The 72,089-nt window shown below is 38.8% G+C and overlaps 4 protein-coding genes and 1 non-coding gene across 5 annotated transcripts in view; 3 read left to right on the top strand and 2 right to left on the bottom strand.

The window, feature by feature from the left end:
- The first annotated feature begins 25,606 nt into the window (after positions 1-25,606).
- LOC145624089 (universal stress protein PHOS34-like) lies at positions 25,607-29,724 on the top strand. Its single transcript, XM_081677048.1, has 4 exons — positions 25,607-26,041; positions 28,170-28,264; positions 29,031-29,152; positions 29,397-29,724. The coding sequence occupies exons 1-4, from the start codon at positions 25,858-25,860 to the stop codon at positions 29,482-29,484; spliced, it is 489 nt and encodes a 162-aa protein (XP_081533174.1). The 5' UTR covers positions 25,607-25,857; the 3' UTR covers positions 29,485-29,724.
- Positions 29,725-30,725: 1,001 nt separating this feature from the next.
- LOC145625272 (uncharacterized) lies at positions 30,726-31,664 on the bottom strand. The gene is made up of 2 exons (XM_081678333.1): positions 31,497-31,664; positions 30,726-31,376 (listed from the first exon to the last, which is right to left on the bottom strand). The coding sequence occupies exons 1-2, from the start codon at positions 31,662-31,664 to the stop codon at positions 30,726-30,728; spliced, it is 819 nt and encodes a 272-aa protein (XP_081534459.1).
- Positions 31,665-36,768: 5,104 nt separating this feature from the next.
- On the bottom strand, positions 36,769-36,875 carry LOC145625900 (small nucleolar RNA R71). Its single transcript, XR_014110795.1, has one exon. It is a non-coding gene; the product is annotated as a small nucleolar RNA R71 (small nucleolar RNA).
- A 25,637-nt stretch (positions 36,876-62,512) lies between these two features.
- LOC145624088 (universal stress protein PHOS34-like) lies at positions 62,513-66,914 on the top strand. The gene is made up of 4 exons (XM_081677047.1): positions 62,513-62,699; positions 62,886-62,980; positions 64,851-64,972; positions 66,516-66,914. Exons 1-4 carry the CDS (start codon positions 62,513-62,515, stop codon positions 66,616-66,618), a joined length of 507 nt encoding a protein of 168 aa, XP_081533173.1. The 3' UTR covers positions 66,619-66,914.
- Positions 66,915-68,286: 1,372 nt separating this feature from the next.
- Positions 68,287-72,089, top strand: part of LOC145615280 (uncharacterized) — a 9,735-nt gene continuing 5,932 nt past the window's right edge. The window contains exon 1 of the mRNA XM_081670347.1: positions 68,287-68,804. Coding sequence (XP_081526473.1) covers positions 68,651-68,804 — 154 coding nt within the window. The 5' untranslated portion in view covers positions 68,287-68,650. The remainder of the gene's footprint in view (positions 68,805-72,089) is intronic.

Raw genomic sequence — 72,089 nt, 5'->3', positions numbered from 1 at the left:
ATGGGTCAAATAGTAGTGTAGTTGGATGGAGCTTGACAAGAGATTTCCAACGATATATTATAAGCCCAATTCCGATGAATATTGAGGAAGTTATGGCCAATTTACTGAACTGGGCCCGGTTTGAGCCTCATATGCGGCCCAATGATCTAAAGGAGGGCCTAGTATAGATTTATCATTCCTAATGCAATTAGGAATGGTTTTAGTCTTCTAGATTCTTCTAGAAGATTCTTTTCATTCCTAATTCAATTAGCATTGATAAATTGACTTTTGTTGACTTTTCAGAGTTTTAATTAAAATCAAAGAGCATTTTTGAGGAAAAATACGATTTTATCCTCCTGTACGACAATTTCTACCTGATTTAAGAAAACGCGTAATTTTCTGAATCAACGCCAAACGCCAGCTGTAGCGCCTGGCGCTACGCTTGGCTCCTTGCGCCAATAGCCAGCGTTGGCGCTGGTTCAGTTTTACATGCGCCAAAACTCTGCTTTGATATTTTATCTTTTTGGCTGATTTTCTCTATAAATAACGTATTAAAAACTCCGTTTTCGAGAACTAGTTTTCATCAACAATCATCTACCAATTTTCTCTCTCTCTCTTTTTCTAAACTAGCTTTTCTCAAATACATAAAACTTCCGCATTCATTAGATCTAGATATACCTAGCCATATTCGAAGTTGCCTTCGCCCTAGACGTGAAAGGTTTTAATTTCTGAGGGTTTGGTCCCAAATCTCTCTTTCAATTATTTAATTTAATTGTTTGATTTATTATTTTCCTTGAAGTTACTAACGTGTGTATTTTGTTATTAGAAAGAGGCATGAGGCATCCAAGTAAGTACTTTAATGGTTTTAATTGATATTATGATGTAGAGATCATGCTTAGATTGTTATTTTGATTCCTAGTATCATGTCTAGGGTAACTTTAATATTAAGTATGATTGAAAATATGATGTCTTTTATGTTCTTCCTAATATTTATGATTGTTAGTATCATGTTAGGGCTAAATATTTGATCTTTAATGTTTAGTGACATGCTAGGGTTTGTTATTAATCTTGTTAGTATCATGCCTAGGATCTTGCTATTATTATGCTTCAATATGATTCATGATTATTTTTATAATTATTATGATTATGATTATAGTTATTATTTTTATTATTATTATGATTATGTTGCTTGATTCTATATTTATTGTTATTGCTTGATCACCTTTTTATGCATGTTTAAAGGGAATTTGTACTTGTAATCACGCTTAATAAGATAATTAATAATCTTGTTTAAGGTTAATTTGATTATAATTCAAGTGTTCGCCAATAATAGATTTATTTGTGCATTAATATTCAACCAACATAGATAAACAGGTTTAGGGTTAATCATATTGATTGCATGTTAGTCAGAAAGCGCACATGAATACGATCAGAATAAAGTAGAGGCCTATTATTAGGGCAGGTTCAATCTCTTTTAGGTTGGATTTGTACCTTCATCCCCAAACCCTTATTTGGTTCAAGGCCTTATGGAGTTGCCTTTCCAGCATTGGCGCCAGGCGCTACCGCTAAAACTTGGCGCCAAATTCTTCCAATACCGAGCCAGAAATATGTGTTCTAATTTCGACTAGTTTTTTTTATTGTTTGCTCGATCCTACTTCCTGATTGAGTTTTTCTCACTTTTCTGAAACCTATATGTGTTCTACATATGGACATAACCCTCTGGGAATTCATGCTCCATCTACCCGATTGAACGCTCTGAGCAACAAAGGGTACATCCGAGAATGTTGAATTCACCAAACCATGGAAGCGAGTTTTTTTTAACTCGCGGTGTCCCATACACTCGCGCCAATCCTTCACGTTTAGGCTTCCGCGCGGTGCATCCGGACAATTAACCATGGACCCTCCATTGACTAAACCATATCCTGAACTTTAGAGAACTAGAGCTATGGTTAGGTTGCAAACTCATTGCATCATATTGTGCCTACTTGACTAATTGTGCATTATTTGTTGTGCATATGATCTATGTTTTTCTTAACCGTTTGTTTGACTTGTGTTGAGATTTAATAAATTAATGACTTAAAGAACTTTGCCTAATTAATTAATTTATTAATTTGAGTAAATAAAGTCTAATATTTTAATCAGAGTTGACCTAGTACGACTTTAGGCATACCCCTGTTGATTAATAACACCGAAAACAGTCTCAGATTAAGGTCCCAGCATTGGCGCCAAAATCTGAACTGTAGCGCCACTCTGTGGAGTGTGGTGCCAGGCGACAACTCTGTCGTCTGGCGCTACACTACACAGTGCGACGTCAGTTCTGTCGTTTTGACGACAATTCGGATTATTGATCAAGTCATCACAGTGTGTCTAATTAACCAGTTTGCTAATTAATTCGGTTAAATTTCGCTGTCAATAACACTTTGTTAAGTCATTAAGTGAGTCTAGTAACATAGTCTAGCCACATGGTCATGACACGAGTCTTAACATGTCACCTACACTCACTAGTCTTAGCACACACTTCGAGTATATGTCACCATGACCATGTCTTAGGTTCATGGATGAGTCGGTCTTTTTTCGTCATTTGAGTTGGGGGTACATTCTATTCCTAATTTTCCATACCCCTCCATCTACATCATTTTCCTTCACATTCTATTCCAATCTTTCTTCACTTCCTCCATCCATTGCATGTTGAATAAAGTTTGAGTCAAATAATTAACAATGAATATCCCCAAATTCCTTTTCCACAGTACTTGGTCGAGGAGAGAAGGGCGATTAATCAAGGACAACACCTTTATTCAGGTCTCGCTTTTTGATAAACCGATTTGTCAAAAGAGGAAGGCTAAAAAGATAATGGCAAGTCAAGAAGAGGTCAATGAACTTAGGAATCAATTGAATGACGTGACTGAGGTGTTAAGGGCTTTAACTCTCAAAATTGATGACCCTTTGAAGCAACAACAAATGAACCTCATGCAAGAAAGCTTGAGCAAGCTATCTAGTGACTATAAATTTCAGGGCATGAGTTCACAAGGGGTCTCGCTGGACAAGGAACTTCTTCCACATAAGTTCAACGCCACTGACATCCCTAAATTCAAGGCAACAGATAACCCTTACTTTCATCTAAGTGCTTTTGAAACTATAACGAGCATTAAGGGTATCGATAAGAAGGTTTTCCCCTCTCTGTTCCCACTATCTCTCGAAACCGTTTGTCAACAATGGTTCTTTTCTCTCGAGAAAGAAAAAACCTCTTCTTAGGAGTCGATAACAAACGCTTTCATAGATAGATATAAGTGCAACATCCAAGACGAAACAAACCACAGACAACTTGAGATGTTAAACAAAAAGAAAACGAAGGGTTCACTTCTTTCTTCAACAAATGGAGGGAAACTTCTGCTAATATGGTCAAGACTCCCACTAAAAAGGAGTATGTGAGGATGTTTATCAAGAATCTCCAAGGGAAGTATTCAAAGCACTTAAAGTACCAACACAACTTGAATACTTTCAAGGCTGTGTATAATATAGGCATTGACATTGAAGATGACCTTCTGAAAGATAATAGTGCGAGAGGAAAGAAGAACGACCATCCTTCTTTTTCCTCTCCCATTAATGAGGTGCATGCTACGAACACCTCTAAATCGCGAATCCAAAGGTTAAAAGAGTGTTCACTCCACTTGGTATGAGTTATGAAACGACTTTCGAGAAGCTACATCACAAAGGACTAGTCATGCCCATAGGGCCTATCAAAGATCCGGTTCCAGAAGCCAGGCCACCCAAGTGGGATCCTAATAAGCACTGCAAATATCATCAAGGAAAGGGTCACGACACCGAGGAGTGTTGGAAACTCAAAGAAGCTATTCAAGATCTGATCGATAACAATGAAACTTCTGAGATTCTAGCCATCGAAGAAATTCAAACATCCTTCGATCCATCACTTCTTATCACACCTGTAGGAGAACTCATGATCGAGACAACTTATATAACCTCTCTCGATGAAGTGGCCATAATTGAGGAGGATGAAAGTCTTTTCTTAGATAATACCAAGGAAGACTCGTCAAGTCTAAAAGAGGACGTTCGAAAACTGCAAGATGTCATTGCCATGCTCTTGAATGTGGTAGAAGGATTAGCAAATCGGGTAATGGCCATCGAACAAAATTCTCGCCAAGGGTCTAATGAAGAACTCGATGCTCCTAAGCCACGGGCAAAACGGACCATTGAAGAATACACACCAATAAGAATGACTTACAATGAAGCTTTTGACTGTCTTCACGATCAAGGTCAAGACCCTTTACCTGAAAAACGTTTTCCCAATTGGGATCCAAATTCCTATTGTCGATACCATAGAGGTCGCGGTCACACTATCGAAAAGTGTCTCGCCCTCAAGGATCGTGTTCAAGACTTCATTGATTCAAATCTCCTTCATGTTCATCCGCGCTACAAGAAGGCCAAGATTAGTAACAATAGTAGCAGTGGCTGTAAAGGGAAAAAGAACGACTATCCTTCTTCTTCCGAAAACACCTACTCTAGCAACAGTGTTGGTACTTTCGACCTTAATGAGATCTTAGGATTTAGAAAGCAACTGAGAAAGGATTTCACCCCTATTGGAATTAGCTACGATAATGCTTTCGATCGACTCCATGCCAAAGGGCTCATTACTCCCATTGGACCTAATCAAGATCCCCCACTTGAGAAGAGATTGCCTAGTTGGAACCCAAATGAACACTGCAAGTACCATCAAGGTAGGGGTCATGCTACTGAGAGCTGTTGGAAGCTAAAGGAGACTATCCAACATTTGATTGATAATAACAAGCTTCCCATGCCTCCAGTTAACAAGAAGAGCGAGTGATGATAAAGGAAACAACACAAGACAAGAGGCGAGCTTCAACGACAAGATTTCGTGACCTCTTTTTTCTATTTCTTTTTTATTTACCCTTTCCCCAATAAGTCTAGCATAAGCACCTTTTTATTCTCCTTAGATTTATTTTTTAGGATCATTATATATTTTCTTTTAATAAAAATGAGCATTTATTTCCTTATATATGATCATTTCATTATATCGCAAAAAAAAAAAAAAAAAAAAAAAAATGTCGAACTAAATACAAGATATACCAATGATTTGAGGCACCCCTTGTAGCCACATCATATCTCCTTTCATCTTTCAAATTTACAATCCTTTCTTCATAAACTACTTTGAGCCTCGTCTAACGATAGACCTTTCTTTTTTCAACCTACATCTACCTAACCTTGGGATGGGATGGTGTGTAACTTATGCAATTCTAAAAAAAGCTTGAGTGATTTCAAAAGATTAAAATAGAAAAAATAAGCAAAAATAAATAATAAAAGTGTACAAAAGGGCAAGTGTTCCAATGTATTTGATATGAAAATGTCTTTGATAAGAACACGTCTCAGATTGCGTCTCTTATCGAGTGCTCGGTACCGTGCCTGAGAAACATGAATGCCAAGTGAGTGATAGACCGCATGATCGGGATTGCCCACACTTGCAAAAATAAAATAGATGCTAAAGCAAAAGATAAAAGTGAGCTAAAAAAGAGTAGAAACTCAAGCATAAAAATATAAAGATTCAAAAGCGAGGTTGCACACCTTGGGGGCTTATCTAGGGTCTTGAGCCTTTATCCCCTTCTTCTTCAAACCTTTATCATAACCACGTTACAACCCTTAAAAAGACCTTTTGAGGTATACATACACTTGAGCGAGGTTCGGCTAGAGCTACGTTCGGCCTGATTCCTAACGGATACGTAGGCAACCTCACATCGAGGTGCGGCCGTAATAAAAATGCATTCTTATTCACATTCACACGCTTACACCATGATCATATCAAGGGATCTCCTATGCTCATCCCTATTCATGTAAAGCTAGACTTGGGGGCTTGATCCCTATATCATTAGCTTACCTAGCCTAAGAGTCACCACCATTTGACTCTTTCAATAGATTTTCCCACACACTTAGCCCTTGCGGCCTAACTTTAGTGTCACTTTCACACACTGCACAGATACATGACCAAATATATACTTTCCCTTAGGAACCCTTTGTCATGAAATCTTAACGCTGAAGCATGCTTCGTCAAAATCACTCATAATTGTCATTGCATGACGAAGTATGAAGTGCTTAGCCTCCGTGCCTAAGTTACCCAACTACTTTCATCATTGAGTCAACCATTGAGATAGTCTAGGATGGATTAATCCTTGCACCTTAAGAGATAGTATCAAACAACATTTGACTAAGCTCATTCAACATGCACCTTCAAAACTTTCGATTCTTTTTTTTGCGTCTTTCTTTTTCGGGAGAAAGTCGGTACCCTCCACAAAAATGACGGAATTTTTTTGCTTTTTTGCATTTTCGAGTCGCACAATCACAATACAATGCACATGCACACGAGTCATGAGTCACACGTGTCCTTTCACACGAGTCGAGTCAACCTCGAGTCAATCACAGCGAGTCAAGTTTATACCTTGAGTCGTGTCAAGTCAATGAGTCAAGCGACATTAAACCTTAGGTCAACCCTAAGATAATTTAAAATCTTAGGTCAACCCTAAGATGATTAAAAAGATTAGAAAAGTTCTATAGTAAAAAATAAATACAGGTGCAGCAGAACAGGGAAGACCCTACTCCAGCACCGGACGAAAACGTCTAGCGTCTGGAAATAGATTTCAGCGCTTGGCGCTAGATCACAGCGTCTGGCGACAGAGTCAATTCTTGGCGCCAGAGATATTTCAGCAGCGACAGAGCTCGAAGCCTCTCAGAACAACAATTTTGGGTTCCTTGGTACGCCAGTTAGCCCCTATAAGCAAATTGACATGATTAGCAGTCGGCTCGATTACAATCGTAGTAAGTGATTGACCTGACAAAAAATTGTCTCACTTAGCTTAAGCGCCTAAGCATTGGCTCATTACAAGCGCCAACGTATCCGTTTAAAAGCAACGATAATATTTCCAAATATAGATTGTCGCGTATTCTTTTTAAACGACAACATTTCCAAAATTGGATTGTCATCCCCAACTGACAATATTTCCAAAAATGGATTGTCGTGCATCTTCTTCAACGAAAATTTTTCCAAGATCGGATTGTCATCTCTGGCAAAGTTTCCAAACGTGGATTGTTGTGCTCCTTCTGTGTTTGGCAATTTTTCCAAGTTCGGGTTGTCATCGCTGACAAGTTTTCCGAGATTGGATTGTCATACACCCAATTCCCTATGGCAAAATTTCCCAAAGGATTGTTGTAGGTTTCTATTCATCATAAATTTCGGCAAAGGTTCCTCAACGTGGATTGTCATTCATTTCATCAAGTGGCAAATTTTCCTGAAGTGGATTGTCGGTCAACTCTTTTTCGCAAATGTTCTAAGACGCGGATTGTCAATTGTGGCAATATTTTCCTAAAAGGATTATCGCATAGCGTTGGCAAATTTCCAAGGTGGATTGCTTTCAAGAGTTATATTCCAAGATGTGGATTGTCGATCGTAGCAAAATTCTTATGACAGATTGTTACGAAGCATTGGCAACTTTTCCCAAAAATTGGACTTTGGCAAATTTTCCGAGATACAGATTGTCGCTTCATCGTAGCAACATTTCCAAGGATGGATTGTTACGAAGCATTGACAACTTTCCCTAAATCGGATTGTCATACATCATACAAGAGAGTTGTGTTGGCAACTATTCCCAAAGAAAAGAGGATTGTCATCACAGCAAAAGCACTGACATACACAAACAGCAAAGCGCCGACGTACAGGCATAGCGGAAGCAAAGTTCAAGCGAGCTTTTAAAGATCGACAAGCGGAGATCTTCGGTAATTTCCTTTGGAGAATTATCGCAACAAATGAGGATAGCTTCAAGCGAGGATATCTTCGACGACATTCCCTAGATTGTGGAGAGTTGTCACAAACAACTGAAGGTGATTTCAAGCGAAGTTGTCTTCGATCGTGTTCCCTTAGACGTGGAAGATGGTCATAAAGCGGAAGAAGATTGTTTCAAGCAAAGCAATCTTCGATAGTATTCCCTTGGACGTGGAATATTATCAATGCGGATAAGGATTGTTTCAAGCGAAGCAATCTTCGATAGTATTCCCTTGGACGTGGGATATTATCAATGCGAATGAGGATTGTTTCACGCGAAGCAATCTTCGATAGTATTCCCTTGGACGTGGAATATTATCATAGCGGAAGAGGATCGTTTCAAGCGGAGCAATCTTCTAAATTGGAAGCAATTACAAGCGTAGCGGTTTTCAAGCGGGATGGCATTCTCTTGGCAGGAGGTCATCAAAACAACAAGGATGCGGCAGCAAATCGGTTACTTTCAGAGACGTGTGCTCAACGGTGCAATATACGCGTTTCTTAACTCTTTTATCTGTTTAACTAACGCTAGTTTGCAGGTATCGGCGTTACAAGAGTGCTTTAGGATCGCAGAACGTTCTGAATCATTCTCTGTCCCTATCAATACTTTGACTTTTGTTTTTGAAACTCGCGTTTCTCCAAACTCAGTCAAAGTGGGGGCTTTTGTAGACACCCATTTGTGTCTCCCCAAAACCAAACCCGGTGATGAGTACCTTTCACGTCGAGTCATAATCGAATGAAGTGAAAGTGTGGAAAGTTTAGTGTTGCGGATAGTTTTAATTTCTTTTCTCTTCTCTCTGTTTTTGAAAACCTATTTTAAGAAAACAGCCAATAAAGTTTGGTTGGTCCATGATATGGGTCAAATAGTAGTGTAGTTGGATGGATCTTGACAAGAGCTTTCCAACGATATATTATAAGCCCAATTCCGATGAATATTGAGGAAGTTATGACCAATTTACTGAACTGGGCCCGGTTTGAGCCTCATATGCGGCCCAATGATCTAAAGGAGGGCCTAATATAGATTTATCATTCCTAATGCAATTAGGAATGGTTTTAGTCTTCTAGATTCTTCTAGAAGATTCTTTTCATTCCTAATTCAATTAGCATTGATAAATTGACTTTTGTTGACTTTTCAGAGTTTTAATTAAAATCAAAGAGCATTTTTGAGGAAAAATACGATTTTATCCTCCTGTACGGCAATTTCTATCTGATTTAAGAAAACGCGTGATTTTCTGAATCAACGCCAAACGCCAGCTGTAGCGCCTGGCACTACGCTTGGCTCCTTGCGCCAATAGCCAGCGTTGGCGCTGGTTCAGTTTTACGTGCGCCAAAACTCTGCTTTGATATTTTATCTTTTTGGCTGATTTTCACTATAAATAACATATTAAAAACTCCGTTTTCGAGAACTAGTTTTCATCAACAATCATCTACCAATTTTTTCTCTCTCACTCTCTTTTTCTAAACTAGCTTTTCTCAAATACATAAAAATTCCGCATTCATTAGATCTAGATACACCTAGCCATATTCGAAGTTGCATTCGCCCTAAACATGAAAGGTTTTAATTTCTGAGGGTTTGGTCCCAAATCTCTCTTTCAATTATTTAATTTAATTGTTTGACTTATTATTTTTCTTGAAGTTACTAACGTGTGTATTTTGTTATTAGAAAGAGGCACGAGGCATCCAAGTAAGTACTTTAATGGTTTTAATTGATATTATGATGTAGAGATCATGCTTAGATTGTTATTTTGATTCCTAGTATCATGTCTAGGGTAACTTTAATATTAAGTATGATTGAAAATATGATGTCTTTTATGTTCTTCCTAATATTTATGATTGTTAGTATCATGTTAGGGCTAAATATTTGATCTTTAATGTTTAGTGACATGCTAGGGTTTGTTATTAATCTTGTTAGTATCATGCCTAGGATCTTGCTATTATTATGCTTTAATATGATTCATGATTATTTTTATAATTATTATGATTATGATTATAGTTATTATTATTATGATTATGTTGCTTGATGCTATATTTATTGTTATTGCTTGATTACCTTTTTATGCATGTTTAAAGGGAATTTGTACTTGTAATCACGCTTAATAAGATAATTAATAATCTTGTTTAGGGTTAATTTGATTATAATTCAAGTGATCGCCAATAATAGATTTATTTGTGCATTAATATTCAACCAACATAGATAAACAGGTTTAGGGTTAATCCTATTGATTGCATGTTAGTCAGAAAGCGCACATGTATACGATCAGAATAAAGTAGAGGCCTTTTATTAGGGCAGGTTCAATCTCTTTTAGTTTGGATTTGTACCTTCATCCCCGAACCCTTATTTGGTTCAAGACCTTATGGAGTTGACGATCTCTTGGATCGTTAAGGGGTGTAACCTTCACCCTGTGAACGGTTTACAAGTTCCTAAAAAAAACTTGTTTGCGACTCTTTTACTCTATCTTTCTTCCCTTTTGGACGCCACCGTACTTTAATGTATGATCACAGTGGGGTTCAAGCAAGGGGTTTAACGCTTGAAATATTCCCCACGGTAATAGACTCTACACTCTAATTGGGATCCCATACGTACAAATGTTCAAAATGCTCTCCGAGAGTGGCGAGATCAAACCTCTCGAACCGAGACCATTTGAATCATTGAAAAGGACAGATAGATATTATTGTCAATATCATCAATGAGGGGGTCACACTATCAAAAACTGTTTTAAATTCAAGGATTTAATTCAGAAAATGATTGATGAAAAGAAGCTAGTCCAAGTTCCGTAAGAAGAGGATGCAAGTATTAATGGAGTTTGGGAAAGCGACGAAGAAGACGTCTACTTAAAAGATATGGTAGGACCTCCACCTTCGGTGTCATATGCCATAGATGACTTTTGGGTTGAAGAAGATTCATCAATAGACGTCCTCACAAGATCCGGGAGAATGCAACCTCCTGTTTCAACACAACCCATGCCAACCACACAGCAAGTTCCCATGCCTATCATTGAAGATAATGATATCGTCAAACAGTTCAAGAAGACAAAAGTTGAAATGAACGTATGGAAACTTCTGGCCACGTCTCGAGAACATAGGTTGGTTGTAATGAATGCTTTGGACAAAATAGGGATAGATTCTGACACCACTCCTGAGGGGTTGGCTAACTTCCTCACGAGTGATCTCCCTAGTCCCATCAATTTGATCACCTTTTCTGACAAGGATTTACCCCCAGAAGGTGACAAACACTATAAAGCATTAAACCTCACAATAGTTTGCAAGAGAATGAACGTCCTTATGACTCTTGTAGACAATGGATCAGCCATTAACGTCTTCCCACTTAGAACTGCGAGGATGCTAGGCATAAGGGATGAAGACTTAACCCCGTCAACACAAGGAATAAGAGCCTACGACAACACTCGTCATCAAGCTCTTGGTAAAATTACCATGAATGTAACAGCGGGAGCGATAGAACATGCTACTACTTTCCAAGTAGTAGATATTAAAGCTTCATTCAATCTACTGTTGGGACGCCCTTGGCTTCATGACCTAAAGGCCGTCCCCTCGTCTCTCCACCAACAAGTGAAAGCTATAGTTGGAGGAATTCCTATTACCATCGATGCTTCACCTATGAGAATCAAGTCTATAGAAAATTCAATAATTAACGTGGAGCACGATGAGGATGATGAAGATTTATGGGGCTTTAACGAAGAGGTCTCCTTAATCCAGGAGGATGAAAGGACCCCTCTCTGCCACGACCCCCATTCTAACATGATCGTGAATGCTATTCTGAAGAAACAAGGACATTTTCCTGGGATGACCTTAGGAAAGGAAAAGGGAATAGCAAAACCGCTGGAGTCACCTGGCCTCCCTAAATTAGATACTTTCGGACTTGGTTTCGAACCGACTCGGAAAGATCTTAAGCGAGCCCAGGAAAAGTCGAAGGCACGTAGGGACGCTCGCATTCAAAAGAAAGAAATCCCAATGGATCAGTACCCTCTTACCCTTAATGGTCAATTCATAAAAGAAGGAGAAGACTATCCATGCTACGAATTTCCTGAACCATATGTCGTAAACGGCATAAGGCAACCGGGATTCGAAATTTTCTTGGATTGCTATTTCATAGATGAAATTCCAACTCCTGTCCATAAAGAGAAAGCACCCCCATGCTTTGACTTTAACGTCTTGGGATTATTATTTGGGCAAGCAAAGGATGAGCCGACATACAAAGAGGATAACTCCTCGCTCATTCAAACAGTCCTACAAAGTGAAAGCTTCGATCCCTCGAAGCTAATTACTCCAGCGGAAGGATCACTACAAGGGTGGCTCAAGACCGTCAAGGTGACTACTCCAAGCGGAAGAAAGATCTCCATCACGACAGGGCAAGGACCGATGTTCGAAGAGTCGTCTGAGTCAGAGTCTCTCCCTATAGAGTCATCTAGGTCTTTAGTAGTAGCACCTTCCCCTTCTATCTCTTCTCCTAGAATAGTTAGTGATCAAGTCCCTGAGGACATATCACTCTTTGATGTAATGATCTCAGAGTATAATAATATAATTTCTTCTCCTTACTCTTTGTGTTCTTCTTTAACTCAAGATGACGAGCATTGCTTAACTAACAATGAAAAAGACAAAGAACTTATTAAAGCAATGGAAAAACTTGAAAAGAAAACACCGATAATCGAAGAAACTGAGACGGTTGATATCTCAAAAGATTCAACCAACAAAAGAGAAGTTAAAATCGGACTAAAACTTAATGAACAAGAAAGAACCGATTTAATTAACTTGCTTAAAGAATTTATCGATGTATTTGATTGGTCATACGAAGATATGCCAGGCATTAATAGAGAAATAGCCCAACACACTATACCACTAATTCCGGGAATGAAACCTGTAAAACAAAAGTTACGTCGAATGAAACCCGACGTAGCTCTTAAAATAAAAGAAGAAGTTCAAAAATAAATAACTGCAGGTTTCATCAAAGTATCCAAATACCCTGAATGGGACGCCAACGTCGTCCCAGTTCCGAAAAAAGATGGAAGGGTAAGAATGTGTGTCGACTATCAAGATCTAAATAAGGCAAGTCCAAAGGACGACTTCCCTTTACCACATATCAATATTCTGGTGGATAATATCTCGTTCATGGATGGATACGCAGGTTATAATCAGATTCTCATGGCAGAAGAAGACATGGAGAAAACAACCTTCATAACACCATGGGGCACTTACTGCTACACGGTAATGCCATTCGGGTTGAAAAACGCGGGTGCCACTTACCAACGTGCAGCAACTACCTTACTCCATGACATGATGCATAAAGAAGTCGAAGTGTATGTGGACGACATGATTGTAAAATCAAAAGACCGCCCAGGCCATCAAGTAGCCTTAAGGAAATTTTTCGAAAGGCTAAGAAAATACAATATGAGGTTGATACCATCTAAGTGTGCTTTTGGAGTCACCTCAAGCAAGCTTTTGGGTTATGTCATAAGCTCTAGAGAAATAGAGATAGACCCAACCAAAGTCAAAGCGATCATGTCAATGCCATCGCCCAAAACTGAGAAGCAGATTCGAGGATTTATTGGCCGGTTGCAATACATAAGCAGGTTCATATCAAAATTGACGATGATATGTAAACCAATCTTTAAAAAGCTTAAGAAAATTGTACCAGTAATATGGGATGACGAGTGTCAAAAAGCCTTTGAAAAGATCAAAGCCTATCTCGCAAATCCTCCTATATTAGCACCAGCACTTTCGGGAATACCTCTTAGGTTGTACTTAACAGTTACCAAAGAGACAATCGGAGCTATGCTAGCACAAGAAGTAGAAGGCAAAGAAAACGCAATCTACTATCTAAGCAAGAAAATGCTCGAATATGAAGCACGTTATACACCACTTGAGAAGTTGTGCCTCGCCTTGGTGTGGGCCACAACCAAATTAAGACATTACATGCTAGTGCATACAGTCTTTGTAGTCTCCCGATTAGATCTACTCAAGTATCTATTCGAGAAATCTACACTCAATGGACGCATATCGAGATGGATAGTCAATTTAGCCCAGTTTGATGTAAGGTTTATGCCGCAAAAAGCTATCAAAAGATATGTGGTGTCAGACTTTCTAGCGGACTTTCCAATAGAAGACTCGACGCCAATACACGACAATGAGTTTCCAAACGAAGACTTAATGGTCACTGAAGATGATACTTGGACATTATACTTCGACGGAGCCTCAAACCAAAAGGGATGTGGCGTTGGAGTATTACTAGTATCACCTAAAGAAGAGCATGTTCCAATCTCCATAAAGCTTGATTTCGACGTTACCAACAACGTTGCTGAATACGAAGCATGCGTGGTAGGCTTTGAAACAGCTTTGGCATTGGGAGTAAAAAAGTTACGGATATTCGGAGACTCTTCATTGATCATCAATCAAATCTCCAAAAGGTGGAAAGTAAGGAGCAAAAGTCTGGCCCCTTACCAAACCTATCTGGAAACTCTTACTAATCAGTTAGAGAAGGTAGAATACACATATCTACCTAGAGAAGAAAATCAATTTGCTGATGCCTTGGCAAGACTAGCCTCAATGGTTAGGATTCCTACGGAAATCGAGCAAATGCCTTTAACTATAGAAAAAAGGCACAAACCAGCATATATTCAGGCTATAGAAGATGATGAAGTAATCCAAGAAGAAGAAGAAGAAGAAGAAGAAGAAGAAGAAGAAGAAGAAGAAGAAGAAGAAGAAGAAGAAGAAGAAGAAGAAGAACCGTGGTACACGGATATATTCAATTATGTCACCAAAGGAGAATACCCTCCCCATGCTGACAAAAGAGCAAAACGAGCATTAAGACTCTTGGCTTCCCAATACATACTCATAGACAACGAGCTACATAAAAGGGTACCTAAGGGTCGAGCTCTCTTATGTGTAGGAAAAAAGGATGCCCAAAGAGCAATGAGGATAGTTCACAAAGGAATTTGTGGAACTCACATAAATGGCAAAATGTTAGTCCAAAAGATAATGCGAGAAGGATATTATTGGACTACAATGAATAGGGATTGCCATTAATACGTAAAAAGATGCCCTAAGTGCCAAATCTATGCCAATTTACAACATGTTCCTCCATCCTTGCTCTATACCTACACGTCGCCATGGCCATTCTCTACATGGGGAATTGACATCATCGGCAAAATCACTCCCCCAGGAACAAGAGGCCACGAATATATCCTAATGGCAATTGATTACTTCATAAAGTGGGTTGAAGCACAATCATACGCTAAACTCACTGCAAAACATGTAGCACTCTTTATCGAGAGAAATATTATTTGTCGATACGGAGTCCCACATGAAATGATAAGTGACAATGGAACTCACTTTCAAGCCGATTGTGAAGAATTGCTACAAAAATATGGCATTCAACATCATCATTCTTCCCCTTATAGGCCTCAAGAAAATGGAGCAGTCGAGGCAGCTAATAAAAATCTAAAGACTATCATCGAGAAAATGACGGAAAACTATAAGGATTGGCCTGACAAACTTCACTTCGCATTGTGGGGTTACCGCACGTCAATTCGCACATCAACAGGAAATACGCCATTTTCCTTGGTTTATGGAATGTATGCCGTAAAACCTGTCGAACTAGAGATTCCATCTCTTCGCATCGCATTAGAGAGCAAACTCGATGAAGTTGAATGGACTAGGGCAAGATATGAAGAGTTAATTCTACTCGATGAAAAACGACTAGAAGCTCTACATCACACTCAGTGTTACCAAACTCGTATGGCTAGGCATTTTAATTAGAGGGTCAAGACAAGAAACATCAAAGTAGGAGACTTGGTGTTAAAAGCATTAAGAAAAAATGTTTTAGATCCAAGGGGAAAATTCAGACCTAATTGGTCTGGACCCTACATTGTCAAAACAATCCTATTAAGAGGTGCAGCAAAATTAACTGACATGGATGGCAATGAGTTCTCGAACATGACAAATCTTGACCAACTTAAGAAATACTACCCATAATTACTTGAGTAGGATACTCAAGAGAGCTACGTTTGGCCTGATTCCTTAAGAAAGGATACGTAGGCAACCCTTTACGGGTGCGGTCACTTTATTTTTTTCAAATCTCGCATCCCAGAATTACTAAAAAATTCGACAGAAGATCGACGAAACATCGGCGTCACGGAAAATATTCTGGCGCCAACCGATGAACGTTAGCGCCAGACGACAGCATCCGTTGCTTGACGCCAGACTGCCGCAGCCAGCGCCAGTCGCAGAATTATGGCGCCAATTTACAGTTAAATGTCTGGGAATATTTCGGTGTTTTTCAGAAAATTTTCAACTTCTGTACTCGAAAATTTTTTTGAAAAAATTAATTCTTCGGTTTTCATTGCTTTAATAAAATAAATTTAAAGTAAATAATTTAATTAAAAAGCTGGAATTTCATTAATAAAATAAATTACATTATCGATGGAATTTAAATAAAAGCTTAAATAAATTAACTTTAAATTTAAAAACTAAGTCTAATAATTGGAAATTAAGCAATGCTCTTAATCTTCTTTCTCTTTCTTAGCCCTTTTCCAATTCTTGTCTGCATCTTCTTCCTCATCCATAACCTTAGCTAGTAGGCATCCTTAAGAGGACCTACATTCAATTTTGAAGTAGATAGTTTCCCCCTCAGCTAGGACCCCATGCTTCTTTTCTACCCAAGCTTTCTTTTCTGTGGTGTCAGCTTTCCTTTTTCCTTTATCTTTTGCAGTACTCTTCTTCTTAGGCATTATAGGTGTTTTGAACTCAATTCTTTCACCTAAGCGTTCCTTAACAGGAATCACCTTGTCACCTAGACGGCTCTTCACATCTGTTTTACTCTGATTTTTCTTCACGTCCTTTGAAGGTTTCTTCAGAAGCCACTTTTTCACATCATTAGGCAAATAAGGAGGAACCTTTTGGGTAATTACTTCCCATAAAGGTCTAGCGCTCCAACAAGCATCAAATTTATCTACTTCCTGGGAGACAGGGAACTCGTAGGGACGACGAAGATCATCGGAAGGAATTGTCTGAAGTAGGCCGTATTGTCTTTTTACCCTGCAGGGATAATAAAAAGTCATACGGGACAAGCTTGGAAGACGACAGAAAGGCTGCTTGTTGACACCAACCATCTTTTATATTTTCCACCAAGGGATGACCCACTTGCTGGCAAAATTACAAGACTCAAAGATCTTCTTCCATTCATGGCGCCCCATCTTAGAGAAGCGTTTCTTCCTTCTCACGAAGCAATTTGGAGTATACTTCTCAATGTTGTCCGGAGGGCTAATTAATTCCAGTCTTTCCATTAGCCACATCTGTAAAAATTGCAATGCAAATAAATTGTTATTATTATACAAAATATATTTTTGATTTCTGTAATTAAAAATATTATTTTTCTACCTGTAATAAAATTGGAGATCCCCGAAAAGGTGCTTTTGGATTTTTCTTTAATTCATCAAGGCTAAGCATAGTCTCTCCAACTATTAAAGGCATTGGATTTCTCCCAGACTCAATTTGTTCTAAAATAGTGGATATAATTGATTGACCCTGATTATTTTTACCACTAGTAAGAAAAAATTGATTAAGCATGGAAAACAAGAAAGCCCTTCTTCTATTGGAAAGATTCAGAATAAGGTCTATCAAAATAATGGCGAGCAAATTCTTTCAAATTAACTACGCTACCATCTACTTTTTTTTGATAAATCTCTGTCTTTTAAATTGAAGAAGCGTTCAAAATCCTTATAATAATATTCATTTATTCTAGGGATTACTACAAGATCTAGTGCAGGGAAACCTAAAATAGCACCAAATTCTTCCGGCAAAGGGCTAATTTCATCATACCCTATTCTAAAGCAATGAGTATCTACATCCCAATATTCTAGAGCGGTATGAATAAAATCTGAATCAAGGTCTACCCCTTTGACACCATAAATACCCCCCAAGTGAAACACATCTAATTCTTTTCTCTCCTTGGCATTAGGAGACCGACACCATTCATGAGTGTAGTTGGTAAAACTTTTGGAGACTAGAGACATGATGTTATTTTTCTAAAAGCTAAGAAAAATTTTATTTGCTGAAATTATGAAGGAAATTGGCTGGGTAGGGGGCTATTTATGCACAAAATCGGAGCAGTTTCAATCCAGGAAGGATTCGGAGTCAGCGCTCATCAGCGCTTGACGCCAACTATTGGCGCCTGACGCCAGAGCCTGGCGCCAAACGCCACGTGTAGCGCCTGGCGCTACACCAAAACGCGTGGCGCCAGCTGGCGCTAATATGTCTCATCGTACGCGCTTTCTAAAAAACCGCGTTTTTTACTTGATTCGAGTCTGCTAATGAATTTACGGTTTCCTTATCTTTTTTCTTAAAATTCATCTATTCCTCCCTCTTAATTAATATAGCTATTATATTAATTATATTATTTTTCGGATTTATTTAGACTAACTTCCAAGTTTCATAAATCCAATATTTTATTTGACTTTTATTTTTCATTTTTTCTTTTTTGGGGGAGAAAGTCGGATACCCTCCATCAATAATAAAAATGACGGAATTTTTGCGCAAAATTATTTTTCACATTTCTTTGCACACATAAACATGCACATAACAATAATAAAAAATGAAAAAACATGATAATTAAGAAATAAACTCATAATAGTATGTATATAAAAACATGTCTAAGTAATGAGTCTAATAAAAGGCAAAGTTCTATACAAAGTCAAAATAAATAATGAAAAGCACAGGAACAAACTACGGCGCCGGGGGACGTACACCCATCATATCATAAAACTACGCCGTACGAGGAGTAATAACCTCTCCACCAGCTCCAGCTCCGGCTCCAGCTCCAGTTTCCTCGGGAGGAGGAAAACTCAGTACAGGACCTGTCCACCCAAGAACAACCTGAGGCTGAGGCTGCGGAGGCTGCTGCGATGACGAGCCGACCTCGTACATCCCACCACCTCTAAGAGCCGAGGTAGCCTTTCCCTGGCCTACCGGCGTAGCATGTGCACACTCAGATGAAGAGCTTGAGCCCTCTACCGCCTTGGTACGAGCAGCCTCAGAACGACCACCCCGACCTCCCAAACCAGTGCAGCGACGTCTCGAGCTAGACCTCGCTGGATCCCTCCGCACTTCAAGTCTCGTACGGGTACGAGAAGGAATGGGATGACCCTGCAAAAGAAACTAAGATCAGAAACGTGCAAACAAAAAGCAGTAATGCAAAACATAAGAAGGGAGGCTACCTCCTAAACAGCGGCGTCTCGACGGCAGGTAGCCACGTTCCTCATCCGGACGAGCTGGCTACGGAAGGCATCTATGCATCGTGCCATCGCCGAAACCACCTTGCGTGAGAACTATCAAAGAAATAAGTCAGTAAACATGCATAACATATATGGACACAAAGTTGTAAATAAACAAGCTTACCCGAGTCTGGTGACGAGGAATCGACCGCTCCACAAAGCGCTCGCCCTCAGGAGCCGGAGTTATCATCTCCTTCAATCGGCCCATATGTCCCCTGATAGTGGATAGACATACGGGGTGGCACGAACTCAGCAGGATCATCCTGACAAAGCAAAACAAAATCAGTGAAGCATCACTTGGGGGCTACTTAACGGAAGGCAAAAGCTGAAAATCGTACCGCCACATCCTCAGCAGGTACATGACCTAGAGATAACAACGGCAGTAGCTCCTCCCCATAGCATCGCCCAGGGATCGTGTAAGATCGCCAAGGGGTACCGGCTCCCTCTGACATGCTCACCAATCTCGTGGAGTTAAACATGTGACGTGGTGGAGGAGCGGAACGACAAAGGTATCTGAGGAATGCTGAATAACAACCCTCTCCCCAAGATACGCGGCCGCTCCATAAGTCCCCAAGAAATAGCGACGCTCAGCAGAATACTGCGCGGCTAACCCACGGACTGCCGAGTCGACCCACGGTCGGTACAACACCTCAGGCTCCTGCAAAGAGTGTCTATCAGACAAGAATCTAGCTAAGGCATCACAAAATGTTCAAATAAGAAAAGAATCATACCGAGATGATCCAGTATCGGACATAGGCAGTGGACATCCCCACACGGCGGCTGCCCCAGGAAGCACTAACTGGAAGCCTACGCGGCGACGGTCTCGCCGACGCAGCTGAGGGGAAGTACTCGTAGAACCATATCTTCAAGAAGCTAAAATAATCAGCAAGTGCTAACTAAAATGTAGAGCTAAACTTTATAGGGAATAAAGTATACCTCTACGACCCTCCAAAAGCCGAACAGAGCAACGTTCCCCGCGAAGGACCGATGTCGACACGAGTCTCGTAACGCTCGGATGAAATCAGCATAGGCCAAGCTGGCCCAGTCATAAGTCCCGATCCGGTGTAGATCACGGATGGCAGGAAGGTAGTAAAGCAGCGCCCTACTACCCTTGTCAGGGGAGAACGTCCTTGACAGCAAGATAAGTGCAAAGATGCGCACCCGCTGCTCTCGGGTAGTCACACCATCATCGAAAGCCGCTGCTAGAGTCGAGCGGCGAATCCCCCTAGCACTGAACTGAGTCGACTCTACCTCAGCTCGAGCCCGAATAGCAATCGGACCCAACAGCTCCTCGACCTCAGGAGAAAAGACGTCGATTCCGCTGTCGAACGGCAGCGCCACAAAGCTAAACTTCAGTCCCGTAATGAGACTGAAGTCGGTAGGAGTGACCATCATCTCACCCCAGGGGAAGTGGAAAGTGTTGGTGGTGTCCCAAAAGAACTCCACCAGAGCACGGACTACGTGGTGACCCCCGCTAGAGGCAATCATGGCCTCGGAGGTCTCGAACAGTGCAGTAAGCCCGCAAGACTCCCATAGAAGTCTCGTCTGATCGTCTCTGGCGATGTACATCTTGTACATATTGCCCAAGCTGTCACAACCAGAACCATGACAGCGTGTCCTCCCAACTGTGCACCCCGTCTCACCCTCTCCGAGATATGGTGGACGGGAGAAAAGTACAAGGTCCTCTCATCCCACTCAGGGAGTCGGCCGAGCGAAGTGGACGGTTCAACATCGTCCTCTAAAGGCTCGTGCTCCTGTCGAACGTCTCGGGACCGTGAACCAGAGCCTCGCTGTCTAGCCATGCTACATTGTGCAAAATTATCATAAATTAAGGTTCTATAGTATCTAAGGTTCGCCTAGCCGCATGATACTATGTTCGCAAAAAAACAGAGTACGTAGTACTAAAACAGAGCACAAATTCAAATTGAGCATGCACGACATTTTTCAAGAAATCAAACAATTTCTTGCAATACTATAGTAATTATTGTGACAAATTGGACAAGAATTGCTAGCAAAGACATCAAGAACAAGCCACATTGTTTTCCCGACCTTAAGAGGTTCAACAATGGTGATTTGTTCATTTCTTCACCAAATTGAGTCAAACAAGTCTCAAATTACTCCCAAGACAATATAAAAACATAATCAAGAAAATTCATGGCATAAAATTTGATAAACAAAGAGAATTAAGAAATTCTAATTTCGAATTTTCAAGAAATTCGAGGACAAATGCGTGCAAAATTCATTAAAACCGGCGTGAGTTCGGAGAAAACTTACATAGATCGGGAAAATGGATGGAATAAGCTTTGATTTGCAACAAATTTGAGCGAATTTGGTTGAGAAACGAGCAAGAACGACTGAATTGAAGTTCTGAGAATTCTCGAGCAAGAAACGCGAACAACAGCAGCAGAAATGAAGAAGAGAAGGGTATTTAAGGAAAACCCGACTCTAGCGCCAAGCGTCAGACCTTGGCGTCAGTCGATAAGCTTAGCGCCTGGAGCTAGCTCCAGCGTCTGGCGCTACAGCCAGATAAGTGGCGCTGATGTTATTTCAGCGGCACCAGAACCTTCAGCCACTCAGTACGGTTGTTCCAACCTTATGCATATTTTTGGATTCCTTGGTACGCCAGTTAGCCCCTCTAAGAAATTTGACACGATTTTAGTAATCGGCTTGATTACATAAAGTGATCGACCTGATGAAAGATCGTCTCACTTAGCTTAAAGCGCCTAAGCATTGGCTCATCGCAAAAGGCACCGACATACTGGTTCATAATTCAGCAAAAGGCACCGACTTAAAGGTTCAAAAGCAACAGAAGCGCCGACGTACAGGCATAACGGAAGCAAAGTTTAAGCGAGCTTTTAAAAGATCGACAAGCGGAGGTCTTTGGTAGTTTTCTTTGGAATATAATCACAACAAATGAGGATAGCTTCAAGCGAGGATATCTTCGGCAGCATTCCCTAGCTTGTGGAGAGTTGTCACAAACAACTGAAGGTAATTTCAAGCGAAGTTGTCTTCGATCGTGTTCCCTAAGATGTGGAAGATGGTCATAAAGCGGAAGAGGATCGTTTCAAGCGAAGCAATCTTCGATAGTGTTCCCTGGCTTGCGAAAGATTATCATGGCGGAATTAGAGGCAGTTACAAGCGTAGCAGTCTTCAAGCATGATGGCATTCTCTAGCTTGCAGGAGGTCGTGAATACAGAATACAGCAGCAAATCGATTACTTCAGAGACGTGTGCTCGGCGGTGCAAGATACGCGTTTCTTAACTCTCTTATCTGTTTAACTAACGCTAGTTTTCAGGTATCGGCGTTACAAGAGTGATTTAGAATCGCAGAGCATTCTGAATCATTCTCCGTCCCTATCGATAATTTGACTTTTGTTTTTGAAACTTGCGTTTCTCCAAACTCAGTCAAAGTGGGGGCTTCTGTAGACACCCATTTGTGTCTCCCCAAAACCAAACCTGTTAATGAGTACCTTTCACGTCGAATCATAATCGAATGAAGTGAAAGTGTGGAAAGTTTAGTGTTGCGGATAGTTTTAATTTCTTTTCTTTTCTTTCTGTTTTTAAAAACCTATTTTAAGCCAATCCAGTTTGGTTGGTCCATGATATGGGTCCAATAATAGTGTAGTTGGATGGGGCTTGAAAAGAGCTTTCCAATGATATATTATAAGCCCAATTCCGATGAATATTGAGGAAGTTATGGCCAAATTACTGAACTGGGCCCGGTTTGAGCCTCATACGCGACCCAATGATCTAGAGGAGGGCCTAATATAGATTTATCATTCCTAATGAAATTAGGAATGGTTTTAGTCTTCTAGATTCTTCTAGAAGGTTCTTTTCATTCCTAATTCAATTAGCATTGATTAATTGACTTTTGTTGACTTTTTAGAGTTTTAATCAGAATAAAAGAATGTTTTGAGGAAAATACGATTTTATCCTCCTGTATGGAAATTTCTATCTGATTTTAGAAAACGCGTCAATATTTTAGTCAGCGCCAAACGCCAGCATTAGCGCCTGACGCTAAGCTTGGCGCCTGGCACTAGCGTTAGCGCCTGGCGCTAATGTCAGCGTCTGGCACTAATCTGGTTTTACGCGTCAGAACTCTGTTTTGATTTTTTTATCTTTTCGGCTGATTTTTCTGTATAAAAAGCTTCCTAAAAACTCTGTTTTCATTCACCAATTTTCACCAACTCTCATCAAGAATCTCTTGATTACTTTCTCTCTCTCTCTTCTAAACTAGCCTTTTCACAAATACAAAATTTCGCATTCACAAGACTTAGATACACCTAGCCCTATTCGAAGTTGCCTTCGCCCTAGACGTGAAAGGTTTTAATTTCTAAGGGTTTGGTCCCAAATCTCTCTTTCAATTATTTAATTTAATTTAATTTAATTGTTTATTATTTTCCTTGAAGTTACTAACGCGTGTATTTTGTTATTAGAAAGAGATACGAGGCATCCAAGTAAGTGCTTTAATGGTTTTTTATTGATGTTATTATATAGAAATCATGCTTAGATTGTTATTTTAATTCCTAGTATCATGTCTAGGGTAACTTTAATACCAAGTATGATTAAAAGTATGATGCATTTTATGTTCTTCCTAATATTTATGATTGTTAGTACCATGTTAGGGTTAAAGCTTTGATTTTTATGCTTAGTGACATGCTAGGGTTTGTTATTAATCTTGTTAGTATCATGCCTAGGATCTCGCTATTATTATGCTTTAACATGAACATGTTTATTTTTATGATTATTATTGTTATTATAATTACTGTTATAATTATTGTGATTATTATTATGTTGCTTGATCTTTATTTTTTGCTTAATCACACCTTTAATGCATGTTTAAAGGGAATCAGTACTTGTAATCATGCTTAATAAGATAATTAATAATCTTGTTAGGGTTAATTTGATTATAATTCAAGTGATCGCCAATAATAGATTTATTTGTGCATTAATATTCAACCAACATAGATAAACAGGTTTAGGCTTAATCCTATTGATTGCATGTTAGTCAGAAGCGCACATGAATATGATCAAAATAAAATAGAGACCGGCAGGTTCAATCTCTTTTAGGTTGGATTTGTACCTTCATCCCCGAACTACCAGTCATGGTTCCAGAACTATTGGAGTTGACGATCTCCTGGATCGTTAAGGGGTGTAACCTTCACCTCGTGAACGGTTTACAAGTTGCTAAAACTTGTTGGCGACTCTTTTGCTCTATCTTCTTTCCCTTTGGACGCCACCGTACTTTAGTGTATGATTACAGTGGGGTTCAAGTTTGGGGTAATGCTTGAAATATTCTCTACACCATTCTATCTCCTACTTTTTTCAATGCTCCATCAACATTTCTCTCTTTATACACATCACCATATTCATATTTATTATTTTTTGTTTAATGAAGTTACACTAATATAAATTACATTTTTGAACAATTTAACTATAATTATATTAAATTAATTATGTAAATAATAATTATAATCGTTGTCGCAATAGAAACAAAGTTTTGATTGGCTTATACCGCTGACAAGGACGCATGTCAGCACCCCATTGCTGAGGTGACATGTCCATTGTCCCTGTCTATAGTTAAATCCATTTTTAAAAAACTTTCTTCCCCTCAAAACGATGTGTTTTGATAGTGGATTCTTCTTTGACCCACCTAAAACACATCATTTTGGGGGTGGACAAAGTAAAAAAGAAAGCTACTAGTTTACATTCTTATGATTTCTAAATGATATGCTCACTAAAGTAGTTCTTTTTTTTTTTTGGCTTTTTTATCATAAAATTTGCTTATGAGTATTTTTTGGCTCATTGTGGTGAATGCTCTAAATTGAAGAGAATCAAATGAGTTTTTGCTTTGAAAAATATGATTTTCTGATCTCCTATTTAGTCTAGTTTAAAATCATATAAAACCTATCTTTTAAAAAATTAATCTTTTTTTAATATGTTGGGTACATAAGAAGTATTTATAATATGAGTTATTTTTATCCATATAAATCTCAAAAATCTTGAAAAGTAGAAGGAAATAAACAATTGAAATTGGTATGATTCAGGTTTGGCCATTTGGAGAGACTAGTTTTATCAGTATGGTTAGCGTATAGTTCTAGCCCTCCTAGCATAACTGGTCTTGATCACGAGCCTCTACTTCTAATCTTCGATCTGGTTTAAGGGCCTGTATTTATACGTTTATTTTCAGTTCAGTTCAGTTTTGTTCAGTTCAGTTAAGCTCCCAATTTCCTTCTCTTATAAAATATTCAGTTCAGTTCAGCTCATTTCAATTCAGTTCAATTCAACTGATTTCTGTATATTAGAACAGACCCTAAGTCTGGGCCCATGAACAACCCTATTTGGACACAACTTAGGAGACGTCAAAGGTACAACAAAGTAAAAATAGGGGTCCAAAATCCATGATTGGCAAGATGGGTACTGTACTAGATTAGACGATGTAAATTTACAATCATGGCGCATAACAGTGATAAATAAAAAAAGAAAGATAAGCAAAGCATATATTATACGCCTTTAATAATTCATTCATATCAAATCAGACCCTGTGACAGTATTCGATCCTCCTACGGAACTGCAACTCTGCAACACCAGATATTTCACAATACCACTACTATTACAACTTGTATAAAGCTAAGATAAAAAAGCATAATCACCTCTTTTTCTTCAGTCTCTCTCAAATTCTTCTTTAAATATTCTTGTTTTTTGATAGTTTTCTTACAATCAAACCTGAAATTAGGAGAGAAAATTTGAGGTTTTAACAATGGCTACTATGTCTGAAAAACCGATTATGTTGGTGGGAATTGATGATAGTGAGCAGAGTTTTTATGCATTGGAATGGGCAATTGATCATTTCTTTACCCCTTTTGCTCCTAATTACCCTTTTAAGCTTCATCTTATTCATTCTAAACCTACCCCTGTTACTGCTATTGGATTTGCTGGTCCTGGTATGAAATTCATATTTAAGTTCTTTCATTTGATAATTTTTAATTTGTTTTGTTGATTTTGTTTTTGGGTTTTTTTTTATTTACAGCCTTTTGTGATTGTTGTGGTTTGTGGGTTTTTGTTATTTTGTGTTGTTCACCATTCATTTTGTGTCGGGTTCGTGTCGTGTTGTCGTGTTGGATTGACTATCATTAGTGCATTGGCCTAAGAGGAAAAAAAAAATTAAATTGGGTTGTGGGGTTTGTGATTAGCTTTTTAAATGATTTTGGCTATTATAAGATTGATGCTTGAGTTGGGAGAAGGTTTTTGGATACTATCACCATGATTCATGTGAATTTTGGAAGGATATTGCATGATTCGTGTGAAATTTGGAAGGATTATGCATGATTCATGTGAAATTTGGAAGGATTTTGAATTGCCATTTCTGTATTTGATGTCAAAATTTGAAGGATAATTGAGGTTACATAGAGTATGAGTAAAAGCTACTGCCTAGGATGTGTATTAGTTGCAAGTTTTACTAAAAAGAACATGAAGGTATGGTGATTATAAGAACTTGTATGTGTAATTAAATGAATATTTAACTGAACATTTGTTCTTGAGGGTAAGATCTAAGCTTTTGTGTCCTTGTGCTTAGCTTTTCATAACAAAAAAATAAATAAATTGTAGATTAATGTTGAGCTGATGCTTGAGTTTTAAGGACTAATGATTTCGTGATGCCATAAGAAAAAAAATTGTAGTAAGGGTTTGAAATGATCCATTGTGAAAATGTGAAGGATGCAAAATTGCCCTGTTTGTGTCAATGTCTATGTGAGTGTTATAAGAAGCTACATACTATACAAGTATAGATTTTACTGTCATATGGTATTTTTTTTACCGATCTCAGATTTTGCATGGAAGGCAAGAACTTTGAATGCTCAATTTCTGTAGGCAAAAACGTGTACTCCGTATAAAACATTTTATTGTACTCCGTATTCAACAAACTTAGGGGTTGTTCTCATACGTTTATTTTCAGTTCAGTTCAGCTCCTGATTTCCTTCTTTTATAAAATATTCATTCAGTTCAATTCAGCTCAGCTCAGCTCAGTTCAGCTGAGTTCAGTCTATGAGAACATACCCTTAGTCACTCAAATCACATAAAAGCTAATTTCGTAAAGGGTTGATTTTTGTACAATCATAATTTAAGGTAATATCTTATTGTTTACAAGACCCACCGTTGAGGAATTATTTGCTATCTTTGCAGCTTAATTCAATAACTAAGTATCAAAAGATGCTACATGAAAAACCATATTATAGATTTCTGCATATAGATTTTTGAGAATTATCTCAAGTATCAAGTCTCATGGTAGGTTAAAGAAAGATTTTGGTATATAAAATAAGAAAAAGGCTGTGTTTCAGTAGCAGTTGAATTATTGAGGATTCAAGGTATGTCTTTCCAAGATAAAAAGCTCTTCTTGTTTAATCTGTGGAACCTTAGGTTCATTACACTTGTTGAATTGGTCCCCGCAAAACTATGATGCTAGGTTGGAATGAAAATTTGGAGGTAAATTTAGGTATATGGATGCAAACTAGTGTCAAGTAAATCTAAAAAGTTATAAATTAATATGCCAAGGATTTGGACATCTTAATATGAACATCTCGCGTTCTTATCAAATTTTTGGGCCTGTAGACAGAGCCAAAATAAATAAATAAAATCTCTTGGTAAACTGCAAGTTCAAAATGTACTGTATATATTAGGCCCAGCTTATTAGTTGGTATTTCTGATCTTACTTAAACAACTATATCATAATGTTGAATATTTCATAGTTATTTTCTTTAAGTTCATGAGCTCATCAGAACAGTCTTACAGAATTACAATATACTGTCTTGTATGAGCTTGTGTCAGGAAAAAAAGAAATTATACCTCCTGTTTTTATGCCTAGTTGGTACTTTAACTTGTCATGGCTGCTGTTCGAGAAGAAATGGAGAATGCAACATGCATATAGATTCAAAGTTCTAGAAAAGGATTGTAAATATGCTTGATTTTTATCTTTGCTTTAATTTGCAAATTGTGTATGTGCTCACTGCCTAGTGTATGTATATCTGTCTTCTATTTTCAGAATAAGAATTGGTTTTCTGATTTTACTAATTGCAGGAGGCTCTGAAATTCTGCCATATGTGGACACTGATCTGAAGAAAATAGCTGCCAGGGTCATAGAGAAGGCTAAAGAGCTGTGCCACTCTAAATTGGTATAGTAATCTATTTATTATTTAAGTTATTAATATCGAGGGGCTATTGATAATTACAGTTTGGGATTTTGATTCTTCATTTTCTCACCCTGCATTACATTTTCTGTCCTGAAAACTTATATAGTTTCTGATATTTACTGTCAAGTTATGATACATATTGAAACACGAGAAAGGTATTGATTTTAGGCACCACTCACCCAAGGCCAAAACATATAACTGATAGAGTGATAGCCCTATATCCTAGTATCACTTCCTTAAAGAAGAGGATTTCAACTCAGAAATCATGTATGTAACCTACCTATTTTTAAATCAAGAAGATTGTAAGGCATCTAGAAGACTGGAAGGGAAAATTTTTAGCGTTGCATTAGCTTGGCTTTTATGACCAATGCTTTCATAATTCTTCGCTGTATATATTTCCTAACGATCTGTATCTACCTGTCCTTGTGTATCAAGTATCATATAATTATAGAACACAAATTTTACTCAGGCTTTGTTTAGTTTGATGGAAAAACATTTTCGGCGAACAATGTATAGGAAGCTAAGGAATAGTTTTCTAATTTAAGTTAGGCCTGGCCTAACTTAGTAGTAGACAACAGCTCAAAGGCCCAACTTAAATTAGGAAACTATTCAGTTTCCTCCTTAACTTCCTATACAATGATTCCTTTGTTTAGTTCCTTTGCAGTTCAGCAGTTGTGATCTTAGTCTTCACTACTAGTTAAATTTACAGTTTACACTCTTGATTCAATGTCAATTTTCTTTATTACAGGTGGATGATGTTACCGTAGAAGTTGTGGAGGGTGATGCTAGGAATGTGCTCTGTGAAGCTGTTGAGAAGCACCATGCTTCCATATTAGTTGTCGGTAGTCATGGCTATGGAGCAATTAAAAGGTAGGTGCTTACCTAAATGAATTTGTTAGGCCAAAATATGCCAAATTTGCCAATGTAAATGTATAAAATGTAACACCATATATGCCTGGAAAACTATCCTACAATTGCACTGCCATAGTAATGGCACCTTTATATCAAAGTTGTTAACCAACTAAATTTTCAAAGTAAGTTCAATGAAAAGGCAGCTCCTGTCGGTTAAATCGATCATGAAGATTAACTGATAATGGCTTTGATTTTGTTTCAGGGCTGTTCTTGGTAGCGTAAGTGACTACTGTGCTCATCACGCTCATTGCTCTGTAATGATCGTCAAGAAGCCTAAGGTTAAGCACTAAAATCCCTTCCAATGGATGGTGACATGAAAAGCATGAAATGCCATGAGAACTGCCCTTCTTTCATAATATTTATTTGTGTGTAATAATTATTCAAAACTTATTTCCTTTGGAGTGTGATAAAGATCTAGAGAATGATACACATGTATCCTTGTATATTGAATGATTAGTTGATAAGCCTATGCCTGGCATAGGTAATTGGGAATCATTTAATATAGTAATTACTTGTAATTCACTCAAAAATTTTCTTTTATCAAGAAAAATAAATTAGGTACGGAGTAAAAACCTAATTTTTTTTTTTTTTTTTTTTTTTGAGGGGGAGTAAAAACCTAATTAAGGGTTACCTAAATCTTGTATTTATTCTTATTGTCCTATTAAAAATTAAATAAAAGGGTATCATCAGTTATACCCCACCCGTTTTTTTTGGGAACTTTCACAATATTTGCACAATTTTTTAATGCATGCTTATTTGAGTAAGATGCTAAATATACCTTGCTAATTATACCAAAAACTAATTAAATGTATGTACTAACATAATTTACTCAATTACTAAAAAAAAAAAAAAAAAAAAAAAAAAAAAAAAAAAAAAAAAAAAAAAAAGAGGATCTTGCTAACAAACACATTTGGGACGTTAGGTAATCCTTTTCAATTCAGTTAAGCTTTAATCAGTTCAGTTCAACTCCTAATTTCCTTTTCTCATAAAATATTCATTTTAGCGATATTCAGTTCAGCTCCGTTCAGTTCAGCTCCAATCAGCTCAGTTCAGTTCAGCTCCAATTAGTTCAATTCAATTCAGTTTAACTCCTAATTTCCTTCTCTCATAAAATATTTATTTCAGCTTTATTCAGTTCAGCTCCGTTCAATTCAGTCAGCTCCAATCAGTTCAGTTCAGTTCAGCTCCAATCAATTCAGTGCAGGTTCAGCTCATTTCAGTAAATATGAACAGACCCTAATTCTAAATCTCACCCCTATATTCTTTTTTATTTTTTTTTCGATTTTCTATCATTTTCTTGATTAATTGGCCAACATCTACAACATTCATTTCTATCTAATTATCAATATCAAGTGTTGTCTCCCATTGAAGTTGGGTCTTTGAATTTTAGCAAACAAAAACCACCAACTTACTAGTTTTTGTAAAATGAACATTGACGCACTTTTCAAGTGTTGATGACTTACATTTTTTGGTATTAACTTCTTCTTCTTCTTTTTTCTTTTTTAGACAGACAGAGAAAGCGGGGTTCCCACTACCCAGATAATCTGGTTCTAACTGCCAAGTCATGTGCTAATTGCACATTCCTTCTGTCTACTTTGACGCATAATAGATAGTCTCTCTTTGTAGCTTCTTTCCTGATGTCCTGGACTAAGAGCTTGATGTCTTCATCAGCAGACTCTGGCTTTCTGAGGGCATTCACCAACTGTAAAGAATCTGATTTGATGATTACATTGGCGTAATACTCAGGGGCTCGATGTATAGCTTCAAGTACAGCAAAACCCTCAGCTTGGAGTGGAGAAGCTGCAAAAACTCTAGCAGATCCGTGATTGTGTCCTAAGTGATCCTCCTCTGCAATCCAAGCTATTGCTGCTTTCCATGACTTTCCTCCATTTCCACGGCTACCCTTCCAAGCTGCATCAACCAGAATGCTTATTCTTGGCCTAGTAGAAGCTTTTCCTGTTTTCCAAACCACTGGGAGATTTCCACTCTTCACGGGTTGAGATTCAGCATCTTGCTGCGCTTTCAATCTTGATTGTATCCACCCCCAGTTGTGAGCGTGTAATTGTGCCAACTCAATTATTTTTGAAGGATTGACACTCACGCCTTTGAAAATAATCTCATTTCGGTGTAGCCAAACTTCCCATAAAATAGCTACAAAATGAAGAAATGGTGAAGGATTATCCTGCATAAGATTCATACAATAACTAATAAAATTTGATGCCCATTCCCTGCAAGACAAATGGTTAGTGGCAAATGAGTTGATTATTCCAAGGAGGGAGGCTAGCCAAACCCTTCTTGAAACCTCACAAGTCATGAACAAGTGCTCCACACTTTTAGGTTCCTGTTTGCAAAACACACAAAGAGCCTCAGTATGCATTCCCCTTTTCTCGAGATTCTCTCTTGTTGGAATAATTGAGCCAATTTCTAAAAGAATATCTTCATCTTGGGAGAAACTGGAGTCTTCCACCATTTCTTCCAAAAGTCCTTATACCTTGGCTTCCATGCAGATTCGTTTTGGTTTGATATTTGCAGCCAATATCCAGACTTGAAGGTGAACTCTCCTTTTTTTCTGGAGTCCATCGAAACTCATCTTCCTTATACTACAAAGGCAAGTGAATAGCTAGTATTTCTCTAGCTGTATTATCATCAAATGCTTTCCAGATAAGATTTGCATTCCACTTTCTTTCTGAAGTGACAAGGTCATAGACCTTCTCCGGGGGAGATTTAATCCCTCGTTTAATTTGATTCTGTCCTTCCTTACCCAAATATCTTGCTCAATAGAAGTGTTTCTCCCATTTTCTATCCTCTTTCCAATGCCAAATTTGAATGAGTCAACTGCTCTGACCATGCTATTGGCTGCCCACGATCCTTTATTTAAATTTGAAGTTCTCATCCCCAAACTAACAGGATCCCTTCCATATTTTGCTGTAAACAATCTACTTGACATAATATTCGGATTCTTGCACATTCTCCGGCTTTGCTTCATAAGGAGGCTTGTATTTATATGCTCCAAACTTTTCAGACCAATACCTCCTTCATTCTTATGAATTTGTAGCACTTTCATCCTCCTCCAACATAGATATCTTCCTTCTAGATTCGAGCTCCACCAGAATCTAGAGATCAATGAGTTTGCTTGTTTCAAAATTGACCTTGGACACCAATATAAGGCTAGCACATGTTGAACCAGAGCTAGCAGAATCCCATTTATGAGTACCAGTTTCCCTGCTAGGTTCAATTTTGAGAATTTCCAGAAAGTAATTTTTTCTTTTATTTTATCAACAATCCCTCTAAATTTTGAGCTAGTTCTTCCATTGACATCCATTTGGCATCCTAAATACTTCCCAAGTTCATTGCAGCTCTTCACTCCTATTGGTTTTCTCATGATTCTCACAAATCTGGAAGGTGTATTTGGGCTGAACAGGATAGAGGATTTCTTCTCATTCACCACCTCTCCTGAGATAATGCAAAATTCATTCAAGGTTCTTTTAATGAGCTTGCATGAATCTGGAGTGGCCTTGAAGCAAAGAAGTGCATCGTCAGCAAAGAACACGTGGCTTACTGCAGGAGCATTTCTTCCTACTTTTATACCCTTTAACTCTCCATTAGCTTGGAGCTTTACCAGTCTCCTTGACAAGAGTTCCATGACTAGGATGAACAGATATGGTGACAAAAGGTCCCCTTGTCTTAGGCCACCATTTGGAGAGAAAAAGTTTGTTGGTTCTCCATTTACCAACACTGCATAAGAAACAGAAGAAATACACTGCTTGATCCATTTCCTCCACGAGAGGGGAAAACACATATGAGCTAGGATATTTTCCACCAGATCCCAAGCTACTCGATCATAAGCTTTGCTTAGATCAATCTTGAGAATAGCTTCAAAGATTCCACCTTTCTTTCTTGATTTCACTTGACTGAGAATTTCTTGAGCAACATAGCAGATATCACTCATAAGCCTTCCTGGTACAAAAGCGTTTTGAAAATCTCCAATTAAGTCAGGCAAGACTGCCTTGAGCCTGTTTACCATACACTTGGAGATGATCTTGTAAAGGGAATTACACAAGCTTATGGGTCGAAACTTATCCACCTTCGAAGGCTGGTTCACCTTTGGTATGAGAGTAATAAAAGTTTTGTTTGTCTCCTTCAGCAAGTTACCTGGTTCGAAAGAAGTGTTGGACTCCCTTAATTACCTCATTTTTTATAGCACTCCAATTTTCCTGAAAAAAAAGAGGTGGAGAACCGTCCGGGCCCGGAGATTTCAGGGGGTTTGGTGCAAACGCTGCAGCTTTGATCTCATCTTCTACAAACGGCTTGTCAAGCCACAAGATTTGCTCTGAATTTAATATTGGGAGATCCTGCAACCAAAGCTTGATCAAGACCTCTCTAACTTGTAACTCATCTTGGGATAACGTAGGTCCTGCATACATGAGTGCAAAGTGTGAGAAGAATTGATTCTTTATGCTTTCCTTATCTGTGATCCATTCATTCTAGTTATTTTTTAGGGATCGAATCTCCGTCATAGCCGCTCTTTGTTTCACACTCTTGAAAAAGAAAGCCGTAGACTGGTCTCCATACATGTCCTATTTAGATTTCGCTCTTTGCTTCCAAAATAGCCATTTCCTGGTAGCTTCCTCCTCCAGCTGTTTCCTTTTGTCTATTTCCAAACCCGAATGCAGGTCAACGAGCTTGTCAGATTTTTGAGCTTTTTCGAATTCATCCTGGATTTTCTGCCAATTCCCATTTTCATGGCTATTTTTATAACAAAGACACCAGTGTTTCACTTCCCTTAAACATCTTGAAATTTTTTTCTGGACACTATACATGGGTGATCCTTGTACTTTCTGTGTCCAAGCAGAGCTGATTAAGTCATGTACTTCATCCAGTTTTAGGCTCCAAGCCTCCATTTTATAGGGTGTGCATTTTTTTATCTCTTCTTCTTTCGAGTTGAAGAATTATAGGCCCAAGATTAGAGAACATTATAGGAAGATTATTCCAAAGAAAAGCATCTGGGAAGCTAAACCTCCATTCATCATTGGCATACGTACGATCCAATTGTTCATAGATAGGATCCTCTGTTCTATTGTTGCACCATGTATATTTTATTCCTTCGAAGGGTATACTAGACAACTTTTTATCCATTGTCCAGTTTACAAAATTGTTCAACCAGAATATATTCTCTCCCACCCAACTTTTGTTCTAGAGAATTGATGTGTCTATTTTATATAGTATTTTACCCCCGTCCCTTGGTCATAATTAGTAGTATTTTTGGCTCTTTAGAGCCACTTTTATTACTAATTGGTGTTTTCTAGTGTTTTCGTAGATTTGGTTGACTTTTGCAGGGATTTATGCTTTTGGAGTATTTTCCAGAGATATTTTGTAAGCAATCACGAGCATTGGAGAAGCACGACTAGATTTTATAGCCCAGAGCCGGTTAGAGCCATCGAACCGGTGATTAAGGGCTCGGTATAGGTGATACCGGGGCATTTGGACCGAGTATTCAAGACCGGAAGAGGAAACCCAGATTGGCCCGAAGACTTGGGGCCCAATCGCAGTCCAAATAGTGGCCCAAGTGAGCCGCCCGGCCAAAGAGGCTTGCGCCCAGAGGCGCGCCCGGCCGGGCGGGAGAAGCTAAGGTTGGCGCCCGGTGACGCGCCCGGCCGGGCGCGAGATTGGTATTAGAGAGTAACAAGGCGCGCCCGATCGGGCGGTGCCTCGCCCGATCGGGCGCGTGTATTTATTAGGAAACGATTAACGTCGTTTTAGTTTTTTTAATTTAGGATTTGTACGGAGTATAAATACTCCTCCATAATACGATTTTAGCTCTCTTCTCTCTATCTCTCTCTTACTCTTTCTTTACTCTTTTAATTGTTCTCTTAGATTTTCTTTCCCTTAAACCTTTGTTCTTAATCTACTCTTGATTCCAGATTTATTTTGGTAACGATTTCTCTTCTATTAATCTTAGTTGTTTATTTCATTCCTTTAATCATGTCTTGCTTTATTGCTTTGATTAGTTTAGTTTTTACCATGTGTGAGTAGTTATATTTCTAGGGTTCATGGGGATCCATGAATAATATGAAGGGGTAATTTATTGTTGTTAATTATCAATGCTAGATTAATTTCCTATTGATTGATTTAATGCTCTGTGACTAGATTAGGCCTGATCTTTTATGCACGAGTTTGACAATATTGATTCGAGATTTGACAGATGAGAATTGATTTTTAGGTCTAGTTTCAATAGGCAGATTAATTTATAAATAGTTAAGTCGAGATTCGAGAGATGAGATTTAATACTGGTAGATTAATTATGTGATTCTAATACGTAGCGAAAGCCCTTTACGATCTGGTTAATTGATGCATTGATGATTGACTATTATTGGTTTTTGATATTGCATGATAATTTCTTATTGAATTGTTTTAACGCTTTACAATTATGGCTTGTAAAAGTATAGCAATATTAAATTGATGAATCGAGCAGATGTTAATTTGATATTAAAGGCTATTTTCAATAAGAACTTAGATCTAGTAAATTGCGAGAGCCTGTTAGATCTATGTTGATTAATAAATTGCGAGAGCCTGTTAATCATGTTATTTATGCAATGTCAATGATTGATTATTATGTTTCACCCTAGAGTATTATTTATTGGTGAACCTATGCCCTAGATCCTTTTATATATTGTTTTCTCCCTATTCTCAATCTTAGTAGTTTAGTTTCTTATTCAAATATAAATATTGGTTACTTCATAATCAAGATTATTTTAGTTAATTAGGAATAGAAAGACTTGTTTCCCTGTGGAGATCGACCCTACTTCCCTATCTGCTTTAGTTAGAGGACTTAGGAATTATTTTTTATTAGGGGATACGACTTTACCCTGTCAAAATTTGGCGCCGTTGACGGGAAAACGGTTTTATTTTTTTATTTCTGATTATTTTTGTAGTCTAGGTTATCTTCTTTTTTTTTGTCTCAGAGAGCGTTAGTTCTCTGAGGCAAATCTCATATTTGCTTCTAGTTTTTTTTTATGCCCAGGTGTTCCAGATCTGGTTACATCCCATTCGATCCTGAGATCGAACGTTCCGTCCATAGACAGAAAAACTTCTACAAGCAAATCCTGGCGGATTCTGGTGATAATAATAATAATCACCGCGATCCTCCAACTGGTTCTAGCGATTCAAAGGCATCATCAGACGCAGAATCAGAGATGGCGGTTCCAAAGAAGCTTAGTGATTACTCACAACCAAAGCTTACATATTTTCCACATCTCACCCCTACTCCGGCTCTTGATGGGGTTCAATTCGAAATTAAACCTCAATTTATAACGATGATAGAGAGGAAGCAATTCAATGGAGCCAAGGGTGAAGACCCAAATCTTCACATTGCCGACTATTGTCAATATTGTAATATAATCAGGCAAGCCGGGGTCACTCAAGACCAAATCAGGCAGATTCTCTTTCCCTTCTCTTTAACTGGAAAAGCTAAATTGTGGTTTAATGGCTTAAATAGAACTGCACTTGGTATAACTGACTGGGAAACTCTTGTTTTGAATTTCTATAACAAGTATTATCCTACAGAGAGAACAGCTGTACTACGGAGTGCGATTCAGAACTTTGCCCAAGAAGCCGATGAATCTTTATATGAGGCTTGGGAGAGGTTCAAGGATCTACAAAGAGACTGCCCCCACCATAATTTAGCACAATGGTAGTTAATCCAAGCCTTTTATAATGGCCTTGGAAATTCTTCTCGAATAATTTTAGACTCTGCAGCTAGTGGGAGATTTATGAATCTTGATGTTGAAGATGCAGGTCAGGTTATTGAAGACATGGCGATACACAATTCCCAATATGGGAATCCTAGAGGATTTTCTAACAAGGGGAAACATAGTGTTGAATCTGTATCCTTTTTACAAGCTCAACTGACCTCTATTTGCCAAAAATTAGATAATCTGAGCACTGCCAATGTAGCTAATGTTTCTGTGATTAATAATAATTCTAATGAGGCTTTCTGTGAAAATTGTGGTATTATAGGTCATTGGGAGCAAGATTGCAGGAGTTCCGTGGTGCAAGTTAATGCCTTTCAAGCTTATAGGCAGAATAACCCATACTCCAACACCTACAATCCTGGGTATCGGAATCATCCGTACCTTTCCTACCGGAGCACTAATGTTCAAAATCCACCACCACAAGAACCACAGGCGCCACAGCAACAACAGCAAAAATATTATCATCCCAATGCTAGCCAGAAGAACCAACCACAACAACCCTCCTCATATTCTGACCCTTCTCTGGTGGAAATTAGAGCAATGTTGGTTAATATGCAAAAGCACATGGAGAGTAGAGATGAGACAATTGATCAAATTCTAGAACATAATAAAATTGTAGATAATCAAATTGCGCAACTTTCCGCTACTCTACAAGCCCGCCAACAGGGAGCTCTGCCGGCACAGCCGACCAGGCCTACGGATCAAGCATTTGCAATTACTCTAAGGAGTGGTTTAAACTATTAAGGGCCCCCTATTCCCAGAGTTGATGAACCTATTTTATTAAATAATGCTAATCTTGATTCCGTTAAACCAAACAATGTAGTTGATAGCCCTGTAGGGCTAAACGATTATACTAACATATCTAATTCTACATTGCAGGGTACGACTCCAGAGAAGGTGGATACTCTAGATAAGAGCAATAATGCTCCAAAGCCAATTATCAAACTTCCATTCCCCAATCGTCAATTGAAGACAAACTTGGATAAGCAGTTTGGTAAGTTCCTGGAGATGGTAAAAGATTTGAAGGTAACAATTCCCTTCACCGAATTAATCACACAAATTCCTTCGTATGCAAAATTTATGAAAGAAATATTGACGAGGAAAAGGCTTACTAGTGAGGTAGAGACAGTAGCTTTCACTGCAGAGTGTAGTGTCGTACTTCAAAATAAGTCTCCACCTAAATTAAAATATCCGGGTAGTTTTTCTATCCCTTGTCATATAGGCAATCTAATGATTGATAATGCATTGTGTGATTTGGGTGCTAGCATTAGCGTCATGCAATTATCTGTATGTTCTAAGATATGGGTAAATTAAAAGCTACCAATATAACTCTACAAATGGCCGACCGTTCTTTCAAATACCCCTTAGGTGTTTTAGAGGATGTCCCCGTTAGAGTAGGTAAATTTTATATACCTGTTGATTTTGTTGTTCTTGATATGGCTGAGGATGTGCAAACCCCAATTATTTTGGGTAGACCATTCCTTAACACTGCAGGAGTAGTCATAGATGTGAGAAGTGGCAAGTTAACACTATCAGTAGGGGATGATAAAGTTGTTTTTAATCTGAATAATGCCCTTAAAATCTCCATGACTGAGGAGAAATGTTTCAGTGTTAATGTGGTCGAGAATTGTTCTAACAAGCCCCAAGCTCTTGAAAAAGATCCCTTGGAGGCGGTATCTTGTGTTGCATCCCTTTCAGATGAGATAGACAAATGGCAGAAGGAAGTCGATGCAATAGAAAGAGCACTTTACACTGTTGGCCTTGGTTTCGAGGATGAAAAGGTGGAACCGATCAAGCAAGTTGTGCGGTTTGAGCCTACGGTAAGTGTTCCGCCAGATCGAGTTGCAAGTGTTGAATGCAATGACAATTTGAAGCATTCCTCGATCAAAGAAGGATCTTTGGTGCGTAGCATCGAAGAACCCTTTACCCAAGTCAAGGATGATCCACCCGATAAGGTGAATTGTCGTCCCACAGGGTATGTCAGGAAGCCGCGTCGTAGCCTAAACACCGCTAGACCGGGTGAGAAACCACCCGATCAAGTGTTAGGCCAAGGGTCCTAGTTATTATACTGTGGTAAGAGGGTCGTGCGGGACCTTGATAAACTAGCGCTTTGCGGGAGGCAACCCGTATTTTTAATGCTTTTTAGACTAGTTTTTCTTTCCTTTTTTCTTATGAGAGGAGAGATGAGGGAATTTAACAAGTTTTATGAGTGTTCGTACAGGTTTGAAGGAAAAGAGTTAGCCAAATTTTAGAGAAAAGAAGAAAATAAATATTCGACATTTAGCCTTGCGCCCGACCGGGCGAAGCTCGCCCGATCAGGCGCTAGAGAAAGTCTCCAAAATTGCGTATTTTCGCCCGACCGGGCGCGAGAAGTGTCGTATACGAACATAATTGTCCGCCCGATCGGGCAAGCCTCGACGATCGGGCGCGAGAAGGGGCGAAAAATTGGACGTTAGATCGCCTGACCTGGCGAAGGGCGCCCGACCGGGCGCGAGAGTTGATGAAAATCGGGCCATTAGATCGCCCAACCGGGCGACTGGCGCCCGACCGGGCGCGAGAACCTCCAAACAAAAAACTCCAGATCGCCCGACCGGGCGACCCACCGCCTGACCGGGCGCGAGAACCTCCCAACAAAAAAACTCCAGATCGCCCGACCGGGCGCGCGTCTGTCCGCCTCTTCTTCTTCTTTTTTTTCTTCCTTCTTCCTTCATTTCTTCTTTCCTCCATCACTTTCTCTCTCTAAAACCCAAGTTTCCGGCCTCTACCTTCTCTCTAAGATTCCTCCTTCATTTCTCATCCAAATTCAAAACTTTTTACATATTTGTAATCCTCTCTTCATCCTCTACATTTCCATATAAAAATTTTAAGATTTTATTCAAATTCATTTTCAAACCCATTTTCTACCTTGGCTTCAAAGAGGGCTAGGTCCATTTTCGGTAGGAGCTCCAGTTCGAGGGAGGAATACGACCCGGATTTGCAACTTCCGTACTGGCCGACGATTCGTATCGCTAGCCGAGAGCAAAAGGAGCGGCTAGAACACTTAATCGGTCGTGAGGTAATTCCTTCTCAGTGGTTACACCGCCCTACTCTAGAATCATTTGGTTTGTTTGATTTTGTAAAACGATTTTTAAATGACATTGGCATGAGAAAATTTGTTGATATGCACTATCCTACATTCCGAGAACTTACTTGTGAATTCCTGTCTTCTTTACATGTTGTTAGTAGTAGAAATGGGCCAAATTTATTTTTTAGGTTGAACAATAGAAATATTAGTTTAACTTTTGTAGAATTTTGTAAATTATTTGAATTAAATTCTGAACTATCTCACCAATGGCATGCGGACTATAAAATGGGTGACACATATAATTCTTTGACTGGTTTGCCTACTCCCGACCCTCAACATGCTAGTACCAAACCTATTCACCACCCTGTCCCAAAAATCTGGCAAAGATTTGCGGGTTTGTGTTTTTTAGGTAGGAACGAGCCCCATAATGCCCAATCTAACGAACTAGTTGTCATAGGACACTATGTGTATGGGTTCGGAAAATTGAACATAGGTAGGTTTATTGTCCACCATTTAAGTAGGCATGCCACGGCCAGCAGCACATCAAAGACCCCTACCGTTTAGGAGGCCTTATCACTCGAATAGCAGTGAAAAAGGTCGGTTTTGTAGTAGATGGACCCCACCAACTGACCAACTGTGGACCAGATACCTATATGACTGCTAGGTATTTTGAGGAGTTGGGGTGGGTTCGACCGGATAGCGAGCAGACACCCTTTTGGTGTATTAGGACTGGGAGCGAGCAACCTTTGCCCATTTTCCCCCTACCTAGTCCTGACTTGACCGCCTTTCCCCCAGGGAAACCATCTTACACTTATGATGTTTTAGTTGCCAACGCTAGGGGGCAGGCACCACCACCACCAGTTCCACCACCCCAGCCTCAGCCCGAGGTGGCATTCTCTCCACCTCGTATGTCTCACTCCGTCCCTCATGTTGACTCTTACCCAGTTTGGGATCTTCAGAGTATAGGTCAGGCCTTACGACGTATAGAGCATTCCCATACTGACCTTAGGAGGATGGTGGGTTCCATATACCAGAGGTTAGGGTACCTAGAGAGGAACTAGGGTAGAGCTCTCTACCCTATGTACGATGACTATGCTCGTCGGGGCAACATTCCCGACGACGCTATCCACCCTGACTGGTTTCAGCCTCCACCCCAGGGATACGATAGGGATCCCACTGCCCATGGTATTTACACTGACTGTTCTTCCTTCTACGGGTACGGCCAGGACATTCCTTTCGGGGGACCGGCGGGGGGGGGGGGGAGTTTTCATGCTGATTATTTTGGTGGTAGCTCTTCTGGTGCAGGTGGTGCAGGTGGCAGTGGAGGTGCGGGTTTCGGCTCAATGGATGAGGATGATCAGGACTAGCTATGTTGGGCTAGTTCCCGAGCCAATGAGGACATTGTCTGATTCTGGCTTGGGGGAGATTTTGGATTTGGTATTTTTCTTTTCCTTTTTTCTTTTATTTTTGGTGTGTTTTCTTAGGTTAGATTTATTGCTTTCTAGGTTAGTTTTATTGCTTTCTTATATATGAAAAAAATAAAAAAAAAATTGAAAAATAAAAAAATCCAAAAATACGTTCCAATGAGTTGTAAATTATGCTTCCCTATGCCCCTTACTTGAGAAAATTGTTTTGATTCTTGGTATTTGATGATAGGCATTGTGGATTAGTTAATCATAATTTGATGTTTGATTGCCTTGGAACCTTAACATGCGTCAATTTTGTCCAACTACTTGTGAATATAGTGCTTGACTAGTTGATTTGGTTAGGAATGTGTGATAGTTCCATTGTTCCTGGTATGTCAATGAATTTGAGTATTGGTTTGTAACTATTAGTAATATTTATATGATTCATTATTATGCACATTGAGGAGGACGAAGGCATTTGTTCTTTTAGGTAGCCTCCAGATATTGTAGATACATTTGTTCCCTTCTTGCTACCCAATGTTGTTGCCTTGACCTTTTGTTGTTTTATTAGCCACATTACAAGCCTATTTTGCCCCATTGGTTACTAGTCCCAAGCTTGGTTTGGGGGAGCTATTACTGAGTGAGGTAAGGGAGTTTGTAGTGTGCTTATTATTTGCACAGCTTGGGTGGGTTTTTGAGAAGTAGTTTTGTTTTTTATCATGTTTATTTTTGATGAGTTTGAGAGTTATATTTTCTTGAAAAAATAAAGCATGATGTTATGAAAAAAAAGGAGAGAAGTTCAAGAAAAAAAAATGTAAAAAAATAAGTGGACTTCAAAAGAAAAAAATTGTTCAATGTTCAAATGTTCTAGTTGGAGGTTGATCGAAAGAAAAAATAATAGAGCTTCAATGGAAAATCCAAGTTTGGAAATAAAGTTTGTTTATTCACTCCACTTCATTATTATATTTTATGAGTGAATTGTAGGAGTTGGGATTGTTTATTATGATTGGAGTATATTTGGTTGATGTTAGAGTTGGTTATGTAGGAGATGTTGATCATTATTTATTTTGATCATGGGTTTTGATAGGATTTGGCTCCCTTAAGCATAGCTTTTCTCTCACTTGTTCCCAAATGATTCCTACCCTTTACCCTAGCCTTACATTACAAGATTTAAAGACCTTCCGACCTTTGTGCATAGAATTGTATGAATGTGAAAGTGTTGTTTATCAATGCAAGTTATGATTTGACATATTTCGAGTCGACTAGTAGGTTGAGCATTCATTTTTTTATACACACGAGAGTGTGAGTTGGGAGGGCATTGTTCACATAACGGGGTTGGATGGAGAGCGATCGAGTACATCTTTTATTTTCGCCACAAAAATGAGAGTTGAGTGCGTGAGCACTAGTCTGTAATTCTATATGCTCTTGTGGTTTGCTCTGTTTGACAATTGTTAAGGAAGATTGGTAATTAGAAGGATTTGATTGGTTGATTTTGAAACATGTCTATTTAATTTACCCTGGATCGTTTGTGCTTGATTTTTACTTTTGGGGTGAAGCATATTTATTGATTCATTGATGAGATCTTTGCTTAGGGACAAGCAAAGGTTTGGCTTGGGGGAGTTTGATGTGTCTATTTTATATAGTATTTTACCCCCGTCCCTTGGTCATAATTAGTAGTGTTTTTGGCTCTTTAGAGCCACTTTTATTACTAATTGGTGTTTTCTAGTGTTTTCGTAGATTTGGTTGACTTTTGCAGGGATTTATGCTTTTGGAGTATTTTCCCGAGATATTTTGGAAGCAATTACGAGCATTGGATAAGCACGACCAGATTTTATAGCCCAGGGCCGGTTAGAGCCATCGAACCGGTGATTAAGGGCTCGGTATGAGTGATACCGAGGCATTTGGACCGAGTATTCAAGACCGGAAGAGGAAACCCAGATTGGCCCGAAGACTTGGGGCCCAATCGTAGTCCAAATAGTTTCCCAAGTGAGCCGCCCGGCCAAAGAGGCTGGCGCCCGGAGGCGCGCAAGGCCGGGCGGGAGAAGCTAAGGTTGGCGCCCAGTGACGCGCCCGGCCGGGCGCGAGATTGGTATTAGAGAGTGAAAAAAGGCGCGCCCGATTGGGCGGTGCCTCGCCCGATCGGGCGCGTGTATTTATTAGGAGACGGTTAGCGTCGTTTTAGTTTGTTTTAATTTAGGATTTGTACGGAGTATATATACTCCTCCGTAATACGATTTTAGCTCTCTTCTCTCTCTCTCTCTCTCTCTCTCTCTCTCTCTCTCTCTTACTCTTTCTTTACTCTCTTAATTGTTCTCTTAGATTTTCTTTCCCTTAAACCTTTGTTCTTAATCTACTCTTAATTCCAGATTTATTTTGGTAACGATTTCTCTTCTATTAATCTTAGTTGTTTATTTCATTCCTTTAATCATGTCTTGCTTTATTACTTTGATTAGTTTAGTTTTTACCATGTGTGAGTAGTTATATTTCTAGGGTTCATGGGGATCCATGAATAATATGAAGGGGTAATTTATTGTTGTTAATTATCAATGCTAGATTAATTTCCTATTGATTGATTTAATGCTCTGTGACTAGATTAGGCCTGATCTTTTATGCATGAGTTTGACAATATTGATTCGAGATTCGACAGATGAGAATTGATGTTTAGGTCTAGTTTCAATAGGCAGATTAATTTATAAATGGTTAAGTCGAGATTCGAGAGATGAGATTTAATACCGGTAGATTAATTCTGTGATTCTAATACGTAGCGAAAGCCCTTTACGATCTGGTTAATTGATGCGTTGATGATTAACTATTATTGGTTTTTTATATTGCATGATAATTTCTTATTGAATTTTTTTAACGCTTTACAATTATGGCTTGTAAAAGTATAGCAATATTGAATTGATGAATCGAGCAGATGTTAATTTGATATTAAAGGCTATTTTCAATAAGAACTTAGATCTAGTAAATTGCGAGAGCCTGTTAGATCTATGTTGATTAATAAATTGCGAGAGCCTATTAATCATGTTATTTATGCAATGCCAATGATTGATTATTATGTTTTCCCCTAGAGTATTGTTTATTGGTGAACCTATGCCCTAGATCCTTTTATATATTGTTTTCTCCCTATTCTCAATCTTAGTAGTTTAGTTTCTTATTCAAATATAAATATTGATTACTTCATAATCTAGATTATTTTAGTTAATTAGGAATAGAAAGACTTGTTTCCCTGTGGAGATCGACCCTACTTCCCTATCTGCTTTAGTTAGAGGACTTAGGAATTATTTTTGATTAGGGGATACGACTTTACCCTGTCAAGAATCCAATTGATTGAAATCACCAACTAGAACAAACCTCCATCCCTTTAAATTTGTTCATGAGCTCATGTAGCTTATTCCACACATCCAAACGATTGCACGCATAAGGACTACCATACACACAGGCAATATAGTAGTTAACGTCTCCTACTAGATTAACAGAGCACAAGATTACAAAAGGGTGCACTTCTACCACCTGCATACACACCCTAGCCGACCAGCATAGGAACAAACCTGCCTTGCTGGCATCGCCATTGTACCCCGTACTACCTACAAATCCCATTTTACTGAAAATATTGTTTAAGCAGTCATAATTACATTTAGTTTCACTTAAGAAAATTACATCTAAATTAAACCTAGCCGAAAAGGACCTAATTACTGGGAAAATTGGGGAGTTTAGGTTACCCACTCCCCTACAATTCCAGCTTAACACGTTCATTTTCCACCCAAAAGGTTGTTGGCCATCCGCGCCTTCAACTTTGAGATCGGGATTCTCCTTGCTCGACACTTCTCCATCAGAATCCATTAGGTCTTCTTTTGCTGCAATTCGAAGCACTTGGATCCTAGTTGTAGATTTTCCCTCATCTACTTCCATAAACTTCTCCCACAAGTCATCATCTTTACTTACTCCAAACCTGAACTTGTCGCACACTTGCTGCACTAACTCCAATTTAACTCTCTTCCCTGAACTTTCCCCTAGCTCTTCACCACCTGCTGTTCTCTTCACCTGCTGCCCATTAGTGTTAAAAACCTTCTTTAGACCCTCTTCTACACACGGACTCCACCCCTTGTGGCCCCTTATTAGTAAACCTCCTTCCCTTCCTCCTTTTGGACAACATTTTCTTTTCCTCATGAGTGTAAAAATGCTGCTTGAAGTTAGAGGACTCTTTACTAGACTCAATTTCCAGATTAGTTAGGTTCAACACAGGAAGCATTGACTCAGAAGAGATCGATGAGGGAGCTGTGTTAAAAGACTCCACAGAGGTGGAAGAGTTCACAACACTCTCTAAAGTAGGATTTTCATCTTTCCAGTCAGCTGAGAGAGAAGGGGAAACGACTACTGCCACGCCTTTTATCTTTGGCCACTCATGAGCTGGGTTTTTTTGAGAAGTTTCAAGAATGTCTAAAGATGGTTTTGGTGGAGATTGTGCCATGAATGTTTGAAGGGATACGCAGGAATGAGAAGCTTGGTAGTTACGGTAGGATTTTAGTTCCTCTTCATTCATCATCTCCCTAGAGAAAAAAAAACTCAATAGTCCTAATAATGGGATCAATTAAAATACTTTTGGGGAGAAAGTAGTCCAAGAAGGGGTTGATAGTGTAGTTTCTGTTTGTGGGGTTTAGGTTAACTTTGTATTCTTCCTTATTTTCCATATTTGTAGTAAACAAGAAGGGATGGAAAAAGACAATTGGTGGTTGGGGTTTAAAGAGGAAGGGGGGAGGAAATCTGTTGGTGGGGCTTTCAAACAAAAACATCGAGGGGTTACCATTATTTAACAGAGAATAAACGAATATCTCTACAACACTGAGAAGAATTTACTCCAGGTGGTTGAGGAATTAATAACAGGGGATAGCTGAACAGAGAAAATAGGGAGAAGGGAGTAATGAGAAATTGGGTAAGGGAGAGCAAACTTCCAGTTGGAATGCATATCTTGCAGCTCAAATTTTGAGTCTCGAGACTCCTTATGTGGCACTCTACTAGCCGTACTCACAATGAAGTCAATAGGGGTCAAAGAATTTTGGTCAATTTGACCAGAAAGACGATCAGGTTTCATTAAGACGGTAGTTAGAGGATAGGAAAGGGAATTGGTACCTTGTAAAATCGCTAAACTCCGTTCCTCCGTAACAACGTTTTGGTGCTCAACCCCTCTCTGATGTGTTTCGGTATTAACTTCTTATTTTTGTTATTTGAACATTGATGCACTTTTATATTGTAGATGTCGTATGACTTTTAATTAATGAATTATTTTTGCTATTAAAAAAAAACTTCTTGTTTAGGGTAAAAATACCCTAGACACGTGGACCAATGAGAGGAGGCCACGTGTCGAGTTCAGGATGACCCATGTGGCTTAATATCCTCTTGACACGTGGCACCCTTAGATACGTCAATGAAATGGCGGCCTTCAAGGGCCCAAATCCCAAGAAGCGCCGTAAAACGGCGCAACCCACTAAAATCTAGGTCAAGTGACCTAGATGGGGGCACATTCTCCAATGACCCTATAAATAGGGAGATATTTCTCCATTTTGAGGACACATTCAATCATTTATTACACCTACATTCTCTCACATCAGAGAAACACTTGAGCTTGGAATCCAAGCAGATCCCCACCTAAATTTCCGTACTCTTTATTCCCTTTCAAGTTACTAACTTGATCGTCGGAGGCGGAGCTCCTACCACCCGGAGTCTCCGTTGTTTTGCAGGTACAACTCAGCCGGATCAGACTTCGTGGCGTAACTCTCTCGAGGGACAAAATCACCCAATACATTTGGTGTCGTCTGTGGGGAGAGTACCTCGAAGATGGTTCAAGAGTCTGTACCACCCCCTAACCGTCTGGGCGATGACCCAGAAGTTTTTACAGACCAGGAGGATGAAGACCCTCAGGTCGAAACCTATACAGCCGATGATGACTCTCTCATAACCAAGCGCATCCGGCCCAGAGACACTCTGGAGCGGGGTGCCTCCCAGGCGGGTACAAATCGACCCCCTGGGCAGCCGGAAGGGGAAACCCATACGGCAGCTGGATCAGCACCTGTCACCCGAAACGAACTCATGAGATTCATGACAAGTTTCAAGGGTGAAATTAAAGAACTGACCACTCAGAGCCGGGCTGGCCCAAGTAGGGGTCAGTCGGCTAAAAAGACTCCTCTGGAAAAGGGGAAGTCAGTTAAAGATCGGCAGCCAACTCCTCATCTAAAGGAGAAGGCAGCCGGGACCATTGATTGGTCCAAAATTCTTCTTCCTAAGAGGAATACCAGCAATACCCGCCGGACTCAATAGCCGGTGGGAAGTTAAAAATCAACTCTTGATGCCCGGGAAATCATCAATCGGAAGAGAAATCAACAGTTGTCTGAGTCGGCTTCCACGTCGAACTTTCCTGAAAGCTTCAACAACACCTCTGCAGGGAATGCACTTTCCCTGCATGAGAGCCAGACAGGCGGCAATACCGTTCATTTTGGCCCTCTGATGATTGGAACTGTACCGTATGTACCTACTCAGGTCTACGGTCAGTATCCCCCTGACTTCATGCAGCCGGCCTTCTTCGGAGGTCAGGCGGCATATAACAATGTCCAGCCACTGGACTGACAGCTTCGTCTGCTCCGCCTGGGTGAACAACCTTCTGCATTCACCCGGGAGATAACCGAGGCTCCACAGCCGGCCAAGGTTAAAAATGTGTTGGTAGGTACCTATGATGGTACCACCAACCCGGAAGATCACCTCATGGCATACACCAACCTCATGTACTTACAAGGGTTGGATGATGCCACTTGGTGTCGATGCTTCCCGGCTACATTGAAGGGCATTGCCCAACAATGGTTTGACAACTTGCCAGCCGAGTCCATTGATAGTTTCAGGAAGCTTGCCTTCCTGTTTGCTTCCAACTTCTCAATGAACATCCCTGCTAAGAAAACAAGTCTTGACTTGAGCACCATTAAGCAGGGAGAGAGAGAAGGGTTGCGCTCCTATGTCAGGCGGTTCAATCTGATCAGAATTCAGATTCAAGGACTGTCTAATGAGGTAGCTTTTACAGACTTTTTTAAGGGTCTAAGAGACGGGTCGACCTTTAAGTTCGATCTAGTCAGAAAAGGGGCTTTCACTTTACAGGCGGCCCTGAGGGAGGCGGAAAGCTACATTCAAGCAACCGACCTCTGCTCGCCTAGTAACCAATCGAACTCCAGGAAGTCTGACAAGAAGAAAGACAGCCGGCCTGCTCAGCTGGCCAAAAAGAAAGAAGAGAGCAAGAAAAGAAAAGAAGTCTGGGTGGTTAGTGACTCTGACCAGCCGTCCCAGAAGAAGAAGAAAGAATTTAAACCATACGTCCCTAAGTACGAGTTTAACAAGGACTGCAACTCCATCCTCATGGAAATTAAGGACCGGTTGTCCCTAGAGAAGCCGAATCCAATGAAAAGTTCCGTTCAATCAAGGAACAAAAACAAATTCTGCCAATACCATGAGGAAGTTGGCCATGACACCAATGACTGCTTCAGCCTTCAACGGGCGTTGGACCGTCTGGCTGACAAGGGGATGTTAAAGTCCTACATTTATAAGTCCAAAGGGGCTAATAAGAAGAACCCGGGGCAGTCGTCAAAGACACCCCAGCCTGCTAGTAGTTCGGACACTGACAAGGAGCCGGTCTACACAATAGCAGGCGGGTTCTCATGCGGTGGCCCTACCATCCGGGGCACCAAGAGCCATCTTCGAAAGATGGACAAAGATGATGATGAGAAGGCGTCTACAAGCTCCTCCTTCCCAAACGTCTTGATCACTGAGAAGGATAGGGGCAGCGTTCACCGTCCGCATGATGATCCGGTCGTCATTGAATGTAAGGTTGCCAACCAGCTGGTTGGACGGATCCTTATTGACACCGGCAGCTCATCAGACATCATCAGCCTCTGGTGCCTGCAAAAGCTGAAATACAATGACAGCAGCATGCATCCGGTTACCCACCCCTTAGTTGGTTTTGGGGGTGGAATGGTTTACCCAGTCGGAAGGGTTCATTTACCAATCTGGGCGGGTGAGAAAGGAAAAGGGCGACACTTGGTCGTCAAGTTCTTGGTCGTTGAGGAACTGACCGCCTATAACATTATTTTGGGCCGGCCAACCCTCAACGAAGCCAAGGTTGTAATCATCCCCTCCCTCATGCTCATCAAGTATGAGAGGGATGACAGCTCTGTTGGTTCCTTAAATGGGGATCAGAAGACGGCCCGGGAGTGCTATCTCTCAACCGTCAAAGATACTGTGGCCCCAGACGGCCAGGAACCAATAGACCTTGACAATGTCAAGGATGCCGACCCAGTACCAGCCCCACCAGCAGCCGAGAAGAAAAGAAAGGCACCTCTGTTGGTGGAGGTGAAGAAAGAGAAAAAATAGCAATCACTGACCGGTGAACGGTCAGATGAGCTCCGTCCCCAACCGGCTGGTGAACATATTGATATACCTCTGGACGACAGCCGTCCGGAGCGTACTGTGAAGGTTGGGACGGTTGCTTTTGCTAAGTTGGGGGCAGACTTGCACCTTCTGCTGAAAGAATTCAAAGACATTTTTGCCTTTGAAGTGGAAGAGATGCCAGGTGTCAGCCCGGATCTTGTTGTTCACAAACTCGCCGTGGACCCTAAAAAGAAGCCCATCCGGCAAAAGAAAAGAAATCACGGTGAGGAAAGAAGTCAGGCGGCAGCTGCCGAAGTTAAAAATCTGTTGGACGCTAGGTTCATTCGGCCATGTAATTTCCCCGACTGGGTGGCGAATGTTGTGCTTGTAAAAAAGCCGAATGGTACCTGGCGTATGTGTGTTGATTACATAGATCTCAACAAGGCATGTCCCAAGGACAGTTATCCGCTTCCTAAGATCGAAAGTCTGGTCGATTCGACAGCCGGACATGCCTTGATGAGTTTTATGGATGCCTACTCCGGCTTCCATCAGATACCCTTGTGGAAGCTAAGAAAGATCAAGAGAAGACGGCCTTCGTCACTGATCAGGGGTTATTCTGTTATACTGTGATGTCGTTTGGCTTGAAAAATGCGCCGGCTACATTTCAACGGATGATTAATACGGTCTTCATTAATCAAATTGGGAGGAATGTGGAGGTGTACATTGATGACATGATAGTCAAATCCAAGCAGCAGGCAGATCACCTTGCTGATCTCCGAGAAACCTTCAACACACTCAGGCGGCATAAGGTTATGTTAAATCCTAAGAAATGCGTCTTTGGTGTTGAGTCTAGGAAGTTTCTCGAATTCCTGATTGATTAAAGGGGGATAGAGGCTATCCCCGAGAAGATACAGGCGGTAATTGACATGAAGTCACCCCGCACTGTCAAGGAAGCACAGAGACTAACCGGTTTCCTGGCGGCCTTGGGGAGATTCCTTAGCCGGTCAGGTGACAAATGCCTTTACTTCTTCCAAGCAATCAGGAAGAAGACCAGATTTGAATGGGGGGATGATGCTGAGGCGACCTTTCAACGGCTGAAAGAACACTTGCACTCTTTGCCAAGGCTTGTTAGTCCACTGCCTAAAGAGATGTTATACATGTACCTAGCCGTCTCAAATCATGCCCTCAGTGCCGTTCTCCTTGCTGAGAGAGACGACATTCAGCTCCCGGTCTATTTCATTAGCCATGTTCTAAAAAATGCTGAGCTCCGGTACCCCATGGTAGAAAATTTTGGCCTTGCTCTATATATGGCCTTCAAGAAATTGAAGCCGTATTTTCTGGCCCATCCGGTCGTTATTTACACCGACCAGCCCCTCAAGCGGCCAATGTCTACCTTGGAATCATCCGGCAGAATGCTGAAATGGGCTATTGAAATGCAAAGTCTTGAAATCACTTTTGAACCTAGAAAGGCAGTGAAAGGTCAGGCGTTTGCAGACTTCATTGTTGAAATGACACGGCCGGTGCAACCGGACAACATTGACCAGGTTTGGAAAGTGTATGTAGACGGAAGCTCAACGAAGAACGGCTGCGGTGCAGGAATTATATATGAATCCCCTGAGGGGGATATATTTGAATATGCACTGCGGTTTAAGTTTCAGGCCTCAACTAACGAGGCAGAGTATGAAGCCATGCTAGCCGGAATTCGGATGTGTAAGGCAGCAGGGGCAACTAAAATTGACAGTTATTCTGATTCACAATTGGTCGTTAGCCAGTATGAGGGAAAATATGAGACAACTCATCCGGCTATGATCAAATACCTTCAGGAAGTCAAAGAAGAGGCTGGGGCACTTAAGGAATTTCGTCTGAATCAAGTGCCTAGGTCGGATAACAATCAGGCGGATGCGTTGTCCAAATTGGCTTCATCCGCCTGCTGTGATATGCCTCGGTCGGTCTTTTGGGAAGTTCTTGAAAAGAGAAGCATACATGAAGAGCCCATTGGAATCTTAGACCGAAGCTCTACCTGGATGGATGGCATCCGGGCATATTTAGCAGACGGCAAACTCCTTGATTCACCACAGGAGGTAGCCGTCATGAAAAAGCGAGCAACAAACTTCGAGTTGAAAAACGGAGAGCTCTTCAAGGCGGGTTTCCTTAAACTTCTATTGAAGTGTGTTACCCCAAAAAAGGGGAAAGAAGTTCTCGAAGAATTGCATGCTGGGTACTGTGCCTCTCATATAGGCGGCAGGTCCCTAGCCGCCAGAGCCAGGCGGCATTACTTTTGGCCTACTCTTGAAGCAGACGCTAAAGAGTTGGTGAAGAGATGTGACAAGTGCCAGAGGTTTGGCCAACTTATTCACCGCCCGGCTACTGATCTGGCGGCAATCCACAGCCCAGTTTCATTCGCTAAATGGGGCATGGATATCTTGGGTCCCTATACGCCTGCTCCAGGCGGAAAGCGCTACAATTTGGTGGCTGTGGACTATTTCACCAAGTGGGTAGAAGCTGAGCCGGTTAAGAACATCAAGACAAAGGATGTCATCTCTTTCATCTGGAAAAACATCATCACCCGGTTTGGGGTACCCATGTCTATGGTATTTGATAATGGCCCTCAGTTTGAGACCCCCCAGCTCAAGACTTGGTTGGGAGATCAGGGTACCTCACACTGTTTTGCATCAGTCGGCCGACCCCAAGCAAACGGCCAGGTTGAAGCCTTCAACAAACTCATCTCAGACGGCATAAAAAAGAAAATTGAAAGAGCCGGTGGTTTATGGGCAGAAGAGTTAATTCATGTCCTATGGGCCATCCGGACTACTGCTAAAGGGGCAACTGGAGAAACCCCATTTCTTATGGTATACGGTGTTGAAGTCGTCTTGCCCATTGAGCACTACGAGCCGACTCTCAGAGTCATGCTCTATGATGAAGAGGCAAATTGGGAGGCCATGCGGCTGGCATTGGACTCCCTCCCAGAACGCAGGGACAACGCTGCCCTGCGCCATGAGATATACCGCTTGAGAATGACCAGAGCCTACAACAAGAAAGTGCACAAGCGTCCTTTGAAAGTTGACAACTTTGTGTTGCGAAAAATGGAGGCAACCAGTAGGGCCAATGAGGTTGGAAAGCTAACCCCTAATTGGGAAGGCCCCTACCGGATTTATGAAGAAGTCAGGGACGGCACCTACCGTCTGGAAACCCCAGACGGCCGCCGCCTGCCTAGAACTTGGAATGTAGATAACCTAAAAAAGTACTACTTCTGAGAATGTAAATTTTTTGTAAACAGTGACTCAATTAACGAGAATTAAGACTTTGTTTGCAAAATTGTTTTGTTGTTTTTTATTATCCGCCTGGGTAATACTCAGACGGATTCTTCATTTAACTAACTAAGTTTGATACTTAGTAAAGGTTATAACTGCTTGACCGCCTGGGTAATACTCAGACGGATCCTTTGTTTATCTAACAAGTTTGACACTTGGTGTAATAATTGTCTGTCCGCCTGGGAAATACCCAGACGGACTCTTCGTTTAATTAACTAAGTTTGATACTTAGTGTAATCCAATAATTTCTTGTCCGTCTGGGTAACGCTCAGATGGACTGTTTCTTTAACAAACTAAGTTCGACACTAACGTAAATTCACTTTTGTAATAACGCTCGGCCAATGGTCCGATTAAAAACTGGGCACAAAAACGCTTAGTGGCTATACAACCGGTCTCAAACAAGACCAAAAGGCCAAAATGGCCGGATGGTTGCTTATCTTATAAAATCGCCAGTCCCAACATGGACAAAGGCGTCCGGCGACACCCCTCCGGGTGCAATCGTCGCAGAGAACAGACTATTCTTCGGTTCTACGTACCTACGCAGACGACGAAAATTGAACGACCAAATTGATCAACTCATAGCCGTCTGACCAGAATAATCCATTAAGAACGATTAAGTTACCGAATACCGGGTGCCCTGCAGCATCAGTCGGTCATCGGTTGAAGTTCTCACTTAGGTTATTTATTCCAAAGTTGTACTCACTCTCCCTATGGGAGCAAAAGATTTTGTGTAATGGCTATGTGTTCACCTCAGACGGAATACAACCGCCTGGATAAGAAGCTCAAAGCACCCGCTCTAATGGCCGGTTGTGCACTTGGTTTGGGGCAATCACCACTGTGATTGATTGGCCTAAAAACACTCCATACTTCTCCTAGTATCAAGTGTTTTCAAGCCAATCAATCAACTTGAAATAAAACCAACCACACAGCCGCCCAGGGGCAAGAGCACCCGGATCGCAAATTGCCGCATGCTTTTTTAGGTTAGGCAAAATATTAAAGAATTGCAAACAGATGCAAAATTCAAGTTTCAAATGGAAAAATTCAAACGCAAACATATATAAACACCGACTGAGTCGGAATACTTCATTAATATTAAAAATGGCACAAAGGCCAGAATAAATGTTAGCCGGAATCACATCCGGTGAAGAAACCAAAAATTAATTGTTGACTCAACCCCATGGTTGGTAAAGATACAAGATTACACGGCATACAAGCCGGTAGAGAAAATGGTTGGCATACTGCCGCAGAAGTTGGGGAGGCCCGCCTAAGGCTGAGGTTGATGCTGCTGCTCCGGCTGAGTCTGGCTGGTTTGGCCTTCGTCATGCTCATCCGCCGCTGGCTCCTCGTTATCAGAGACGTCATATCCCTGCTCAGAAGCCCAATCTTTGAAGCGAGGCGGTGGAGCATCACCCAGTAGCTGGGCATCATACACCTCAGTGGCGTTATCATACCTTAGCTTATAGACCTCAAAGTCTATGTCTGGGTAGAGGAGGCTCCAAGTGATCTTCAGCCAGGCCAAGTTATCACGCTCATTCTCCTCCGTCAGCCGTTTTTGCTCTTGGGCTAGCTCGTCCGACTGCTTGTTTCGCAGATTGACAAGCTCAACCCCCAGGCGGGAAACGTCTGCTCGGATTTGGGTGTTTTCCTTATCAGCATCCTCTAATGCCTTGAGGTCTGACTTGGCATCCTTTAGTTGCTTATCAAGATCATCAGCCCGGCTGTTAGCTTCGTCGTTCGCAGCCGTCAAACTCCGGATCAGCTCATCCTGTTTCAACTCTACTGCTTTAATCTTTAAATCACACATATAATTAGCATATTCAGCAGAGTTGAGGTTTTCAAGGGCCCTCCGTTTGGCGTCATTTACCTCTTCCTGTTTCCGCCTGAAGGGGCCCCGGAGGCCATCCACTCTCAGCATCACCTAAGAAAAGAGCAACCGAATTATGAGTTACTTAGTAGAATTAAAGGTAAAAAATATCAAGGTTGTGGGATTCATTACCTCAGCCAGTTGACCCATTATCCGGTCGAAGTCCACTACCTGCAGATCAGGTATGGAGTTCTTCTCTGACCGGGTGAGGGTCCTCACCATCCGTTTTGCAAAGCCCACAAGATCCGGCTCATCAGATGTCAGATCTGCATCAAAAGTAGTACTCTGTGAGAAAGAGGCAGCGTAGTTGGCATTCATCCGTTGCCGGCTGCTGACTGACCCCCCAGAGGGATCAACCTTAGTCTTGATTCTCATGAAATCAAGTGGCCAAGGTATTTCAATCCGTCCCTTACCTTGTGTATCCGGATGGGGCTCAGGCTTCTGCTCCTCCCCAGGTGTTGCCGCACCGGCTGCAACATTGGGTGGCTCGCCACACTTCGATGCCGTAGAGGCATCCGACGCTTTCTGCTGAGAGCGTTCTGAGTTTTCGCTCAGAATCTTCATCGCAGCAGGTGATTTTCCCCCGGTCGTTGTACGACCGGATTGGGCAGAAGATTGTTTCTGGGGAGGGGGGTCCTTCCTTGCGTTCTTCGCAGCCGGAGTTTTCTCCAGATCGTCTCCTTGCCTTTTGAGAAGCTTGGAGAAGGATCGTGGAATTTTATTGGCGGAGTCCTGAGAAACGAGCAAGGGTAAGTGTACCCAACTAGCAAAATGTAAAAAAAAAAAAAAAAGAAATATATATGTAAATGCATAGAAAGTCAGGCGGTCTTACCCCACCTTTCTTGGAGTCCTTGGCTTCGACGGCTGCCTTCTTGGCAAGTGCAGCCTCTTTGCGCAGCAGCGCCGCCGACTTAGCCGGAGTCTTCGCCGGGTCGACCATTCTCAAGGTGTCGGCTGCATGAACAGAATTCATGGTTAGAGGAAATTATGACAAGTTTGAAATATAAAAATAACAAGCATTCCGGATGTAAAGTATTCTACCCTTGGGAAACATGGTACTCAGCCCGCAGGCGGACAAGAAGCACTCGTCCTTGAAGAAGTCCGGATGGGGGATCCAGTTCTTGGGAACTATGATGTGAGTCCCATCCCCCATGGGCTCAGTTGTTGTTTCAAAAAATCCCGGCTCTATTATTTGCTCCCGGGCCTTAGTAGATAGCACCGGGAGAGGGCACTTCCTGCCTAGAAGAGCCGGCTCAGTGTTGTACCGGGCTACCGGCGCAGTGTTCGGTTATGTCTCAAAGTGGGGGACGAAATCAAGTAAAACTTGTCCTTCCACCCGGACCATTTGGACACTTTGTCCAAAGTCATCAAATATTGGGGCAAGGTAGTCAGAGTATACCATGCCCCATGGCCGCCTGGGGCCTTGCTCAAATAGTGCATGTGAGCGAAGGCGGAAAAGCTAGGGTTTATATTTTGGAACTCGCAGGCGGCAATGTAGCTTAGAATGTTCACCCACGAATTAGGGGTGAGCTGCCAAACCCCTACATCGTAACCCTTCAGGATTTTCCTAATCCCGGGGTAGAGGGGGAACCGGAGGCCGGCTTCGATGACCGCCTCGTAGCAGACGAAGTAATGGTCTGCATTGTCAATATCATCGTTCCAGGCCATTACAGCGTCAGCTAGAGGAACGATGATGTCCCAGCCCCTTCCCAAGGGGTGCTTTTCTTTGAAGGCCCTAAAACCGCTCTTGAGGAGGGCAATGTTACCCGGCAGCATCCGGGTCCGTTTGGGGTTGGGGTTGTCAGCGACCTTAGGCGCCTGCTGATAGTCAGCCGCAAAATTATCTCGGTCAGAGCCAGAAGATTCGGCCCTTAATCCTTGGCCGGCCTCAGCATCGCCGGCTTCATTAGTGGAGGCGGCTCCCTCGCCGCCTACCTCTCGTACCCCAGAGCTCCCGGAAGTAGAGGGAGCCTCTTCATCGGAACCACTCTCTTCCAAATCCCTCTGTTCCCCGTCAGGAACAACCTCATCGACTGGCACTTCCATAGTGCGCCGGCTCCTAGACCGTCTGGCCGTTTGTTTCGTTCTGGCCATTGTGTCCTGCACAGACACAAAGAGGGAGGAATTCGGAGATGAGCATATCGGTTCCGACAGTCCAGAAAAGGCACCCCCTGTTCTAGACTCAGCCGTCCCAGGGGACCGGCTGAGTGTCCTAGGCAGTGCCGAGTGTGTGGATTGAGAACTCATTTATATTTTCTAAAAAAAAAACTAGGTATACAGGTGGAGAAAAAATTGTATACAAGTTGAAAAGGAGAAAAGCTAAAATGGTACAGGCGGTTACCTTACTTTTACTCTGAAAGCTCTGAAAACCGCTACAGCCGGTAAAACCGGGTGTTGAACTGCTAGCACACGGAAACTTGAACTTGTTGTGATGCAGACGGAGGCAGAGGATTTCTCTCTAGAAGCTTTCTCTTTCTCTCTCTAAAAAGTCAAAATAAGCGTAAGGTGAGAGAAAGAGGGGGGGGGGGGGGTAAACTTCTATTTATAGAAGGTGAAAGCGGGGGGAAAACTTTAATTTGAAATTCAAATTTTTACCCGTTACTGTCCACCTTTGAAAGGTGGACACGTGTCACAGGCCCCACGTGATATGCACGTGCGTCCTGTGAGGGGCAAATGTTTAGGGTAAAAATACCCTAGACACGTGGACCAATGAGAGGAGGCCACGTGTCGAGTTCAGGATGGCCCATGTGGCTTAATATCCTCTTGACACGTGGCGCCCTTAGATACGTCAATGAAATGGCGGCCTTCAAGGGCCCAAATCCCAAGAAGCGCCGTAAAACGACGCAGCCCACTAAAATCTAGGTCAAGTGACCTAGATGGGGGCACATTCTCCAATGACCCTATAAATAGGGAGATATTTCCCCATTTTGAGGACACATTCAATCATTTATTACACCTACATTCTCTCACATCAGAGAAACACCTGAGCTTGGAATCCAAGCAGATCCCCACCTAAATTTTTGTACTCTTTATTCCCTTTCAAGTTACTAACTTGATCGTCGGAGGTGGAGCTCCTACCACCCGGAGTCTCCGTTGTTTTACAGGTACAACTCAGCCGGATCAGACTTCGGGCGTAACTCTCCCGAGGGACAAAATCACCCAAAACACTTCTTATTTTTCCTTTTAATTTGGTTTTTTAATTTTCCTTCCATTCTATAGCTTATATATTAATACCCTCATAATTTGATCATTAAATCTCCCCAAATTTCTCATGTATACCATTTTCACCAAATTATCCTGAAAGATAAATTAGGGTTTTGGTCTTCTGTTTACTAAATATTTTCCTTTTTACTAATATTCTAACCCCCCCCCCTTTTTTTTTTGTTTGTGTAACGCGACTCCCCTTGTCTATCTATTACCTCTATTAATTGTTTTGTGCAACTTTGGGTATTATTTGTAAGATATAAAATATTCCAAAGTTGCACATAACATTTAACGGAGGTAGTATACTTTATTATATAATAAAGTAATCACCGGATGGCATAATTTTATGAAAAATTTTCCCTCCAAAATGCCATTTGTTTAAAAAATAATTATAATATAAAAATTAAAATTAAAATTAAAATTCTTTTTAATAAATTTTATCAATAACTTAGGCCGTGTTTGGTAGTAGCGTTTGAGGTAGCGGTTAGCGTATTGACCAGTCAAAACACTACTAGAAAAAATTTGAGAGTGTTTGGCAAAGTAGCGATTAGCGATAGAGGTAGCGTATAGGTAACTTTTCTCAAACGTTAAAAATAGTAGCGTTTAGAAGTAGCGGGTAGCGTTTGACAATTTTTTTATTACTTTAAATTTTTAAACAATATTTATATGAATTTTGATATATTTTAGTATTGCAACCACTACTTTTACCAAACACTCATTCCATCAACCGTTACTTTGACAGCTAACCTCTAACCACTACTAATTGACCGCTACCGCTACCTTAACAACTACCCGCTACTCGACCGCTAAAAGCTACCCGCTACCGAAACTTTTTGCCAAACAGGACATTAATCTATAAATATAACTAAAGTAATTACCGTTGATGTCATGACTTTCCACATGTCAACCTCTTATAAGAAAATTTTCCGCCAAAACTAATAATGACATCATTATATTTTTTTTTCAACATAAATAAAAATTTGAAAATGGTAAATTAATTATACATTTTCCTAACAGATTTTATATTAAATTGACTAATTATGCAATTTTCATTGGAGAAATTAGAGGAAGGTCGAACTATTTCATTTTCTCTCCTGCTCCGTACATTTTATACATATTATATGAATTGAGGTTTCCACTCTTTATTAATTTCTCAATTTATTAAATTTTGCTTAAATTATTTGTACTACGTACATATTACACACAAAAAAAAACTAAAAAATATAGTTAAAATCGTAAATAATGTTAAAATCGTGCATCACACGAGCCTAATCTATTTAATACTTAAACGGACACTGGGAGTGATACGTGTCACATCCTGGTGCTGTTTTTTCCCTCCAAAACTCCCTTTCCCCTTTTAATCCTTTTTTTTTGTTTGTTTGTTTATTAATATGATTCTATAATAATATCATTCCAAATCTTTTATATTATCTTTAAGACAAATTTATATTCATTTTTATTTGGTGTTCATAATTATTCTATATAAATTTACCTAAATAATTATTTCAACTCTTTCAAAAAAAAAAATTATAAAAACTTTTGTATACATCCGGTTTACACTAATATTAGTGTACATCGAGCAGTATAAGGGTAACTTTTAGCCAATTTTAGGGTAACTTTTTGTCTTTTTTTGGGTAACTTTAAACATAATACAATTTTTATATAAATCAACAACAAGAAAAGTTTTATAGAGGTAATTTAATTACATTCAATCACTAATAATTGATTTTTAGTCATTTAAAATGTGATTCGTTACTAATAAAGCGTAGATAATTTTTATTTGAATTTGGTTACTTTAACGCATATTGGGGTAACTTTTATTCATTTCAGGGGTAACTTTTAATCACTTTAGGTTATCTTTATAATGGATGTACAATAATTATTGTACACCCGATTTTTTTAAAAGTTTGTGAAAAAATTATTATTTCAACTCCTTTTTAACTATCTTTTAAATGGATTATTATTATATTTTTCCAAAAAAAGTTACTCCCTCCGTTTCATTTTGTTAGTCCCATATACTATTTTGGGCGTTTCACAATGATGTACCCATATTGAATATTTCATAACATTATTATAAGGTGAATAATTTTTATAATCCATGAACAATTAATCTAATTGGGTGTTTAAAGAATCAAATAATTTTGATTGGTTAATGTATGTGCTCATGACAAATTTTCCAAGCAAAATTTATAATAGGCGATTAATTATAGCCAATTACTTTAATAGTATAATAAATTGATTCATTTAATAGATGTTTACCGAAATTACTTTAAAACATCACTTAAATTTTAATTTGTTGTTCGATTGATTTTTGATGTTTATTAAATATGCATTAATAAATCACTTATATGGCCACTAGAACTAATCAAGCCCCGCCTGAAAAATTCTCGAGTTCGGGCAGACTAAAAAATATCCATTTTTTTTAGATAATTTGTTTCTTTGTATATTAATAGAGATTATAACATTATAATTTCTGTATATTTGATTTGTATGCTTTATCAAATTTTTATTTGTTGGATATAATTAATTTTCTTTAAAAAAATTAGACTTATCGTGCATGGCATGGGCCTTAAGCTAGTTTATATATATTTGTAACACGTAAGAATTTAAAGGATAGACATTAATAAATTTAAATTTCAAAAAAAAAAAAAAAAAAAAAAACAAATACATAAGTCATTTAATTTCAATTAACTCTATTTCAATTGACTATTATTATTTACTTCATAAAGCCATGCAATACTATTATCATTAATAATAAATTATATTTTTGGGTCAAAAATCAATATACTTTATAAATTCGTGCATTGGGGGCCCAAACTAGTTGTTCTAAAATACAAATCCTTTTTTCTTCCTTTAGACATTGGAAAAAAAAAAAAAAAGCGAAGCTTTAACTTAATTTACGCCTTCGAAAATGGATTGAAATTCATATTAAATGAGATGAATAAATATTTGTAAAGGATATTGATGATTATATTATTATTATCATTATTGTCATTATTGGTTTAATGAATAGTTTATTAATGTTTAATCTTGTAATCATTAACATTGGTCAAAATAATGTATTGAGATTTAAACAAATAGTGCAATAGTTAAAAGGAAATTTTACGGGGATAATAATTGTTTCAGTATAAAGAATGTGGACCAAAGAGGATTTTTAGTCGAATGGGTTGGAGATGGAGTTCGACTCAATTGACTTTGAGGCTGAGGGTTTCTTGAACAGCAAAGCACGTAAACTAACCTTGGAGGTTGTCCCAGAAACGTCCTTCTATACCTAAAAGCTAAAACATTTCTTAAATATGAATAAAGAGCATTAATGCTATGCAAGAGAGTAATTATAGTTATGATTATGGTAGAAACTAGAAAGTGGACTATTTATACCTAGGAGTGCTAATTAAGTTGAGCAGCTTGCGAACAACTCGTATTCGACTCGGTCAACGCTCGGTCAAAACTCGACTCGAGTTAGCTCAACTCAACTCGAGATGTTAACGAGCACGAGTTGAGCAAGCTCTAACTCGACTCGATAAGCTCGTACGTGAGCAACTCGATAATATAATATTAATATAGAATTTGTAAACAAAGTACTATCTTTAAACAAATTTGACACTTATTAAGTCTTAATTTATATCATAAAAAAAAGAAAGAGTAAATGCTTTATAATATCTATATATATAATAAGGAAAACAATATAAATTGAACAAAAAATAAATAAAGGCATATAATAATAGAATGACCAAATTTTAACGAGCCGATCGTGAGCTACTCGACTCGACTCGAAACTTTAACGAGCACGAGTCGAGCAGGTTTTATTTGCTCGAAACTTTAGCGAACACGAGTTGAGCACATGTAAAAAGTTTTCGAGTTGAGTTGAGCACCCCTCAACTCGTGATTTTTGGACTGATTTGCTGATATTAAACATGATTTTTAAACATAATTTAGACACATTGAGCTTGGTGGCCCAATTGAGAAATAAGGGCCAAAATGGTCAATGGCACCCAAATAATAATTAACTATTTAACTGAGATAAATAAAACTATGTGCTAAAAAAAACTATTGCACTTAGAAACAGTGGGAACAATGTGATTAGCAGTTTTCTTTTAAAAAAGTATTAAACCAATTAATGTGAGAAACCTCTAGATTGTTAGGCAACAGGTAAGCAAAATCCCCTACAAAAATCAGGATAAGTCCAGAATCATATATGATGCACCAACTTTTCATGATATAATGCCACCTTTCTCTTCTCAACCTTACCACGTGTAAAAAATTACTCTTCATAATAATCAAGAGAGAAAATTAAAAATTAAAAAAAAAAAAAAAAATGGCAGGTTCATCTTCAGAGAAAGCGGTGATGATAGTAGGAATAGATGAGAGTGATGAAAGTTTTTATGCATTAGAATGGACTCTTGATCATTTCTTTGCTCCTTATGCTCCTAATTTCCCTTTCAATGTCTTGCTCGTTTATGCTAAACCTCCCGCTACCTCCGCCATAGGTCTCACCGGTCCTGGTACGTACTTTCCGTTTTCATCCGTTTTTCTTTTTTTTGTGTTCGACTTTATAAAATGCACTTTTATTTGTAACGTTTTTATAAAGTACACGTATAAAAATAAATATTTGTCAATGTGTAACTTTGACGGTTAATAAAGTTTGTGTTTAAGGTTTGGAATTGACTTTTTTATGATTGTATGTACAGGAGCTACAGAGGTTCTGTCTTTTTTGGAGGCTGATTTAAAGAAAAATGCTGCCAGGATCATAGACAAGGCTAAAAATTTGTGTCACTCGAAATCGGTAATAATTAGTTAATTACTCATGAACTTGCTGTTGTATAGTTATGTTGTTTTTATGGCCATGTATAGTTCTTTGAGCAATTGGTTAAGCTAAGAAGGCTGTATTGACGATTGAGAAGCTTAGGAAAGAAAATGACTTAGGCCCTGTTCACCTTTTATTTTGTTGAACACAATTTAATTCTCTCTATTATATTTATTTTTACTAAATTGAACTTAGTTTGTCGGAATTGAAATTAGTTATACATATTATTTTTATTGAATATTATTTTTGTAAAATGAAAAGAACCAGTCTTTATTTGAAAAGAACCCGTTTTATTTATTTATTTTTTAATTTTTAGAATTAGACCCTATTCACTTTACCTTAAAAATAATAATATTTTGTAAAAATAACTTTAGTTTAGTAAAAATTAATAAACTTAAAGAGTAAATATAATAAAAAATCAGTAAAAATAATTTCAATTTAGTAAAAATTAGTTAACTTAGAAGAAATATAATAGAAAAACAGTAAAAATAATTTAAGTTTAGCAAATATTATTCTAATTTAGTAAAAATAATTCCAGTTCCGCAAAAATAAGGTGAAGTAAACGGGGCGTTAGGTTATTTTTTGTGAGAATTGGGCCATGTTTACTTCACTTTAAGAAAATAATATTCAATAAAAATTATTTTAGTTCAGTAAAAATAATTTTAGTAAGAATAACTTTAGTTTAGTAAAAATCTAACCTCAATAAAGACATATAAAAAAGGAATCAGTAAAAATAAATTATGTAAAATTAATTTCAGTTCAGTAAAATTTTAGTTCAGCAAAATTAAGGTGAAATAAACTTGGCCATAAATTACTTTTAATAAATGGACATTAGTTTAGTGAACTTAAATAATTTCTACATATTGAAACTTTTTTTCATTGATTATAATTTTTTTAAAAAAAAGTTTCTGATTTTTATTTCCAATCATAACACTTATTTATGATGTTCTAAGCTAATTTTATAGAACTTAATTTTTTTTTTTTACTAATATTCTTTGAATAAGGTAAAGAAACGGGGTCTTTGGGACTTGATCTTTAGCCATTTCTAGCATTTTGCGTAGAAACTGTATAAAGTCAAACTGTTATCTTCTACGGTACTAATTTGAGCTTTCGAATTAATATTAGAAGTAGAAGTAAGTAGGTAACTTATTCTTCATAAACATAGATTTAAGTCAAATTTTTGTTCTATCGAGTGATAGATTGCATCAAATTTATAATTATCATGAATGTAGCGCCTTTTTTTTGTAAAATTTCTGCAATGAGATACTTATGCTATCATTAACTTAATAGTAAAAGCGTTAACTTAATACTAAAAGCGAAACCAGTGATGACACATGTCATTCACTGGTTAAACATTTTCCCTCCACTCTTTATCTTTCTTTATGAAAAATATTTATCGCCTATAAAATGGAAAGTAAATATTATAGGCGATAAATATTTTTCATAAGGAAAGATAAAGAGTGGAGGGAAAATTTTTAACAAGTGGTTTCGCTTTTAGTATGAAGTTAATGATTTTTGCCATACGCACTCAAATGAAATATTTTGAATGTATATATTTTATAGTAATTCTTTTTTTAGATATAATTGTTAAATTAATGTTGTAATTCGCGATATAAGTTATTAAAATCCGTGCATTGCACGGGACTTTAACTAGTTTATTTATAAAAAGCCAATCTTGGGTGGTTTTCTGTGACACTAAGAAGGATGAGCTAGCTACTAATCAGGAAATTCTTTGTGTAATTAGCGGCCTTTTATTTTCTTTCCTCGTGTTAGTTTTGTTGAACTTACTCTTTATTTGATAGCCAAATTAAAGTCTTATTTGAACTTATCGAACTTGCTTACACTTTAGGTTCATGATGTTGCTGTTAAAGTTGTAGAAGGTGATGCTAGGAATGTTCTATGTGAGGCTGTTGAGAAGAACAACGCGGCTATGTTGGTTGTGGGTAATCACGGTTATGGAGCAATTAAGAGGTAACTAGTTTCTTCTTACATGTGTGATATGCTATTATTTAACCATTTCTTTTAGAAAAAATGTCAAATATTATGACCTTTGCTCGGTCTTCCGAAAATAAAACAACCTTTTAATTATTTCTTAATAAAAACAACTTTTGACATGCTTCTTCTATAAATAGGATGAAACCGATTGGTGGCCTGCTTAATAAGTTAGTGTGACACGTGTCATTTTTTTTTTGAGGAAAGTGTGACACGTGTCATTTAGTGATTGGTAGATTTTTTAATTATAATTTAAATATTAATTAAATGATGTGATTTAAAAAAAAAAACAACAACTGCCCCACCCTCAACCACCACCGCAACCGAAGCCTCCACCATGGCTACCAACAACCGAAGCCCCCACCTTCACCACCATGGCCACCCTTCACCCTCAACCAACACCATCACCGTCGCCGAAAACCCTCGCCCAAGCTTCCTTTAGTCAAGCACTTTATTTCATGGTGTTGTGGGAAGAAGAAGGGGAAGGGGAGCTAGGGAAGGGTACGGGATGACAAGGGAGGGGGAAGGGTGGGGGATTTTTTATTTATTTTTAATTATGGTTTTTTTTTTTTTATATCTAAAATTATTTTTTTAACTAAAATTATTTTTTTTAAAAGAATAACTGTAAAAATTAAAATAAAATATTTCAACCAATTACAATGCGACACATGTCCTTTCTTAACCTAAGAGATAGGTAACCGGTCATTTATTCTATTTATGGAAGATTAGTGTCAAAGATCGTTTTATAAGGGAATAATCATAAGGTCGTTTTATTTTTAAAAGATCGAGCAAAGGTCATAATATTCCCGACAATTTTCCCTTTTTTTTAATCTTATTTCTAGTATAGTAACATGCTTTGTTAGTTAGCTTATTATGACAGCATATTTTTCTGTTTTTTTCCCCTGAAGTGTGACAACCTCTTCTGCAGTATGTCTGCTCGGCCTGGATTATAAAAGTCCAAGCAAGATTTAAAAAAAACTACTTCTTTTGAAACTCTATTACCCTTCGATTTAGTTGAAAAAAATCCCAAAAAATCCCAAAATGCTGCTGCATGCACTAAAAATACCTCAAATTGTTCTGGCGTTGGATTAATAATCACATACGATCCTAGGAAGTGTTTTTGTCATCGTTCTTGGATTCAAAGTATAATCCTTAGGACTGTTTTGTCAATTGCTCCATGTTAGTATATAGTTCTCTGTATGCCAATTTTTAAGTTAATATGACACGGGCCTGGGCCAATAACTCATCTACCTTATCAAATGGAACTATTTATCTCTCCTCTTTCTCTGATGTGGGCTATTGGAAATTGTTACAAGTTCCTCTAATATTTGGTAGAGGGGTTGTTAATGATTTTACATTTCAATGAGGCAAATAAATTATAGAATTATAAGGCATATTCGGAAGCCAATTGATGTTGGAAAGAAAAGATTGTTTTGTAGGAAACTGGCTCCTGCAGAATAAATATAACCAGATTGTGAAGAGCTATGTTGAGTTGTTGACAATAACTTTAATTTTATAACAGGGCATTCCTAGGCAGTGTGAGTGACTACTGCGCTCGTCATGCTCACTGCTCAGTAATGATCATCAAGAAGCCTAAGACTGTAAGCACTGGAAGCAAGAGCTAATATCACTTCTGAAACTGTAAGCTGATCAACGGTGTAGTAACTGCTGTTGAAGCAAGCATTGGCCTTTTTTTCGGTTTTTTTAGGGATGTTAATGAAGAATTGAAGATTGAACAGGACAGTGATGCATAACCGTTCCAGTTGTAGTTAAGTACTTGCTTGTGATTGTTAGAAATGAATGTTTCTATGTACATCTTGTTGTTGAGCCACGAGTTTAAACTTTTGGTCACTTTAGCCTTGTACTCCCATCTGTAAAATTGGTTACATTTTGTTTTTAAGGTTGAAGTATTTCACTAGAATTTCTTGCTCATACAATCATATAGTATCATCATGGAGGTTCTAATTTGATTCCCAAACTTCCACTATGGTTCTTAGGAATGTCAATTTTAATGAAATAATCCTAGATTCCTAGTAGTCGACCTCACTTATGGGATTAAGACGTTCAAGCAGAAGAAGATCTAAGTGTAAATCGAAGTGAATCTAACGTGAATCCATATGACTATATTTTTTCTTAATTATAAATTCACAAAACGAGTCAAAGTGGAGTATATGAATGGTGCAAAAGTCAAAGTGTTATACTTAATTTTTTTTTTTTTTGAAAACCGGTTAGTGCATATTATTAAATCATAGAAAGATATCAACAAGCACATACAAGGAAACGGAGGAAGTATGAGTAAATTCATGTAAAGATGTTGACTCTTCAAAAAAAAAAAAAAAAAAAATGTTAGCACTGCTTGGAAAAAAATTATATTGCGGTGTAATTAACAAAGTTTTATAATACGGGGTGGTATACTCACATTGTTTATTGATTATAATTAGTGTGACAAGCTTGACTTTGACTTTTAATTATTTATTTATTCTAATATGAGGGAGATTTTTGACTTAATCTAATGTGTGTATAGTTCAAATTTAGTTGAACTATACCAACTCAAGTTGCATTTCCCACACCATCATTGTTCAATAAAACTGTACATATATATGGATTTTTACTAAATAAACTGACTTAAAAGTTTGATTTATAAAAATCCATATGATTTTAGCGCCTTTTTTTTTTTTTTTTTTTTTTTTGGAAATATGATTTTAGAGAATCATATTTTTTTTTCTTTTTATAAATATGATTTTAACTTTAACTAACTCGACTTAGAAACCAATAAATTAATTACTCAGCTCCTTGTTGGTCACTATTTCATGATATCTCAATTGATACTAGAATCAAACTTGATCCAATCACAAGCCACAATCCATCAGAAATCCAAAATGATTTATATACTTGTTTTATTACCTAATTATAATTCAGTCAAACTTTACTTGATCAAATATAATCCAATCAAAGGGGATTTCAATCAAACAGAATCCAAAATAAAGGATACATTTGTAAATATTACCTAAATTATAATCCAGTCAAACTTTACTTGACTCAATCAAACAAAATCCAACATGAAGGATACACTTGTATTTATTACCAAAATTATAATCCACTCAAACTCCACTTGACTCACAATTGACCAGGAACGACCCGTTCACGGCGTCTACAGTCTAGTTAAGACCCGCATTATTTGCAATAAAAGGACAAGATAATAAATTGATAAGGAAGAAATGAATGATTAAAGTTGACCCAAAGTAACATAAAGAATGAATAATTGTTGAACCAAAAATTAACCAAACACACAAACACACTAACCGTTGGTTAGAAATACATATATCATGTGAACATCCTTCTGTCTTTACAAAAGCTTGCAAGCGAGACAATCCTACGGAAGGTACGCACCACGTAACCTTACAGCTTGGATAGAGAAGAGAGAGCGAATACAGTTAATCCAGAAAATTAAAGAAAACCCAAAAACAAGACATTCATTCCCAATTTCAGAGGCCAACTTAAAGTAGATAAACACACCCATTAATTATTATTATTGATTTCTTTCCTTTGTGTGATCATTTTTCTGGGTCTATAAAAACCCAGATTTTTGATCCACAATTGGGTTTTTTTTTTTGAGAGAAATTTTGTGGGGTTTTATTTAATTGATTGATTATACTCATGGTGAGGTCAGAAATTAATAGTGATCAAGCAATTGATTTGAATGTTGAACCTGAGGAATCATGTATTTCTTGTTCAATTTGTCTTGATTTGGTCACCAATGGTGGGGAAAGATCTAGTGCTAAACTTAAATGTGGCCATGAATTTCATCTAGGTAATCATCAATTACCTCTTTTTTTGATTTCTTTTATTTTAATTTATACCCAATTCTTTAATTTTAATTTGGATTGTTTTTATTTATTTATATATTTATTTATTATATCTATCAATTATAAAATTTGAGAATTTGAGTTTATGTGCTTTAATTGTGTTAGTTGTAAAACTTGATGTTTTTATGCTTGTAAATTGAATTTGTTTTGATGGTTTTAGTTCATTTGTGGTTATGTATCATCAATTATGATGTGACATTAGTTGCAGATGAACTCTGGTGGAATTTGTTTATTCCAAATTTTGCATGTGTAAGTAGCTTCTTTGGCACTCATACAAGTTTCATTTTCTTGTTTTTGCATCACATTTTATCTTGTAGATCCATGGAATTGGTGTAAGACTAAACCGTGCAAGTAATAATTATACAGCTTTTATATCAAAGCCTTGAATGTCTCGAAGTCGTGGTTTTTTGGTTTTAGTATGAAATTATAGACCTGTAAATATGTTAGGAGTTGGATTTTTAGGGCTAGTCCCAAGAAAACATTTTTTCCGGCTTAAGTGTCAAATAGGATCTTAGTAGAACATGTGTATTGTGCTGAATTGTCTTATGGTCATGCCTTTCAAAGATTTAGTTTGAAAAGGACCGGTTAATTCGTTTTCCTAGTCAATCATTTAGAGATGTATCTAAAAACAAAACACGTGTTCGTATCTTTTGTGTGATGGCAATTTAGGGCATGCGTCATGCATGGTAAGAAGTATAAATTTTCGATAATAGATCACAAAAGATACCGTTGATGCCCCATTTCTGTCTATACCTAAAAGAGGGGTAACGGGAACTTCTCATTGTGAATTGATTCCTGAATTTCAGTTATATAAAGATTTTAAACCATGATACATAAGTGTAAAGGGTCTTAGCTCCTTAGTGGATAGAGCCTCTGATACTGGGTTTAATTATTCATCAAGTCTGACTTTATCTCTCCTAAATTTGAAGCTGATATAACTTGTTTTTAAATATTTTTATAAACACATTGTGAGGTGTAATCTGCAGTTTCATGTTTGAGTTTTGTAGAATACTTTCTTCAATTCAGTGGGTAGTAGGTATTAATGAAATTATGCAATGTTTACCTGGTCAGTGTTCTGGGAAATCCCCGACAGGCTTAATTCTTAAACATTTTTTCAAGATAACATCAGCGCACTGTGCTCCTGTTAGTAACACTGGTATCTAGCATAATAATTTAAAGCCCGTCAATGTTATAGTGGATGGGGGTGGATCGTTATATAATCTGATTACGGCGGTGTTTATATTGGTTTATTCTTTTTTCCCCCCTATGTTGTACTGGGATGCTGTCTTGTAAGTGCACAGTTAAGTAGCAAACACGAGCTTAACACTGGCTGTTGCCCTGTTGGGGATACTTCATTCTAGAGGACACCATTGATTTTGTTTGTTTTGTTTTTGCTTTTCTGGACATGCTTCTTCCATGTTTTGTTCTTTACTGCATCATTTGATTCTTGTAAAAAATTACCATCTATCTTTTTTTATACTCTCTTTCAGTTTGAGGCATTAATGCATGATATCATGACAATGCATTTAGTGAGGATGTTGTATTATTTGGTTTTTGTTTGGTGTATTATGTTGTTGTCAGGGGATTTGATATTGTTGGACATTGGCATCCTTATCAATGTGTTATGCAAGGAATTACTTATCACTAAAAGGTTGATATCTCTGTTTATGGGTATAATGACACACTGTACAAGCTTATAAAGTTATAAAGTCATGCATGCTAGGAATTTTGGTAAGCTTAGGCGCCATTTGATTATGATCTGACTGAATTTAGGAGAATCTGGAAAAAAAAACTGTTTTTGAAAGAGATGAAAAATATTATTGTAATGGTAATAATGATCAGAATTAGGGGAGGATAAATAAAGGCAAGAATAAGGAGGAGAGAGAAAATAAAGAAGTGAAAGATGGCGGAATAAGAGAGGAACAAGTGGTACAATAAAGGATAGTTTTGGGAAAATACCATCTGCTCTTCACTTGCTAACTGTCCTCTGCGTGTTTCAATTTCCGGGTGCGATTATGGGGACAAGGGACAAGCGAGAAAGTTGATTTGTCCCTAGTTATAATTAAGTTATTTTGGAGTTTCAGGCTGTCATGATGATGGAAGAACTTTCTGAATAGGTTGATTTTGTTTAATTATTATAGTGGATGGTACTAATTCTGTCATATATGTCCTCTCATTGCAGTCTTTCAAACTAACTTCATCTACATGTTTGGGGTACTTTGTTTAAAAAGGCAAATTACCTGGTTCTTTTTTAAGTAAATCTTTTGAAAATTTAACCTCTTTCTGATGTGCAAATATTTTCATAAAATGTGTGAGTTTAAGGGAAAAGGATGGTCTCCTAGAGCTACTCTGCGTTTATTTTATATTGTGGATCTTTCTTCTTGGTAGGGTTAGGTGAGGGTTGTGAGGCAATGTTTATTGTTAGCCCTTGTAGTTTACAATGTTGCGGTTTCAAAATCATTTTTTATCTGTAAGATAGAATGTCATGTTTCTTTTAATAATTGTGGTTGACGGAGATGCTTTGATCTGATCGTGCTGAGGAGCTGCTATAAATGGTATGGGATCACTGGCAGCTTCTTTAATTTGTTGTCTTCAACTTAAAGTGTCACTCAACTTCTAGTTATAAATTGGATTCAGATGAAAATGAGAGGTCTCTAGAAGAGTTTGTATTCTTGTAGCCGATAAAAGATGCATGTATCCGGGACAAGCGAGAAAGTTGATTTCTAAATATTTCAGGGGTAGTGGTACAGAAGCAAATTTTTCCAACTTACATCTCATATTATGTGATAGTGGATGTAAAACCACCAATGATTTTTGTCAGTCCATTGGTTCATACCACCAATGATTCCTGTGATACCTTTCCCAAACCTTTTGTAATTTGTCTACAAGCTTTTAACCAGTGAACCAAGGTCTTGTTAAATCAGAACTAAACTGCTTAGTCTGAATACATTAGCCACACGTCCATCTTTTACTCGAGAAACAGCCACTGCCATCTTATAATGCTCTGGTCTACAGTTACAGATGAATGTTTACCCCTCATTGTTGTTCGCTTGAACTTCTTTTGTTTGTTGCTATATTTATAGTTTTCATTGCCTTGGAGTTCTGGAGTTCCTTATATGTATTCAACTTTATCATTCTTATTATTACCCTTCTTCAATACTATTTTGCATAGCTGTGAATTAGCTCATGTTGTATTTTTCTCTTCTTGATTTTGTATGCAAAGTTATACA

The sequence above is a fragment of the Chenopodium album genome, chromosome 3 (genome assembly GCF_948465745.1).
Source record: "Chenopodium album chromosome 3, dcCheAlbu1.1, whole genome shotgun sequence".
NCBI classification, from domain to species: Eukaryota; Viridiplantae; Streptophyta; class Magnoliopsida; order Caryophyllales; family Amaranthaceae; genus Chenopodium; species Chenopodium album.
This window is presented reverse-complemented; position numbering and strand designations above follow the sequence as displayed.

Bases quoted from the DNA above. Each gene is read 5' to 3' on its own strand.
- LOC145624088 (XM_081677047.1), top strand. From the start codon at position 62,513: ATGGCAGGTTCATCTTCAGAGAAAGCGGTGATGATAGTAGGAATAGAT. The intron at 62,700-62,885 runs GTACGTACTTTC...TTGTATGTACAG, and splicing joins CATAGGTCTCACCGGTCCTG to GAGCTACAGAGGTTCTGTCT. The intron at 62,981-64,850 runs GTAATAATTAGT...CTTACACTTTAG, and splicing joins ATTTGTGTCACTCGAAATCG to GTTCATGATGTTGCTGTTAA.
- LOC145625272 (XM_081678333.1), bottom strand. From the start codon at position 31,664: ATGGTGGAAGACTCCAGTTTCTCCCAAGATGAAGATATTCTTTTAGAA. The intron at 31,377-31,496 runs GTTTCAAGAAGG...AATCTTATGCAG, and splicing joins ACTTGTTCATGACTTGTGAG to GATAATCCTTCACCATTTCT.
- LOC145624089 (XM_081677048.1), top strand. From the start codon at position 25,858: ATGGCTACTATGTCTGAAAAACCGATTATGTTGGTGGGAATTGATGAT. The intron at 26,042-28,169 runs GTATGAAATTCA...TACTAATTGCAG, and splicing joins TATTGGATTTGCTGGTCCTG to GAGGCTCTGAAATTCTGCCA. The intron at 29,153-29,396 runs GTAGGTGCTTAC...ATTTTGTTTCAG, and splicing joins GGCTATGGAGCAATTAAAAG to GGCTGTTCTTGGTAGCGTAA.